The sequence below is a fragment of the Dipodomys merriami genome, unplaced genomic scaffold, assembly GCF_024711535.1.
Source record: "Dipodomys merriami isolate MVZ:Mamm:240054 unplaced genomic scaffold, mDipMer1.0.p SCAF_865, whole genome shotgun sequence".
Lineage (NCBI taxonomy): Eukaryota > Metazoa > Chordata > Mammalia > Rodentia > Heteromyidae > Dipodomys > Dipodomys merriami.
In genome coordinates this window covers 4,406-76,494 of record NW_027206474.1, presented here as the reverse complement: position 1 = coordinate 76,494, position 72,089 = coordinate 4,406, and the positions used below count along the sequence as shown (strand labels likewise).

The 72,089-nt window shown below is 38.4% G+C and overlaps 1 protein-coding gene across 1 annotated transcript; it reads right to left on the bottom strand.

The window, feature by feature from the left end:
- Window positions 1–42,159: 42,159 nt before the first annotated feature.
- On the bottom strand, window positions 42,160–64,299 carry LOC138820349 (vomeronasal type-2 receptor 116-like). The gene is made up of 6 exons (XM_070011992.1): window positions 64,184–64,299; window positions 59,600–59,888; window positions 57,638–58,444; window positions 56,501–56,719; window positions 43,991–44,099; window positions 42,160–43,097 (listed from the first exon to the last, which is right to left on the bottom strand). Exons 1-6 carry the CDS (start codon window positions 64,297–64,299, stop codon window positions 42,160–42,162), a joined length of 2,478 nt encoding a protein of 825 aa, XP_069868093.1.
- Window positions 64,300–72,089: the final 7,790 nt, after the last annotated feature.

The window sequence follows — 72,089 nt, the reverse complement described above, 5'->3', positions numbered from 1 at the left end:
AAATCAGTAAGTAAAAGCACAAGCATTGCATATGGTCTGTTTGCACTCAGGGAGGTAATATACACACATAAGTAGGTAGAGCACTGATACATAACATGGCCATCTCTCTTTGAATTTTTATGGCCATCCCAGGGCCTAAAGTCAGGGCCTCATGTATTCCTCAGATGTTTTACTCAAGGCTGAGGCTCTACCACTGCCAGAGCTCCACTTCCAGATATCTAGTCATTAAATGGATATAAGGGCCACCCAGGCTTGCCTGGTCAGGCTTGTATTTCCTGCTCAGCTCTCTCAAAGCTGGAGCTCTACTGTTTGGGCTACTGCTCCACTTCTGTTTTCTAGTGTTTTATTGGAGATTAGACTCTCACAGACTTTTCTGCTTGGGCTGGCTTTGGATGGCGATCTCCTGAGGCGGCTTCATGTGGCTTTCCTCAGGGATTCGCCAAGGAGCTGCTCCACAAAACCTTAGACTAAATTTCGGGAGGCACTAGAGAAAAACAGATACATGAATATGTTTCTAGTGTGTTCTAGATACTTCAGGTTGGAGACACATAACATTCATATCTATTATATCATTTTATAGGCAAAAGAACCAATGAAGACAGTGTGAGGATCACTCCAGCTTTGGTCCTCTCATCCAGAGACAATAAATTTACTGCAGCTCAAAGCTAAGTGACAGAGATGGCATGAATTATGGACCTTAGCTCCCAAATCCTATGACACTCATTTCTCACTTTTGGCTTCTAACTACCAGAGGGGAAGATGAGGATAGCAAATTCTTCTCAGAGAAAGCAGCTATAAAGAACATTGGGTAGTTTATTTATACTCAAACCATTGGAAAGACCCTGTGAAGAAGTCAGATTGTCCAGATTAAAAAATGAAGAAGAAAAGAAAGGTAGGTGCCAATGTCTGCTGACTATACTTCTAGCTCCTCAGACGTATGAGATGTAGAGATTATCAGTTTGAATCCAACCCAGGGGAGAAAGTCCTTGACATGCTTATTTCTAAGAAATCACAGAAAAACCCAGAAGTGTTACTGTGATTCAAGAGTAATGAGCTACCCTGGAGCAAAAGGAGCTCAGGGACAACCCCTAAGCTCATAGTTCAACACCAGGACCTGCCCCACCTAAAGAGCCTGTACCTCCATGTCTTTGTGTATGTATGGATGCATTCCTATAGTTGAATCTCCAGAGCAGTTTTTGTGAATGTCACCAAGCTAGGAAATTTCTTCTCAATAAAATGATTTCATAGCACAGAGATAGACTTCATGACCATGTGTGTTCTGGGGCTCCCCTCACTAGGCCCAGTGTAGCTTGAGGGTTTCTCTGCACCCCAGGCCTGCTGGAAGAAGTCTCTCAAATTGTCTGAAGACTAAAGGCCTCACTCCTGTACAGCTATATAACAAACAACTCCATCTTTGCCAATTAGTGAGAATGAGTGCAGGCAGACTCTGAAGGTAAAGAGAAAAAGGCCTCTTTGGACCCCCAAGCTCTCTCCACAGTGCTTTGTTTTGACAGGAAGCCTTCATTTGTGCCACCTCCCATGGCAGGCCAAGTTCCCTGCACTTATTCTGCCTTTGTGAGGCTATGTTCTCGTATTCATATACAGTGCTAAATGTAATTCAGGAGTCCTTCAAGAAAATAACTAGGGCACGGAACCTAAGGAAATGTTTCATTGCAGATGATGATCTGTCTATGATGCCTCTCCTAGTTTTCCAGAAGCTTGGGAAATCCAAGCACATGTCAGATATCACAATACTTCCTGTCATATGGGCCTGGTGAAGCTCATCAGGTTTTGAAACAATTGACATCTCCTAGTTTTGCTGTGGATGGCTAGGTTTGATTGTGAACACAGGGCCTGGGGGTGGACCATGAGATCAGAGCAGAAGACTAGTGCTTTACCATTTTGTGTCCCAGCTTCACTTCTGCTTTCTGTGTGTGTGTGTGTGTGTGTGTGTGTGTGTGTGTGTGTGTGTGTGTGTGTGTGTGTGTGAATACACTAGTCCTGGAGCTTGAACTCAGGACTTGAGCACTGTACCTAGTTTCTCTTGTATAAGGATCGCCCTTTCCACTTTATCCACAGAGCCACTTCAGGTAATGTGGTACTGAGAAATCAAGCTCACAGTTTCATGTATGCAAAGCACTCTACCCCTAATGCACATTCCCAGCCCTCTACTTCAGGTTTGTCAATTTGTGTTTGTCTTTTATTGTTGTTGTTGTTGTCGGTTGTAGGAGTTGAAGTCTGGGCCTGGGTGCTGTCCCTGAGTTCTTCAACTAAAGTCTTTTGCCTTACCATTTGAGCCAGAGGCTAGTTCAGGATTTCTGGTGGTTCATTGGAGCTAAATGTCTCAAGGACTTTTCTGCCCAAGCTAGCTTTGAACCATGATCTTCAGATCTCATCCTCCTGAGTAGCTAGGATGACAGGCATGAGCCACAAGAACCCAGCTTCCACTTTAGTTTTCTTAGTGGTGAATTGGAGATATAATCTTATGGGACCTTTTGTGTCTGGGATAGTTTGGAACCCTGATCCTCAGATCTCAGATTCCTGAGAAGGCAGGATGATAGACTTCAGTTACAGACCCCTAGGTCGTGGCACTCTGCTGCAAGGGGGTCTTTGGCTCCACGTGGTAGAGTGCTATCCATGAGCCCAAGAGGTAAGGGTTAGTGCTGAGGCTGCAATTTCAAGGTTCATGTCTGAGAAAAACAAAACAAAACAATTGTCTGCAGGAGACAACTCCCCCACTTTTTAGTAATACATAATTTTGACCCTGCTATGGGGACATATCTGATCCTCAATATTCTTGTCTGCATAGTCACCTCAATTGTGGAGCTCTTACAAGGACCAGATGAAATAATGCACCCCGTGAAGGACACAGCACATGGCACTCTTTGAAGGACACAGCACACAGCATCATGTGATAGACACAGCACACAGCACCCTATGAAGGACTCAGCACATAGCTCGATTCCACAAGCTGTTATTAGAATTAATGTGCTTTCATCAGTATCATCATTCTTTGAGGAACATTTAATAAACCACACAAGTTCACATCTCATGGTTTAGTGGGATGGTTTTTCTGGGGGGATTACCCATGGAGCTTGTACCACCAAGCACCAGGAGTGAACGAAGTACAAATAGAGATTGATATATATAAATATTATGTACACAAAAAGAGAGATATCCCTATATTATTAACTTATAGATATTACTGCAAATTATTAGATATTAAATTATGTCTCCACTTAATGATGTGTCCCAGTTGAACAATTAATAAAGCATTAATTTAAATTACTCAATATCCTGTTATTGTTTATCATATGTGTACATATATACATACATATATTTACATATTTTATAGAATGAGACAGATGTCTATATATAACTAAATTATGCATCATGTGTCACTACCAAATATTAGGTATTTAATTATGACTCCATGCAATTTTTATTCTGTTAATGCTTAATAAAATATTAATAAAACTTAATACACATCCTATAATTATAAGATCTAATTTTATTTACAATGATAGACTAATTCAACCCTTCATCATTTATTGTAGTGACAATATTCCGCCTATGACCTTTATTACATTTATGACATCCTATTTTATAGCATATAGATTTGCACTCGAATTATACATCCTACCTGATACAGAGCACTTTCAAAGAAAAAGATAACGTGTCATGCTCGGCTTCTCACTCCAAGATTACATTTTTGTCAGTGCTGGGATCTAAACTCAGGGCCTAGAAGTTCATGAATGGGTGATTTTCAGTGCAGCAGCCTCTAGCCAATTCAGCTCCTATACAGTTCCGAGGCCCTGAGATCGAGCCCCATATGTTGACTCCATATTGTGCTTAGTGTAGTTATTCATTTAATTTTTGTTTTATTCATCTGTTTACCATTAATTTTATTGACTGTTATTACACATGGAATATTTATTACATTTATTACAGAGGATATAGATTTGCCTATGTATGAAACTTCACACCTGACAGCCAGGACTTTCACAAAAAAGGAAAATATGTCACCATGGGATTCTTACTGCATGATTCATTTTTTGTGAGTGCTGGCATCTGAACTCACGGCCTACAAGACTCAATGCATGAATGGGTGATTGTAAGCACGCCAGCCTGGTGCATATTGAGCTGACAAGTAGTTCCCAGCACCTGAGATCGAGCCACAGGGGTTGATAAAATACGAACAGATTGACATGCAGATGGTATTACACAAATAAATATAGTTCTTTATAGAGTGCCAGAGATGTCTATACAATATTCAGTTATATATGCTACATTCCTACCAAATCTTAGGCATTTATTTTGCCTCCACGTAATTAATATTGTCTTCATCCTTAATGAATTATTAATTAAATCAATCACTGTCCTGGAATTATTGTGTCCATGTAATTAATAGTACTTTTTTATTGTGTCAAAAATATTCAGTAAAGTCCATCGGCCTCCTAAAATCACTCTAATTTTATAATAGTATCATTCAGGAACAACTAATTCAACCTTGACATTCATAACCTTCCAACTGTATATCTATGAATAGGAATGAGACACTTAGGATCTCCCTCCATTGGTAGGGGTCAGGGCCAGGCATCAAACCTAGGGCCCATGTTGCCATGCTGGCCTATGATTTCCCTGGAAGACTGCAAGCCTTCAGCAATGCCAGGTTACCAACACTTTTCAGCCATGTCATTTAAACCCAGGAAGGTCAACTTGCAAAGAAAAAAAATGTAAAACCTGCAGCTATCTTCAAGTGGCCTTTTTTTTTCCTGTGTCTATTTTTTTGTGAACATACTGTACAGAGGGGTTACAATTACATGGGAAAGCTAATGAGTACATTTCGTATCAAGCATTGTAGCCTCCTCCTTTGTTTATCCTTCTCATCCCTTCGCAACCTCCCCCACCCCTCCATCAAATCCTCCCCACACACCAAAGTTGTAAAGTTCATTTTCGACATGACAACTTGTACTTCTCATTGTTGCAACGGGTCCACCTGTTTCCTTAAATGACTTGTTTTCCCCCTTCTCCTCCACAAATTATACCGACACAAAATATAGTGAAAGCAAGGGTTATAATGTGGGGGAGGGACATACAAAGCAACACAGAAATAATCTTATAATGTGTTAGAAACAATTGCTTGACAGAAAAAAAAAACATTTAAATACATATCTAATGGTTCATTTTCCTAACATCACATTATCTGAACTTTCCTGCTTGACTCATACATATACTAGATATTGCAAATAAGGGAAACCATGGGACCTATGTTTCTTTGGGCCTGGCTTACTTCACTTAATATAATTTTTTTCCAAGCCTTTCCATTTCCTAACAAATGGGGCAATGCCATTCTTTCTGATGGAGGCATAGAATTCCATTACCTAAATAAACCACATTTTCTTGATCCATTCATCTACTGAGGGGCATCTGGGTTGGTTCCAGATCTTAGCTATGATAAATAATGCTGCAATAAACATAGTTGTGCTGGTAGCTTTAATGTGGTCTTGTTTGTAAACATTTGGGTAAATGCCCAAAAGTGGGATTGCTGGGTCATTGGGGAGCTCTATGTGAGGTCTTTTGAGGAACCTCCATACTGCTTTCCAAAGTGGTTGAACAAGTTTACACTCCCACCAGTGAAGTAAGTTTCCCTTCTGTCCACAACCCCTCCAGCATCTGTTGTTGTTAGAGTTCTTGATTTTTGCCATTCTAACTGGAGTGAGGTGGTATCTCAACGTTGTTTTGATTTGCATTTCTTTTATGGCTATGGAGGTTGAGCATTTCTTCATGTGTCTATTGGCCATCCTTCTTTCTTTTTCAGAGAAGTTTCTCTTTAAGTCTTTCGCCCACTTATTTATTAGGCAGTTGTTTCTTTGAGGATTTGTTGTTGGGGGATTTAATTTCTTGTGTTCCAAGTATATTTTAGATATGAGACTCTTGTCCATTGTATGGCTACTGAAGATCTTCTCCTAATCCGTAGGGTTTTTATTGATCTTGCTAGCTATGTCCTTTGCCTTTCAGAAGCTCTGCAACCTCATGCAATCCCATTTTCCAACCTTTCTTTGATTTGCTGTGTTTTGGGGTCTCTATTAAGAAAATTTCGGCCTGCGCCAAGGAGACCTACGGTTTCTCCTATTCCTTCCTGTAAAGTTTTCAGGATGTCTGTTTTGACTCCGAGGTCTTTGTTCCATTTGGAGTTGATTCTGGAGCAGGGTGATATAAGCATCTAGTTTTAGTTTTCTACAAGTAGTTAAACAATTTTGCTAGCACCATTTACTGAAGAGGCTGTCTTTCTTCCATTGTATTGTTTTAGCTCCCTTATCGAAGATTAGATGGCTCTAGGTCTGTAGGTTCATTTCTGGGTTTTCATTCTACTCCATTGGTCCTGAGGTCTGTTCTTGTGCCAGTAGCAAGCTGTTTTGATTATTATGGCTTGCCATGCCTACTCCGGTGGAGTCTGCTTAGCATGGAAAACCTGCTTTCATACCTGAGAATGGGGCTTCACAGAGACCTATCTCTGAGAATGGGACTTCACCGAAGTCTACTCAGAGAATGAGGCTTCAAAGAGGCCTACCTCCTGGAAAGGCTGGCAAGCCCCTGGGAAAGATGTGTTGCTGTTCCTATTTTTCTTTTCTTCACTGTGTAAGAGTGCCTATTAATCTTTTACTGTTCCTGCTGCTCATTGTACTTATTCATTCTCAACGTTCCCTTAATCAAAGCTCTTTCTTAAGAATGTTGACGACTCCAACATCTTATGAGTGTCTTAAAAATATGACTAACTCACCAAGTTAAGTGCTACCCTGAAAGCCCCTCTTATGGAGGATAGTAGACAAGTCATAAGTAAATATAAAAGTATTGGGGGTTTCACGACGCCACTTCAGCAGAAGGAATTGTTGGTAAGAGATTTGCAAGAAGCTGTAGGCGCGGCTAGAGCAGAAAGAATGTATGGCAATTGCTGGAAGAACTACTTAGGAGAAATAATTTCCTGTTCCTCTCTTTCATTTACTAAGAAACTTGCTAGATCTAGGCCTCCTTGGTGCTTACTATTAAAGAAGGAACAGGAAAGATCTTATGGGACAGTTAAGGCCTCTATAAAAAAAGGTAATCGTTAATTGGTGATATACATTGAAACCCATTGTATTTCTTAAAAATAGAGATAAGCCAGAAACAATTGCCTATCAGGCGACCAGCTGGTGACCACCCAATAATGAAGCCCTCCAGCAAGATTGTGTAACCTTTTGCCCTTTCTCATGGAGACTTTTGCTATAAAAGTTTGTTATCCTCTGCATTAAATCGCACTCAGCATCCACTCCTCTTGTGTGTGAGTTGTCTGTTTGCCATCTCCCCACCTATTCCAGTTCCTACACTAGGTGTCCTGGTCGTCGCGACAGAGCCTGTTCGCTGCAATGGCTCTATAGTAGAGTTTGAAATTTGGTACTGATATTCCTCCAGCAGTGTTCTTTCCATTGAGGAGTGTTTTTGCTATTGGGGGTCTTTTATTGTTCCATATGAATTTTTGGATTGCCTCTTCTATTTCCTTGAAGAATGATGTTAGAAGTAAGATAGCTATCGCATTAAATTTGTAGATACCCTTGGGAAGTATTGCCATTTTCACGATGTTAATCTTTCCAATCCAGGAGCATGGGAGGTTTTGCCATTTTCTAAGTTCTCTTTTGATTTCCTTTTTCAAGATTTTAAAGTTTTCATCATAGAGTTCCTTCACTTCTTTGGTTAAGTTAATTCCTAGGTATTTTATTTTTTGTGGGGCTTACAAATGGATTTGCTTTCCTAATTTCAGCCCCACTTTTCTCATTGTTGGCATACAGAAAAGCCATTGATTTTGGGGGGTTAATTTTATACCCTGCTACTTTGTCAAAGTTTTGAATCAGCTTGAGTAATTTGCTATTGGAGTCTATGGGATTCTTTAAATACAAGATCATGTCATCTGCAAAGAGGGAGATTTTTATTTCTTCTTTCCCCATTTGGATCCCCTTTATGTCTGAATCTTTTCATATTGCTGTAGCTAGGCATTCTAATAGTAATTTGAAGAGAATTGGATAGAGTGGGCATCCTTGTTGTGTTTCTGAGTTAAGAGGAATTGGCTTTAGTTTTTCACCATTAAATATAATGCTGGCTGTAGGTTTGTTATATACAGCCTTTATTGTATTGAGGAATGTTCCATGGATTCCTAAATTTTATAAAACCTTCATCTTAAAGGAGTGTAGGATCTTGATGAATCCTTTTTCTGCATCTATTAAGATAACCATGTGGTTCTTATCCTTGCTCCTGTTATTGTGATGAATAATATTAATTGGTTTGCGTATATTGAACCAGGTTTGCAACCCTGAAATAAATCCTGTTTAATCGTGGTGTGTGATTTTTCGGATGAGTTGTTGAAAGCGATTGGCCAACATTTTGTTGAGAAGTTTTACATCAATGTTCATCAAAGAAATGGGTCTATAGTTCTCTTTCTTTCATGAGTCCCTGCCTGGTTTTGTGAAGTGTTATGATGGTTTCATAGAATGTGTTCGGTAATGAACTTTCTCTTTTAATTTCACTGAAGAGTTGGAGGAATATTGGTGTGAGCTCCGTTTTGAAGGCCTTGTAGAATTCAGCTGTAAAACCATCTGGTCCTGGACTTTTCTTAGCTGGTATGTCTCTTACTGCTGTTTGTACTTCAATGCTTGATATGGGCCTATTAAGATGGTTTGACACATCTTGGTTTAGTTTTGGCATTCCAATATTTGTTAGGGAAAGATCCATTTCTGCCAAGTTCTCAAATTTATTAGCATAAAGTTTTGAGAAGTATTCCCTTATAATGTTCTGAATCTTGGTTGTTTCTGTGGTGATGTTTCCATTTTAGTCTCTGAGTTTATTTATTTGCATGTGTTCTCTTCTTTTTCTGATAAGATTCGCTAAGTGTCTGTCAATTCTATTTTTCGAAGAACCATCTCTTTGTTTTGTTGATTCTTTCTATTGTTTTATTGGATTCTAATTAATTTAATTCTGATTTAATTTCAATTATTTCTTTCCGTCTACTGGATTGGGGTTAATCTTGCTGCTCTTTTTCAAGGAGGTTTAGATGCATCATTAAATTTTTGGTTTCAGATCTCTCCAATTCGTTATGTAAGAGCTAAGAGCTATAAACTTGGCTCTGAGTACTGCCTTTGCTGTGTCCCATAGGAGCTGGTAATTAGTGTGCTCAATTTTGTTGAATAGCATGAACAGTTGAATTTCCTTTCTAATCTCTTGCATGACTCACTCGTGATTCACCAGTGTGTTGTTCAGCCTCCATGTGTTACTGGGTTTTCTTTGGTGGCTTTTGGTATTGAGTTCTAATTTTATTCCCTTGTGGTCAGAGAGAATGCAAGGTATAAATTCAATGTTTCTGAATTTGGACAAGTTTGCTTTGTGGCCTAAAATGTGGTCTATTTTAGAAAATGTTCCATGTGCTGCTGAGAAAAACATGTACTCTTATGCTGGTGGGTGAAATATTCGGTAGTTGTCTGTTAAATCTAGTTGATCTATGCAGCTATTTAGATTTGCGGTTTCTCTGTTGAGTTTTGCCGAGTTGATCTATCTAATGGGGAGATTGGTGTGTTAAAATCCCCAACACTTAATGTCTGGATCTATGTGGGATTTGAGGGAAAGTAGTGTTTCTTGGATAAATCTGGGTGCTCCATTGTTTGGCGAATAGATATTTAGAATTGTAATATCCTTCAGAAGGAGAGATTCCTTAATTAGTATGTAGTGACCTTCTTTCTCTATTCAAATATTTTAATTTGAAGTCTAGTTTATCTGATATTAGGATTGCAACTTCTGCCTGTTTATGGGGGCTGTTTGTTTGGTAGATTTTGTTCCACCCTTTAACATTTAAAAATGTTTGTTTTTACGGGCAAGATGTGACTCCTGAAGGCTGCAAATAGAAGGATCTTGTTTTGTAATCCAACTAGAAAATCTATGTCGTTGAATTGGAGAGTTATGTCCGTTAATATTGAGAGATAGGACTCAGAGGTATTTGGGTGTTCCTGCCTTGTTATCCACCTTTTTGGGGGCTGCGAAACCTGCGTTCTTTCAATGGTTCTTAGATTCTCAGTTTGGTTGCAGTTTCTTGGCCTTTATTGTGGTCTTGTTGGTTTTCTATGTGTAGGACATCTTTAAGAATCTTTTGTAGGTAGCTGGTTTAGTGGAGATATATTGTTTCAATTTTTCTTTAGTATAGAAGGTTTTTATTTGGCCTTCAGTTATGAAGGAGAGTTTAGCTGGGTACAGTATTCTTGTTTGATAGTTGTTTGTTTTTAGAGTATTCCACACATCCTCCAGGCTCTTCTTGCTTTTATTGTCTTTGCTGAGGAATGTGAGGATTCTAATTGGTTTCCCTTTATAGGTGAATACTCTTTTCTCCTTGACCACTTTCAGGATCTTTTCCTTGGTCTGAGTTGATCCTGTGTGGATTATAATGTGACGATGGGATGTCCTATTCTGGTCTGGTCTATTTGGCATTTTAAAAGCTTCTTGTATCTGAATAGGCCTATCTTTTTGCATGTTTGGGAAGTTCTCTGCTAAGACCCTGTTAAACAAATTTCCTAGACCATTAACTTCTGTTTCTTGGTGCTCCTCTACACCCATTATCCTTAGATTAGGCCTTCTGATAGTGTCTTCCAAGTGTTGGATAAATCTATCATATTTTTGGACTTGTCTTGGATGGTTGTATGTTCTTTCTCCATAATATCTAGGATGTCTTCTATCCCTGAGATTCGATCTTCTGCATGGACTAACCTGGTGTCGAGACTTTCTACTTTGTGTGTTATTTCTTTTCCTTCTAATTTGTCAGCTTTGATTGCTTCAAATTCTTCGTTGAAGCTTTGTTTTAGATCTGGTATGAACTTCTGTACTTCCTTAATTTGATGTTCAGTGTTTATTCTCAAATCACTTAGTTGATTGGTTATGGTTTCCTTGGTCTCCCATTCCTTCTGTTGGGTTCCATTCAGGATTCCCTGTGTGGTCTCCCTGACTTCCTTCAGCAATTTTTTAATGGATCCCATGAATGCCTGTAGTGATCTTTGTGTATTCTCATACTGCTCTCTCAATTCCTGTATTACTCTTTGCTTAGCCTCCTCCCGTTCATGCCATTCCTGTAGTCCTCTTTGAGTTTTCTCAACCTGTTCATGCCATTCCTGCCTTTCTCTTGAGTATTCTCAAGCTGCTCACGCAAATCCTGTATCAGTTTTTGTGTAGCTTCCTCACGCTCATGATATTCCTGTATAAACCTTTGGATTGGCTCCTCTCTCTCCCTATCACGCTCACTCAGAGTCCTTTGTATGTTTTCAATCTCTTCATTTATCATGTTTGCCAGCAGTGTTTGTAGAGCTATTTGGGAACTCTCCTCTGGATTATTCATTATCTGTTCTCTCTCATGATTATCATGAGTGGGAGTTGAGATACCCGAATTTGCCATGTTTTTGTGTTTTTCAGGCTTATTGTGCCAATTTGGTATGAAAATAACACCAGTTTTGTGCTAGAACACTAACTTAAGGCAAGCATCAACCAACGTCTGTATTTTCACAGTCAATAGTCTGCTGATACAACTTAGTTCAACAGATATATCTATTCAACCTCAAACATCTATATATTAATGGGCTACATACCGTAAAGAACAATTTGGAAAACCAGAAATTATTAGGTTTAGGGAGACATGTGGGTAAAAAATAGGAATTGAGTGATGTCGGAAGGCACAGGGAGAATTAACTTAACTAAGTCCTAATCTGAAAGCAGGAAATGGGTTGGATAGGATGAAAGTCGAGAGAAAAAAAGAAGAAAGAGAAAGGGGAAAAAAGAGACCAGAAAAAAAATAGAAAAGTTAAAATTAAAAATATTATGCAGAACAGAAGACAAACTATCCAGAAAAGAACGTGAATATAATGAGAGAAGGGGAGGGATATAAAGGAGATGTGAAAAACTTAAAAATAAAAATACTTAAAATATTATATAGGTATAAAGAGGTAGTACTTCTATAAGGGAATTTAAGTCTCAGAGGTTTTGAATTATGTAATAAATTTGTGGATTAAGTGTGTACACAATGGGGAGTAGAGTGTAATAATCAACTACAGGTTTATCTGAGGATGTGCAGAACAACAATAAAGTCACATAAACTAGAATGAAAGAGAAGAAAAGGTAAATAGGATAAGAAAGAAAGAAAAAATCTCAGAAGTTCAGTAGAGCTAAACAAAAAACAAAAATATTTTTTTTAAAAAAAGAAAAAAAAGAAAGAAAAAACGCACACACATATGTATCCCTAAAATAAAAATTATAAGAGGAAAAAAAATTTACTGGAAAACAATTTTTTTTCAAAAAAGGTAAAAATTAAAAATTAAAAAATTTTAGAAAAGAAAAAGGAATTTTTTTAAATAAAAGGTACACAAAAAAAGTTCTTTGATTTTTTGGGGAGGGTTGGGGAAAATCCTATATCTCCCTTCTGTCTGTAACCAGCCTCTTGGAGTCTCTGGTCTGCTCGTGGTCCTGTGTCTTGGTTGGTTTCGTAAGTCAGTTAGTTTGAACAGGCAGAAAAATGATCTGCTTTACCCAGGATTTTGCGGTCCTCGTCCCAGGTTAGTTCAATGGGAGGGAGATCTGTTTTGAGTACCACATTAGAGGGAGATGGCTTTTTCCTCAAGTTTGGAGATGCTGTGATGAAGGTAGGTTCTGGGTAGAGTTGAGGCCTTTCAACAAACAGTAGCTTTTCCCGGGGGCTACTTTGTGAGAAACTCACAGAACCCAGCCTGGGTTTATGTTTACTGAATTTCAATTGATTGTCAAGGCTGCTAAAGGGAGGGGCAGACTCTGGTTCTGATTACCCAGTGAAGAATGCCACTCCTAGGGCTGGCGCCCGAGCTGGGTGACTTTTCCCTGGGTGGAGCTGAGTCTGGCAGGTCAGCATAGGTTCTTGTGACCTTCTAAATGATTCTAGTTTTCTTCCAAGCCCTGAGTTGGAGTAAGCAACTCCGCCGAGCTTTGTCAGTATCCAAGATGGAGATCTCTGATACTGGGTGGGGGGAGGGGTGGCCTTTCCTCCTCTGCTCCCTGAGAATGGGTGAGGACGTCCAGCTGCTACTCAGGCCGAGTCTTCATTCGGGGGTCATCTCTGGTCTGGGAACTGCAGGATGAAGATGTCTGCTCCTTGTCAGTTCTTGCTGGTGTTGAGTAGAATCTGCTCACCCACTTCTTCAGGCTCCTTCTTCCGGACTCTCTGTGATTCAGGTATGGCAGGTTCGGCCACTGCTGCCCCAGTGCCTCACTGGCAGTGGCTGCTGCTGGCAAGAGCTCAGATCTGTCCCCTAGCCTGGATTTTCCCTCTCTGTCCTGCGATCGCACACTTGATGTGATTCTCTGGCTTAGGACTTTTCACTGGAACTCTAAAACTGCTTTCTATGAGAGAACTTGTTTAGCCTCCAGCTTCTCCTCCACCATCTTGAACTCATCCCCCTCCTGTGTCGTTTTATTATTATTTTTTTCCTGTCAGCCTTTGGGGCCCAGGATCCAGGTTCAGCTGTGGATCCAGTGGCTGCAACCTATGCTAGATTGAAGCTGAGGCAGAGTTGCCACGACCTGACTTCAAGCCCTGTCCTTGACAAAATAAAAATATATACATACATACATGCATATATACATACATTAAAAATATTTAAAATTTTTTGAGGCTCCTTGTCTTGGAATTCATGCCATTTTTTTCTGCTAGACATGGGATTTGAACTCAGGGTCTGGGTAAATCTGTAGCATAGTGGGGGATGGTATGCTCACCATGCTGGAAGAGAAGAAAGTCAGACCTGTTCCCAGGGTCTGAATTCAAGTCCTAGCACTGGTATATATTTTAAATACATGGTTTATATCTACATATATATGTTTACTGCATATTGCAGTTAGTGTAGTTATTCATTTTATTTTGTGTTTACTTATTTATTTCAAGAAACCAGAGACCTGTAAAATAACCTGCTCAAGGTTATTTAAAAGATTAAGTGTCAGTGCAAGGGTTTAAACCTGAGTCAGGTTGACTACAAAGCCACCTTCCTCCTGCTTTGCTGCTTTATATCAGAGTTGAGACCAAATTCCGTACCACACATTGGCATCTGGAACTTGGTAGAGCCTTGACATCTGGTCATGGGTCCTTTGAAGGTGCTGATTTATTCACTGGAGTTGGGGAAGACAAAAATCCACAGAAACTCACTCGAGGCAGGAACTTATGGTTCACACCTGTAATCCTAGCTATTCATGAAGCTGAGATCTGAGACTTGTGGTTCAAAGTCAGCTCAGTTAGGAAAGTCCATGAGACTCTTATTTTCAATTAACCAGCAGAAAACTAGGAGTAGAGCTGTGGCTCAAATGGTTGAGCACTAGCCTTGAGCTTTAGAGCTGAGGGACAGCTCCCAGGCCCAGATTTCAGGGCCCATGACTACCACCAACAACAAAAAACTCAACCTAGATATATCAGTGGTAATAAAAGAAGTATATAATATTAGAATCTTTAAGAACTAATAATAAAATTTATGTATCATAATCATGTATAATGTAAAATGTAATATTAGAGTTTCTAAGAATTACATGAATTTTAAGAAATATATTTGAATACCTACATACAACTAGAATATTGCCACTTGAAAACAGGTTTTAATCAATTTACCATTATAGGGTTAGCAATCAGCAGAAAAGCCAGAAGTGGAGCTGTGGCTCAAGTGATAGAGCACCAGGCATGGGGGAAAAATATCTTAGGGACAGTGCAAGGCCCTAATACTAGCACACTCAAAAATAGCAGCAACAACAAAAACCAAAGAAAAAGCATAATGTGAATAATGTTATACATATACACTATATTAAAAGGTTATATACACTATTATTAAAACAGTTAAAAGGTTATATATATACTATTATTAAAATAAGGTTATGTATACTATATTATTTTAAAAAGTAGCCAAGTTTGGTAATGCATATCTATAATCCCTGCACTCTGGACTCAGGAGGATTAAGAGATCAAGGCAGTCTGGGCTACATTGCAAGACCCTGTCACAAAAAGAAAACCCAAAACAAGAAGCACTAAAACTAAACCAAAACCAAACAAGATATTATTCTTCCTGTATTATTATTATCATTATTGTTGTTATTATGATTATTCCTGAATGCCATTACATATAGAAGTCTGTTTTCTTTTCTTTTTGCCAGTCCTAGGGCTTGAACTCGATCTGGACACTATTTCTTTTTTTCCTTCTTTTAAATACTTTTTTTTGTAAAAATACTGTACAGAGGGGTTACGGTTATAGAAGCAAGGTAATGAATACATTTCCTATTGAGCATTGTTACCTCCTCCTTTGTTTTTCTCCTAACATCCTTACCCTCCCCATCTCCCCAACTACACTCTCTCCCTCCCCCTTCCCTGCTTAAATTGTAAAATTCATTTTTCAATATAGTTTCTTGTACATCTCATTGTCACAATGGGTCAATCTGTATACCTATTTAAGAATTTTGCTTTTTCCCTTCCCCTCCCCAAGCTAGAGTAGTGTATATATAAGATGCAGGGACCGACGTCAAATACAGTGAAAACGGGTTATACCATCGGGGAGGAACATAGAAAGAAAGAAACAAACAAACAAAAAAACATGTTTCTTTGGGCCTGGCTTACTTCACTTAATATATTTTTTTTCCAAAGTCTTTCCATTTCCTAACAAATGGGGCTATGTCATTCTTTCTGATGGAGGCATAGAATTCCATTGTGTATATATACCACATTTTCTTGATCCATTCACCTACTGAGGGGCATCTGGGTTGGTTCCATATCTTAGCTATGGTAAATAATGCTGCAATAAACATAGCCCTGCTGCTAGCTTTAATGTGGTCTTGTTTGTGAACATTTGGGTAAATGCCCAAAAGTGGGATTGCTGGGTCATAGGGGAGCACTATGTGGAGTCTTTTGAGGAACCTCCTTTCCTGCTTTCCAAAATGGTTGAACAATCCCAACAACAATTCAGTAAGGTTCCCTTCTGTCCTTATTTGAGATAACTAGTATATTTTTGAGTCAAGCAGAAAAGGTCAGGTAAGTTGATGTTAGGGAAATGAACCCTAAGATATGTATTCAAATGTATTTTTCTTACATGTGATTGTCTCTAATGCATTTATAATATTATTTCTTTGTTGCTTTGTAAGTCCCTCCCCCACAGTATAACCCCTGCTTTCATTGTATTTTATGTTGGTATAATTTGTGGAGGGGAAGGGAAAATACAAATCGTTTAAATAGGGATACAGGTGGACCCATTGAAACAATGAGATGTACAAGTCGTTATGTCGAAAACGAACTTTGCAACACTCGTGGGGGGGAAGGGGGAGAGGAGTATTGGGTGGGTGAGGGGAGTATAGGAAGGGATGGGAAGGGAAGGGGAAACAAAGGAGGAGGCTACAATGCTTAAAAAGAAAGGTACTCATTTTCTTGCCCATGTAATTGTGACCCATCTGTACAGTATTTTCACAATAAAATAAAAAAATGGAAAAAAATCACATGGTACATTATAAATACATTAGGAACAATAGCAAGAAAGAAAAAAAACCTTCTGTCCCTATCTTGGGGTTCATTTCGCTTAGACTCCACATAGAGCTTCCCTATGACCCAGCAATCCCACTTTTGGATATTTACCCAAATTATCACAAACAAGACCATACTAATGCTACCAGCACAACTATGTTTATTGCAGCTAAGGTATGGAACCAACCCAGATGTCCCTCAGTAGATGAATGGATCAAGAAAATGTGGTATAAATATATCATGAAATTCTATGCCTCAATCAGAAAATTAGGAAATGGGAACTCTTGGAAAAAACTATATTAATTGAATTATGCCAGGCCCAAAGAAACATAGGTCCCATGGTTTCCCTTATTTGCAATAACTAGTGCATGTATAGGATAAGCGGAAAAGGTCAAAAGCTCTGTACATAGGACCAAATAAGATGATGTTAAGCAAAATGAACATTTTCTGAGCTTCTCTTGCTCAAGGTGATCACTCTACAACTTGAGCCACAGCGCCATTTCTGACTTTTTTGAGTAGTTAATTGAACATAAGATTCTCCAGGAGCTCAGCCTCATGATTAGCTAGGATTATAGGCATGAGACATCTGCAATCAGCTGCATATTCCTTTAATGGTACCTGAGACAGTGTGGACACTCCAAATGCACATGAAAGTTTTAGAATTGTTTAATTGTGCATAAGCTGACAATGGGAAGAAAATTTTTGGAATCATTAAAAATGTGTTTCTTCCAATGGATCTTTCTCGCCCTCCTCTTTCTCTCTCCTTCTCCCTCCCTCCCTCCCTCCTTCCTTCCCTTCCTCCCCTCCTCCTCCCGCTCTCTCACCCTCTTTCCTTCCTCCTTCCTTCCTCCTTCTTCCTTCCTTCCTTCCTTCCTTCCTTCCTTTCTTCCTTCCTTCCTTTCATTCTCTTTCTTTCTTTCTTTCTTTCTTTCTTTCTTTCTTTCTTTCTTTCTTTCTTTCTTTCTTTCTTTCTTTCTTTCTCTCTCTCTCTCTCTCTCTCTCTCTTTCTTCCTTTCTTTCTTTTGTTGTCTCTCTCTGTGCCTCTGCCTCTGTCTCTCTGTCTCTCCTCTCTCTGTCTTCTCTCTCTCTGTGTCTGTCTCTCTCTTACTCTTTCTTTTTGCAAGTCCTGAGGCTTGAACTCAGGGTCTGGACACTGCCCCTGAGCATCTTTTGCTCAAGGCTCTACCACGTGAGCCACAGTGTTACTTCCAGTTTTTTCTGTGTATGTGGTACTGAGCCATTGAACCGAGGGTTTCATGCATGCTAGGCAAGCACTCTACCACTGATCCACATTCCCAGCCCCCTTTTTTTTTTCTTTTTTTTGTGAGTGGACAGCCATTTTGCACTTTTTCAAAAAGGCCACAGAGATGAAATGCTGGAAATATTAGAGAAATTATTAGTGACCTTGCTGGGTAGAAAGAGTGCTCCAAATGGGAAGTTCTTTGATGAGCCCCCATGACATTTCAAGGTTGCTAAGAAAATTCTTTTTTTTTTTTTTTTTTTTGGTCTGGTCGTGGGACCTGAACTTTGGGCATGGGCACTAGCTCTTCTGCTCAAGGCTAGCGCTCTACCACTTGAGTCACAGCGCCACTTCCGGGTTTTTTTCATTTTTGCTTATGTGGTGCAGAGGAATTGAACCCAGGGCCTCAGGCATGCAAGGCAAGCGCTGTACCACTAAGCCAACTTCCCAGCCTGCTAAGGAAATTCTTGTAGCAGGTTTTTTGCTTCCCCACCCCACCATCAGTGAAATAGTCAGCAAATGAAACAATGCATCTGAGCATACTCAATTGCTAGGAAAACAAATCAGCTGTATAAAGGATTTCTCTAATAAGAAGCAGAAGAAAGATGACAGAGCTGTGTTGTGTTCTGTTCCCTTGGGGGAAATTCTTTGGTGATGAGCTTTTCCAAGAGTCCAGGGCTGATAAACTTCTCACCTCAGGAGTTCCTGCCCAGGCTGTGGACATTAAAAACCAGACACAGAGCAGAGACCAGTCCCACAGCCCCAGGCAGATTCTGCAGGGCAACAAATACAGATCCGTGTGATATAGGGACTTTTTGAACACCTTTAAGTCTAAAGAACTGGCGACTATTCCTGAAATAATAACCCCAACTTCTTTCATATGTTTAAATTACTATAATTAAAAAACCGCACCATTTTCCCTACTGAGGAATCAATATTATTTCAATTAGTTTAAATCTTTCTTTATTCTTCCAAAAAAAAAAAAAAACCCAAACCTTCAATGTCAATAAAATGTGACATACTAGGTGGGAAAGTTAAAATATAGAAATAAAAATGTAAGTAAAACTACTACAGCCTGACTACAGGGTACATGAATGCATAGCTTCCATGATGTATTAATTTACCATTCCCTTGTAAGTCTCTATTCTACTAAAATCGCTGCCATCGGTTTTTATGGGTACAGTTAGTGCTAGAGTTTGGGTTTGGAGTCGTTTAGTTTGCTTTTTTTTCTCCCACTACCCTCATAGCTTTGCCTATCAAGAAATCCAATTAGGTTAATGTAGAGAGTTGCCTGTTTGAGGAAGTTCATGATGCTCAACCATTAAGGAGTATGTCTTATATGAGATTCATCTAACCGCAGCCCAAGTTCTCTATGCAACAAAAGAAAAAACTGATGAAATTCAAGGAAGATTCTGGAAGGATGACTCAATGGATTGTTAAAGCTACTAAGTGATTCACTATTGTAGTTAGGAGGTAAATCTTCCCTTCAAAGTTCATGGATACTATGGAACAAATTCAGGTTTTACACAAACAAGAGGTGTAATTGCTCTGGAATAAAAAATCTTATATATCAAGTCCTAGAAAAGAATGGTGTGAAACATGCTCTCAGGAAAAACAACTAAAAGACACAATGCTTCTGTTTAGTGTTTAGCAATGCTGTGAATAAATTAAAGTTTTTATACCGTTAGTAAAAAGAGTTTTAACCAAGTTGTTTATTTTAGAGAGTGGAAATTTGATGATTGGGGGTGGGGGCGTGGAGAACATGATGTGACTCACCCTGTCTGGCGTTTATTTCTTCCTCTGATTCTTTTTAGTCTCTCTCCTACCCAGAATCTTATAAATTGCAAAAATTCTTATTTGCATTGCAGTGGTTCTTATTTTTTTATATCTCTGTATAGCTTTGGGTCATTTTAACTACTTTATACCCACAAGTGATCCCTAGATACCTACGTATCTTAATACTCAGACATTTACTTATATGTTAATAGTTTAAAAAATATGTAATCATATTTATATTAAAAAGAGAAATATCAAGTACTACATTTTTGTTTTTTTTATTTTTTATGTAACTAGCCAAAATTAAATGTATTGAAAAGGGATGGGGGTAGAAAAGGATAAGTAGTGTGGTGGCTTGTTTATCTAGAAATATTATTTACATGAATCAAACAAGAAAAAATGCAGGAGAGGTCAACTTCAAAGTGAAGTTGGGATGCTTTCATATTTGTCTTTTTTTTTGTTATTATTTCTTAATTGGAGAAGTATGCAGTAACACCTAGACAAGAATTCCCTTAAGTCGCACAGTCCCTAAGACCCATGAACCTCCTCTCTTTCTTCCCTCTCCCCCACAAGTCCCTCCCTCTCTCCTCCTTCATCCCTCTCTCTTTGTCTCTCCTGGTACAAGGGCTTGGGGATAGTCCCTTAGCTTTTTCAATCATGCTGACACTCTACCACTTGCATCACAGTTCTACTGCCAGTTGTTGTGATTAATTATCAAGAATGTCATAGACTTTGATGCCTGGGCTAATTTTGAACTTTGATTTTCACAATCTCAACCTCCTGAATAGCTAGGATGATTGGCTTGAGTCACCAGTGCAGAGCTAGATTTGTATATTTATGTATTTATGTATGTGTTTATTTATTGGAAATCCATTCAATTTTATCTGAACCCTAGTTATGGAACTCAAATATTAGGATTGTGGTAAATTGGGTCTGAGGTAGTACCTTCTCCACTTATATCCACAGAATTTATGCCTGTATTATGCATTTTGAATATTTGATGTCTAGAATGCTAAGATGGTCGTTCCTACAGGTCAAAGATCTCGATCTTCAGGCTCTGTCTCACAATCTAGGCTACCATCCCTAGTTTAGGCTTTAGAATTTTATATACATATAATTTTAATCAAGAATAGTTAATTCTGTATCTTTTTTCCATTTATTGTTTTATTTTTTGTGCTGGTATTGTAACATGAACTCAGCGTTTTATCACTCAAGGCTAGCACTCTATCACTTGAGGCACATCTTTACTTTCAACTTTTTTTGGTAGGGAATTAGAGATAAGAGTCTCATGGACGTTCCTAACAAGACTGGCTTTTCAGTGGGATCCTTGGATTTCAGTTTCTTGAGTAGCTAGGATTACAGGCATGAGTCACCAAGGCCTGGCCTTATTTTTTATTTTTATTATGAGGGGACCTTTTAAAAAATCTTTAAGTAATTGTACAAAAAGATTTCAATTCAACATGGTTGTTCATTAGTACAATGCATCTATATCAAGATCATCTAGTACTGTAATCTTTTGCCCTCACTTATTTAATTTGCAGAATATGACATTGCAAAGGAAAAGCGACTGAAACTGGACATGCAATTCATGGAGCGAATTCCTGTGGCTGAGATAGAAATAGAAGAACATCTTTTGTGAGTCACTGTGATAGCTTGCACACTTCAAAGCCACTTTCTTTGAGGAAGATTGGTGATGAAAGTTCTAAACAAAACTGAGGACAAACGGCCTGGGGTAATCTGAATTAGGGAACAAGTGTTTTAGGGGTTTCATTAAAAGTAAAATTGCACTTTCAGTGCTTGCCCTAATGAAGGTGTTAAAGAAAACTTCGCTATAATCATTATATTTTTATATTTCATTGATTGTTTCTCTTTTATATTATAGACATTTATATTTTCCTTCACATATAATCAGAGGCTTATTATTGTTCAATTTTTCATGATCGGCTCTAATGTCATATAGACAGGAATCATTTTATCTAAAGGAAAGGAAAGAGAATGCATGTCTTTTCTACCCCCACTCTGCCCTGCTGCCTGCCAGTCCTGGTGTGCTGTCCCTGAGCATTTTTCCTCCTTCTTATTTCTCTCCTCTCCTCTCCCCCATCTCTCTTTTTTTGTTTCTTTCTTCCTTGCCAGTCCTGGGGCTTAAACCTGGGCACTGTCCCTGAGCTTCTTTTGCTAAAGGCTAGTGCTCTACCACTTGAGCCACAGTGCCACTTCCGGCTTTTTCTGTGCATGTGATACTGAGGAATCAAACCCAGGGCTTTCTGTAGGCTAGGCAAGCACTCTACCACTAAGCTATATTCCCAGCCCCAGACCTAAGTTTTTTGCTCAAGGCTAGCACTCTATCACTTAAGGACCAGCTCCACTTCTGGATGTTTAGTGGTTAATTGGACATAAGTTTCTCTGACTTGTCTGCCTGGATGGACCTGTGATCCTCAGATCTCAGCCTTCTGAGTATCAAGGATTACAAGCATGAGCCATAAGTATCCAGCTAACATAAAAAATTTAAACAATTAATTAATTATAAGGAACAAATCATAAGGTTATCTCTATATGAGAATCGTGTGACCATAACCCTTCCCTTCCCTTTCCTTCTTTATGTTCTCTTCCTTTCCCCTCATTTCTTTTCTCTTCTTCCTCTCCCTCCTCTCCCCGACTCTGATCTCCACAGTAAAACAACACGGCCACCTAGTGCCTTCTCATCCAAGCAACATATTTACAGTGAATCACAGACTGCATCTTTCTAAAAGATTTATTTTAGCCAAGCATCCATGGTTCAAACCTGTAATCTTAGCTACTCAGGAAGCTGAGATCTAATGAGTAAGCTTCCAAAGCCAGCCCTGGTGGGAAAATCCATGAGATTCTTATATCCAATGAGCCACCAAAATGGTGAAAATAGATGTGTAACTCATGTAGTAGAGTGCCAGACATGAGCACAAATCTAAGAACATGAAGCCCTGATTTCAAGCCCCAGTACTGGAACAAAAGTATCTTTCAGTTAGGACTGATTTTTATATATATATATATATATATATATATATATATATATATATATATATATACACATATATATATGTATATATATACACATATACATATGTATATATATACATATATATATATGTATATATATACATATATATAATAGATTATTATATAATTACAAAATATGTATAGTTTATTTAGCAATATAAAGTTATCATAGATTATATCCATATTATATTAAATATTATATGTATAGTAATTAGATTTGTATGTATATATTTTATATTATTAATTACATTACAGATTGTATCTATAATATCTGTATTATATCTATATATGTCATAGGTTATATCTATGATATATCATATTATATAATATATACTATATATTATACACTATATATATTACTATATAATCTATATCAGATTATATCTATAATATATAAATTATATCATAGTTTATATATGGCATATAAAATATAGATTATATCGATGACATATAATACATAATAGATTATCTTAGATTATACATGTGATATAGTATAATTGTGTATACATAGTATATACTATAATATGTATAATATGTAGCATGAGAGAGAGCTTTTCTGCAAAGATTATATTTTTTTATTTAAAGCTTCAGTGTTTCAAGAAATCATGTGCTTCTTTAACTATAGGCATATAATAATAATAATAATATTTAATTTTGTCATGAAAACCTGGTGAGGTGAGAATCCGGAGTCAGTGGAATGCTTTACATTGCTCTTAGGAATGGAAGTTGAAACATCATTAAGTTCTAGAATCATGGTTCTCACTATTGGCCAAAGAGAAAATGTGTGTAAGCTGTTCACTAAAAATATCTACAAGAATGTTTATAGAGCACTATTCAGAATAGGTAGGAATTAATTACCACCCAAATATCAATTACTTTACAATGGATGAGTAGAACAATTATATAACTGAATATTACACTGCAATAATATTATATAAACCATCAGAATACACAGCAATATAGATGATCTCAGAAATTTAACTTTGAACAAAACAAGGTCTTATTATATAGTTATGTTTATATATGACTAAAATACTAACCAAGCACTTTTATTGGTACCTTATGCCTATAATCCTACCAACTCAGGAGGCTGAGGTCTGAGGATGTGTTTTGAAGCCAGTCTGGGAATAAAAGTCCATGAAACTCATTTTTTCTGTTAGTTGGCTTTTTTTGCGTAGTCCTGGGGCTTAAACTCTAGACACATCACATTTTTTTTCTGTGATTAATTGAAACAAAATGTCTCACAGACTTTGCTGCCTGGGGCTGGCTTTGAACCATGAGCCTCTAAGCTCAGCCTCCTGAGTACCTACCATGTACTTGGCTCCATGAAACTTATCTTAAGTACCATAAAAGTAAGAAGTAGAGCTATGACATGGCAATCAATGAAAAGAAAACAATAAAGAAGGAGAATTTTCTTACAATGAGAGGGTCAACTATAGACAGGAGCAGGTGTTTTATATCTGTAATCCTAGCTACTCAGGAGGCTGAGCTCAGGATGGAAGTTCAAAGCCTGGACAGTGTCAGGTCCTGAGTTCAAGCCACATGAATGACAAAAAGAAAGGAAGGAAGGAAGGGAGGAAGGAAGGAAGGAAGGAAGGAAAGTAGGAAGGAAGGAAGGAAGGAAGAAAGGAAGAAAAAAGAAAGAAAGAGGTCAACTATAATAATATAATTATAATCTTTTCCAATTGAATATGTTATGAAGGAGTTTAAATAGGTAATAACCATGTAAAGATGGGAGCACTATTCTAAGTAGAAATTGCTTACCTTTCTGTGTCTTAACCAGTTTGTGTTTTAAAGATGTACACCACTGACATAATCTACTGTGTGTCACAAGAATGTTATCTTACATGCAATTAAAAAGTTTGAATGGTATAAAGGAGAGAAAATCATGCTGCAATGAGAGTGGGTTCCTTAAGTATACACCACAACACTGCGCCTGACTGGAAATGCCTTGCGTAGGAAAGCAAAGTGGTAAGTGATCACAAATGAAGAGACCTTAGAAACGGACAAATTTGATGAATACCCTGTGCAAAACTACTTAAAGAATAAATAAGATGAGATGTACAAGTCGTATGTAGAAAATGAACTTTACAATTTTGGTGGGGAGGGAGTGGGGGCGGGGAGGATTGGGTGGGGGGCGGGGGGAGGATGGGAAGGAATCGGAAGGGGAAACAAAGGAGGAGGCTACAATGCTTGATAAAAAATGTAATCATTATCTTGCCCATGTAATTGTAACCGCTCTGAACAGTATTTTCACAATAAAAAAAAAAGAAAAGGAAACAATAAAAAGGAATCTCACCCATCCTTTTTGCAAGTGAGAATGCCAAGACTGAATAATTTTAGGGGTTATGTTTGGTAATAAAACAATGGAGTTTCAAGTTTTGTTTCTTGTGATGTATTAATGTGAATATATTCTTGAACCTGGATTGTTTATTTTGTCCCTATATAGAAGGGACTTATTTAGGGAGGTATGCAATAAAACACTTAGGGTTGATCAGAGCTTGTTAGCAATAAGCTCTCAAATGAACTCAGGAAAATTAAAACGTCTGTACCATTTCTATCAATTTTCTCACATTGTTTAAAATAATCAATTTTAAAAAGACCATATACTGTAAGAAGCAAAATGAATAAAATAAAGGTTAACTGTGGGGGGGGAGGGGTTCACGCACACGTGCGTGCATTCCTGGGGCTTGAACCTCAGAGGTCTAGGTGCTGTCCTTGATATTTCCCCCTCCATCTTAATTCTACTGCACCATCAATTGAGCCTGACCTCCATCTCTGGCTTTTTGGTGATTAATTAGAGGTAAGAGTCTCCTGGATTTTTCCTGCCTAAGCTGGATTTAAACTACAATTCTTAGATTTCAGCCTCCTGAGTGGTTAGAATTATAGGTGTGAACTACTGGCACCAAGCTAAAATCAACTATTTTAATTAAACTTGTGCTTTCCATTTGAAATTCATGTACAGCAATATATGTATTTCAGACCAATGAAATAAATAACATCAGAAAATAGGAGAATGGGAAAACGCTACCAGCTGTACATTCAATAAGGGTCTAATATCCAGAATTGAAAGATTATGAAATTAGAAGTCAAAGAATTAATAACCCAATAAATAAATGGGCAATGCAACTAAGTACAGATTTCTTAAGAAGAGAAGTAAAAAAGGACAATAAACATATCAGGAATTGCTGAACATCTCTGGTCATGAAGTAAACGCAAATCAGAACAAAGTGAGACTCCATTTCACCCCAGTGAGCATGGTCATCATCAAAATTACAAACAACAGATGCTAGTGAGGATGAATTGTTTGTGAGAATATAAAATGGTGTAGACATTATGGAAGGCAGTTTAGGGATTCTTAAAATAACCAACGTAGGATGATCCAGCCATACCACTCTTGGGAATCTATTCAAATGTTTACAAGTCATGATATGGTAAAGATATTTGCACACCCATGTTCATTGCTGTACTATTCACTGTAGCCAAGTTAGAAATCAGCCTAGATGTCTTCAAATGGATCAAGAAAATATGGTATAGATCCACAATGGAATTTAATTCATCCATAAGGAAGAATATTATTGTATAATTTCAAGGAAATGATGGAAAAAATCATGTTAAGTGAAGTAGGTATAGCCCAGAGATACAAAGAACATGTTTTCTTTCACATATGGACGTTAGATTTAAAGTATACATATTTATGAAAACACATACAGGGTCATATGCATTTCTTACAAACTGAATAATTACAGTATAGCACATACACCGGAGGATTTCAGTGGTGTAACTCTTTTGAGTAATTTTTACAGTTTAAGAAAATAAATATCAGGAAGATGGAACATGTGTTGTTGGTGAGTGGTGGCAGGATGAAGTCAAGGGAAAGGAGCAAAGGCATGGAGAAAGGAAGAGTGGATAAATGCAATCATTATACTCAATGTACATATTTTAAAAGGAGCTAGGTAGATTGAGGTGATATATGAGGTTGAAAGAAATGTGATCCCAGCAGTGGCAGAAGCTGGGCAATAAAAATTAAAATTCTTGCTACAGTAAATTTCAAATCTTGCCTGGTAATTGATGTCTGATAGGAAAATGTAACATATGCCTAGAGACTGAATTTACATTTCAATCTTCCATGCCTAAATAGTTAACATGTGTGTGTCTGTGCATGTAAACACGTGTGTGTGTGTGTGTGTGTGTGTGTGTGTGTGTGTGTGTGTGCATGCTAGTACTGATGCTGAAATGGAGGCTCTGTGTACTATTCCTACGCTCAAGGCCAGGGATCTACCAATTGCAGCTTTTTCATGGTTAGTTGTACTTAAGAGTATTACAGGAATTTTCTGGAGAGTCTGGTTTCATACTCTGAGCATAACATCTCAACCTCCTGAGGAGCTGGGATTATAGGTATGTGTAACCAGTATGGAGCTTTAGTAGTCCTTGATATTGACTTATTGACCAAATTTGTTGTGGTTGCTGCTAGTTACTAAATCATAATCTAAATCCACATGGATTCAATCACGACTCTACTTTCCCCAGTTCCCATTAGACAATTATTAACACACTATCGCAGAAATCAGCTTTCACTGACATGAGCATGCCCCATAGGGAGATTATATCTAGAAACGATCCTCTCATTTAGATCAGAGAGAATCTTCATAGTCTAAGTGCTCATGGTGTGCACCAGCCCAGATACCACAAGGGAGTGTCTATTGACCTTCTGCAGTTGTCAGACGTGGAGGTTGAGGAGAGTATATTAGTGAAGCTGGTGGAGTTAGGGGTGAGCCTACGGCCTGGCTTCCACTTAGATATGATAAGCCATTGCTACCATGTCTAGAGGACATAAAGTGTCCACTCAATGGCCCAGAGATGTTGGATACTCCAAGGTATGGCTCTGCCACCAGCATAGGGTATATCTTGACTTTGCACTTGCCAGCTATAGTCCCAACAAGTCCTCATACATTCATATATGCAAGGAGAGCCTTTAAGCTGGATTTTCCCTTTCTTAGACAAAATGAATCCTTTGTTTTCTTCATCTTAGCTCCAAAGATTTCTTCCATTTCTCCCTCCTCTGTTGGTCTTCCTTCCAGGCCAAGGATGTCATTCCAGTCCCAGCGCTTCCACTTCAGCATGTGTAGGTGTGTAGGTTTGCACAGTTAGAGCTTGGTAGTCCAGCCTATAGTCTAGTCCTGAGGGCATGGGATCATATCCAGGCAGCCACAGATTCCAGTCAGGACTACCTAAGTGGAAAATGACAACTCTCTATGGTGGCTAAGGGAGTACCCAACTAGCAACCTGGTCAGGGCTGCACAGCAGGTAATCATTCACAAGCAGCTTGAATTAGAGGACAATCTGGTAAAGGATGTCCCAATATCAACCCAGGACTGTGAGTTATTGGTTTCTTTTCATGGACACAACTTTTCTTTTATGCTGTAAGAAAAACAATTCATCTTATAACTCTGTAGTATAAAAAACAAACAGAAAAGAATTTTCTTCCATATTATTCTCCATGCTTCCGAGGTAACCCTGGGGACTATCAGGTGATTGCCACCATGTAAGAGCAGTGCTTTAAGAGATGCAAGCTTAAACTTCTTCCATCATCCAGGTAGCCTCTCCTCTTCCCACATTCAGAAAAGATTCTACCAATGTGTGCTCTCATTTCTGTAGTTGGGCACACTTCATTTATAGGCAAAGTAAGAGTCATTATCAAAACACAGTCTCCAAGGTAAGTTTGGAACGTCCACATCCTAAATTGTCCTGAAATCTCCACAGTAGACATATTTTTGCTCTTAACATTTTTGTCCCTAAGCTAGGGATTAAACTCAGGCCCTGGATGCTCCTGAGCTTTTCTTGCTCAGGGATTACACCATATCTCTTTAGTCACTGCTCCACATCCAGAATTCTGGTGGTTAATTTGAGATAGGAGTGTGGTGAACATTACTGCACAGGCTGGTTTCCAACTGTAGTCCTTACAGCCTAAGTAGCTAGGATTAGAGCCTGGCTGCTGCAACTGTTTTTACATTACCCATAGTGAGGTCTCAAATAGCAATTAACTACCGAGTGCACCATCACTTTTCTTGGTTTCCAAACCCTTGAGAGAGATGACCTCTAATGGAACTGCCTCCTCCATCCCATTTAAGTTTGAAGCTAACCTGTTAAGGCCACAATTCTGACATAAGACCATTTCACTCATGTTTTCCTAGCCTTCTGTCAGAATGGCTTCTCCCAGAACAAACCATTTCCAGACTAGAGAAGCTTCCTTTGATATTGTTTGGGGACATTTATTCATACAATTCTAAGGATTCATAATTCCAGTCACAGAAAAAGGAAAAAATCCAAAGAAGGTGACATTCTAATGAATCTTGATAAATAAATACCACCAGTATATTGAGTACTGCCTCAAAGGCTGGCATGAGAATTTCATTCCTTTGGTATTGGAACAGGGTTTGAAGTCTTTGGAGTTGCAAATTTCTAACACCTTTTGGTTTATGTGTTATGTATTACATAACTCTGATTATAGAAAGAGTGTGAGAGTGGAGTGTTTGTCATTATCTATTATATTGTACACACACACACACACACACACACACACACACACACACACACACACACACACATCTTTCAGTTCCTCTGGATATCAAAGAGATATCCATTCCATTCCTTTATGTTCTTTGTATTTTTCTCAGAAATTTCAGGTAATTGTTTTTTAGAGCTGATACTCTACATGCTGTATATTGTTCTTGGCCTCCTGAATAGCCTCCGGGTTTCAGAAAGGACCAAGTGAGCTCAGAAAGACGAGGGGTTGGAACATATAACAGGAGCTGTTATATGTTCATGTGTGCTGCTGTTTTCAAAGAAGGTGAATGAAGCGCCAGCCCATTGCTGATAGGAAGTGCTGCCATCAGAGTTTCTTTACTTTTACTCAATGGAAAAGTTGAGGAATCATCTCTCAAATGAGGGAAGTGTCTCATGAGTCAGCTAAATGTGGACAGGTGGTGGCCAGATTCAGAGGGTTTGTGATCTGGTGAGGTAATAAGACCTCTACACAGCATCTGAAATCACTACCTGTGATTTCAAACCCAGTACAAAAGTCACCAGAGCTTCAGTCTCCAGCTCACCTGCTCAGCAAGATGCAGTGAATGGAAACCCTTCAGCTGTGAGAACAGTGCTCTGCCCTTCATAGCCCCACCTAGCCAACTCCTGCTACTTTCACCTTAGTGCCGCCCCTCTCTGACCTGCCTAGCCAACAGGAACCACTTTAATGAGGCTCTGTTCCCTTCTTTCCAGAATGCTTCCTTTTCTCCAGGGTTTCATTCCTCTCTACCTCCACCCCCTGAGCAGGTGCGACTTTAGCAAGGCTTCACTCCTTTTCCTATCTTTTAAAATTCAAGATATATTCATATCATGTTACTCAACTGTTTTGTGGTTAATGTTAATTTCTTTCTTTTTCCCTATTTTTTTGAAAAAAAATAATGTGATAACTCGTAGACACATTTGTTTGCACCAATATCGATGAGCTTCTCTGATATTTGAGTTTAAAACCATTTCCCTTTTTTTCCTTTGGCCTGTCGAGCCAGGCTATCTCAGAACTTCCTCAAAACAATTTACTGTGGATCTTCCTAGTCAGGCTGTATGGTCAGATCAATTTCGTTGATTTTAGGCTCACATCACCACTTCCATTGATAAAAGTTTTTCCTTTTAACAAGCAGAAAAATTAATAATTATGTCCTTTGACCCAGGTTCACATTAGTTACATTAAATGAAAAAAGCAAATAATTTAATTTTAATTTAATTTAATTTAATTTTGGGTCCAGTCGTGGGGCCTGAACTCTGGGCCTGGGCGCTGTCTCTCAGCTCTTCAGCTCAAGGCTAGCACTCTACCACTTGAGCCACAGTGCCACTTCCGGGTTTTTTCTTTTTGCTTATGTGATGTTGAGGAATTGAACCCAGGCCCTCATGCATGCAAGACAAGCGCTCTACCACTGAGCCACCTTCCCGCCCCAAAAGCAAATAATTTTAGATCATGGTAACAATTTTTTATGCATTACAATGAAAGTACTTTAAACGTATTTACACACACACACATACACTTTTGCACAAAAATTTTTAGGCATGATTATTTTTAAAATAAAATGAAAATCGACCATAAGTTCTTCAGAATTTTAGTGGCAAAATACATTTTGGCCATTTTATGATTAAACCATGGACTCAATGCTAGAAAAACAGGCAACACCAAACAAAGTAAAAGTCAAACCTTTAAAACAATTTTAATAATAAGTCCTACTATCACATTAATTGACCTTTAAATACTTGTTAAAAGTGTGGGGTTGTATAAAAACCAACCAAATGTCCAAGATGGCAAAAACATGTCAGGATGGTAAGAAAACTTGGTGGAACATTAAGTAAGTAAGTGAAGAGGAAGCAGGCAAACAAGAAGCAGACAAATATATAAGCAGAAAGACAGAAAGACAGATCACACAGTAACACGGTAACACAGTGTGGATGTACTCGACGAGATATAGAGAAAGTTTTAGCTAAGAGAATTTAAGTCAGGATGGCTTGCCTTGAGAGGGAACCTAGAGGAGGTTCCCTGAGACCCCGTCTACACTTCACCTCTCAAGAGCACAAGCAGAGAGGCAAGCAAAGAAGGGAGGGAGGGAGGAGGGGGGGAAAGGGAGAGGGAGAGGAGAGCGAGAGGGAAAGAACACATAGTGGATTTCCTTCCATTTTCTCATGCACTCATGGAAATTACATAGGCTCCATAAAATATTGGGAGACCTGGACTCATATTTCAGCAAATATTGGGGCTAGGCTTGATGAACTATGTGTGCTAGCCCATAGGCTTCAGCTTGGGCAAGACCTTGAGGGCCTCAGACTGTGTAAAAGACAAGCTCGAAAGGAATGTTGAGTAATTTGGAGCTGGTTCCTCCGGCTGATTGGCCCATGGCACTGCATCTGGCAATCCACTGGCCTGTCGGGGGATTCCAGCCACCCTTAACCAGTAGTGGGGAGTGGTTTTACAATTGGGGCCCAGGCCCGAGAATGCTCAGAACTTGGTGCCTAGATTCTCCCCTGAAAATCAAAAACACAGACTCAGAGTCCCTGGCCTAGAGAAGTGGCCAGTCGCCCAGAAGAGGGGGGACCGGAAGCTGGGGATGTAGCATGCACAGTCGTGGGGTGGAGAGGGTAGCCTTGGAGGTCCTCTGTGTGGGTCTGAGACCAGCACAAGGTCTGGGGGCAGCTGGAATTCCCAGGGGGAAGAACAAGAGCCGGGGGGGGGGGACCAAGATCAGAGTCGTGGCACCAATGAAAGCTCAAGCCCAAAAGACTCCCCGGAAATCCAAGCACATATGGCAAAGCTTATTGTGAGCAATTGACAGACACCACTGTCAGGGGGTGCAGTAGCCTGTTTATGTGCAGGGGAGTATTTTTAAGGGTGCAGGGGTAGAAAGTTCCCCTTCTAATGGGGAGTGTTCTGTGATTACAGGGGGAAGTTAAAGGTAACAAGCGACCCCAGGAGGGGACTTTGGGGCAACGGTTGTGGGTAGGACTGCTGGGTCACTTGATCTGGGAGAGAGCAGATGACCTAGGGTGCAGCAAGTCAAACCCCAGTGGAGGGAGGTGCGCTAACAGATAGCAGAACACCCCAGAGGGGAAGCTTACAAGAGGGGGAACAGGGAGGGCAAGCTGGAAACAGGCAGGGCTGACACCTGCTGTGGCAAATCTCTCTGTCCTGCCGGGGTGGGGACCCCTGTCAGAGAAGGGAGGATGGTTGCTGGCACTGGGCATTAAGGATCTGATCTACCTGGCTTGTCAGTCAGTGTACGGGCCTGGGCCAGTATTGATTGCCAATCACAAAGGCTAACTGTCCAATGAGAAGAAGGGGCAGTGAAGCAAGGCATGGCAGCGCCTGGTTCACCTGTTGTTCCATGAGGCCCAAGGTGGGGACAGCATGGAAACTGTTTCTCTGGTAACTTTGGGATCCATTAGGGGAGATAACATAGATGAGAAGACCATGGCGCCTGTGGGTGGGAAACTGGAGGACTGGCTGTGACTCCTGCAGTCCCCTCCGAGGGACCTGAGGCCTGGGTCCCCCTGCCCAGGCCTCTACCTCTCCAGACAGGCAATGGAGCACAGGGGGACTGCACTTGCATAGGACGGGACCTGAGAGAGACTTGAGGGCTCAGTGCCTTCCCTCTCTTCCGTAGGGAGGCTTTGAGTGTATTCCTTCAGGATTTGCTGATGGAGCCTCTGAACTTCATGTTTGCCCACATTGCTACACATGTGGCTGAGGCCGGAGTGGGAAGAGAGGGGCCCCTCTATGACCACTTAGCCCCAGTGACTCTCTACAGACTTTTAAAAAGATACTAATTCATATCAGATGCTTGAATGTGCAAAATCAACTCTCCGTCTATAAAAGATTTTCCTTATGATCATCTTGTTTTTAAGGTGACCCTAGAGGGGCTGGGAAGGTGGCTTAGGGGTAGAGCACTCACCTCACATGCATGAGGCTCTGGGTTCGATTCTTCAGCACCACATAAGCAAAAAGAAAAAAGGCTGGAAGTGTTGCCATGGCTCAAGTTGTAGAGTGCTTGCCGTGAGCTGAAGAGCTGAGGGACAGTGCCCAGGCCCAGAGTTCATTCCCATGACAAACAACAACAACAACAACAACAACAACAACAAGAAAAGAGGATAGAAGAGTTCATGTAACTTTTTAGGATGTTTGCTTTCTCTATAATGTCTTTAAACAGAAAGGCTGAAGTCAGAGCTCTGTATAATAGCTACTTATCCAGATGGACTACAGCATTTGGGCAAAATATTTCACCTGTTGTTTTGTCTTTAGGTAGTTGGTCAGACAGGGTAATTCACTGCATTTGAGAAAGGTTGAGAAGGGGCACTCTGAAAGACACCTTTGGTTCTGCCTGATGGGGAAAGGTTTTGTGTGTTTGAGTGTTGGTGTGCGTGTGCAATATGTTTCCTTTTTTTGTCGGTTGTGGGGCTTGAACTCTGGGCACGGTCTCTTATCTTTTTGCTCAAGGCTAGTTCTCTTCCTCTTTGAACCATAGCACCAATTCTGTACAGTATGAATGTTAAGGACTGGTCTATGTGTAAGGTCTATCATGTTTGAACAGGAGCATCTTTGTTTTTCATAATCATCTTCCAGCCTGTTGATAATTGATGTTAATGAGGTGACTATGGTGCAAGACCTCTGTCTTCAAGATTATTGGTGACTACACAGAGTGAACACATGCTTTGCATTGGCTTCTGCCCTGGAGAAAATGTGGCAGGGCTGAGATGTGAACTTGTGTGAACTGTGCTAAGTCTAGGTGGTGTCAGAATTACATTGTGGGCCATTCAGTTGGGGTTGGGAACAAGTCTTTATGTCGAAAAAGGAACTTTACAACTTTGGTGGTGGTGGGTAGGTTATGGTGGGGAGAGTATGGGAAGGGAAGGGAAGGGGAAGCAAAGAGGAGGCAACAATGCTTGATAAGAAATGTACTCGTTATCTTGCCTATGTAATTGTAAGTCCTCTGTATGGTATTTTCACAATAAAAAAAAGAAACACCACAGGTTTGGTATCAGAACTGTTGGAAGAAAAAAAACCATGCCAAATCATTATTGCACTCTCTCTGGGAGACTGATGGCTGTTTAATTTAGTCTGTGTGAAATAGACTTTTTTTTTTTTTACCATCTTTCATGGTTTTACCTATCTTGGATTCTGAGTTATTTTTGGTTTTTATGTACTCATGCAGAAATAGTTTACATGCCATAAACTTGCACATTATGGTGAACGTTAAAAGACATTTTCGGGTTGTTTTATTGGTCTTTTCTCTCCATATGTCTTGATTTGTTTCTTTTTAAAATAAATTGACTATGCTATTTATGTTGTCTGAAATCTCATTGCATCATAAATTACGTTAAGGAAACATCAATTGTGTAATGACTATGGATGATTCAAAATTAGTAAGAAAATTTGGTAGTACAAACATTTCATCAGAATTTTTAATGGTTGTTTGCATGGAGCTTAGTTCCTATGTGGTCTTTCATATTTGAAAATGTATCTCTCTCCTGTCTTTATATTGTATTCTCTTTCTGTCCATTGTCTCTCCATTCCTTCTTTTCCTTACCTCTTAGTACTAGTATTTTGTTTTTAATTTGAAGTTTTTATTTTATAGTAAATGAAGTCAAATGATGCATCTTTGTGTATTAGTCTGGTGTTGTATGATACTGCTATCATCCATTAGTTCCAGGAATGTTCACACATGGTATTGACTATATAGACACTAATGCCATATGAGAACAAAGACGTTTTTCTTCTCAAAATACGTGTTACCATATATTTTGACACTTTTATATGGTGTTGTACATAGACTCTATGTCCTCGAGCATACTAGCTATTACATTAGCTCACTACTAGTAACATATATTTCTGCCCCTGCATACTGTGAAATTCTTAAGTTTCTCTGAAGTCTTCCCTTTAATGTGTGCTATTTAAAATTTGTGATGACTTGTTTCTTCAGATATTTTAAATATGTTGATTTCCATTTTTATTTCAGGATAGATTGAGAGCATATAACATTTACAAAAGTTATAGCTGTTAGTGTCTATTTGTAGATCAGGACATCATCTATGCTGATGAGTGCACTATGTTATTTCAGTAGATTACGCACATTGCAGTTGTTGACATGAAGTGTTCTGTAATGTCAAAAGACTTCAGTAGATGGAGTATGCTGTGAATTGCCATGATGTAATTACGGGTATTCTTGGCTTTCTAATCTATTACTGATCTAGATGCGTCAAAATCTCCACATACAGTCCTGATCTTGATTTTAGTTTTCTATTCCTTTTGTGATTTGATGGTCTCTTTAGCATAATACTTATTAGCATCAAATAAATTAAGGACAATTATACATCTAGGAATAATACTTGAGCTTTTAGTCCCTTTATTCCCTTAGTCTAGTTTTTTCTGAAGTATGATTTGAAGTTTCACATAAATATATTTTTATGCCTTTATGTTATCTATATATCTTCATATTGATTTACTTTTAAAATATCCATATCTATTTACACATAAAAATGTAATACTTTGATTATATAGACCATAATGTTTTGAAATATGTAAACATTGCCGAATGGACCAGGCAATTGATGTAAATATGAGCTCTTGTCTGTCATTCTGCTGTGGTAAGGTGACTTAAAACCTAATTCCTTGGAGATTTTCCGGGTGCCTTTCAATGTTCTTAACTCTGGTGATCATTTTTTATTATAGATCTGTCACTCGTTTTTTGTATAGGTGAAAATTTCAATCCATTGAATGGTATCTCCAGAACTACTCCACAGCATGTGTTTTTGTATTTAACATGGTTTTACTTGTGTAGCAACAAAATTTTGTCCTTATCTTCTAGTTTACTGTCTGTATATTTTAATTATCATATGTAGATAATTCAAATAGAAAGTTATCATTGATCTACTGAGATTATTATGCATAGTTGAAAGTTTTCTATTTGTTTAGTCCTTACAGATTATGTATAAATGTCTAATGCTTTCTGTGCACTCATTATAATTCGGTGCTTTATGTGTTTTCTCTGCTCCCTTCAGAAATCAAGTATATTTCGTATACTGTTATTGATGTCCCACTTACAGACATATGTATACAATTCATCTAAATGTTCTTTCCTATTACAGTGTACTGTGTCAGTGTAAGTATCTTGGCATGTACCCAACTCCTGGTGTCCATCCTTTAAATAAATGAAATCATTCACTTTATATTATCATTACTATGAACTCCTTCTACATTGTTGAGGTTCCTATCTTGTCAGAAAACATTTTTTTAATACAGATTTGAACTTAAGAAGTTGATTAATTTGCTTCACATTCATGTAAGTATTCTTAATACTGCATTTTTGTACTGAGTTCTTAATATACATTTTCCTTCTCTCTAGAAAATTTCTATTAATAGTTCCTGTAATGTGGAAGCTGCTGATGGAGTCCCTTCCTTTTATTGTTTTCTTCAGGCTGTATGATTTACTTAATTTTATCTTCATGACTTGTTTTTATTCTTCGTACTCTAGTGCCCCATTGAGCAAATGTAATCATGGCTTCCTTTAAGTGACTTTATACATGCATAATTTCTCTGTAGTCTTTTTGGTAATTTCTGATTATTTGTTGATATTTCATATATAAACCTATTTTCCCCTTGTTTCTAAGGAATTTTTCATTATGGTGCCTATGAGCCCTTTCACTACACTTTATACTTGCTAGTGAGTGTTTTCTAATAAGTTTTGTGTCCGAGATTTGTTGGAAATTGTTTCATTTCCATTGACAAATTATTTCCCTGTTTCATTGTTCATATTTATATTATTTTCATTGATATTTTATTTTCATATTTTATTTCTTCATTGTCATTGGAGAGTGAACATTTGCATAGTAGAATGGTAGAAGTTCAGACCTCAGATTCACCTTCTTCCAGTATAGAAATCTTTGGATGTATACACGTCGGAGGTGGTTAGGCATTTAGGAAATATTTGTTGTTGTGACATGATACAGGTTGTTGTGTTTGTTTTCACTTTTTCAGTATAAAACTTTTAAAATTTAAACAAAGGGCTGTTTAAGACTATGTGTTGCAATATCTCAGAAAACATAAGATTTAAAGTCCTATGTTTGAAATCAGTGTAAACTAAGTATCTAATCTTAGGCCATAAACTCAATTTTTTTCCTATTTAAATGTGAAAATCTTTTTTTTCATCCCAAGGAATCAGTAGCTCTGGATAAAATATTCTCAGTAAAGTCTTTATTAAAAGTTAACCATAACTAAAATTGTTAGATTAATGAGTGCAACATATTAATACTGTATTTTAACCTATATCCTACAAAAGCTCATTGTATTTTAAACAGCCTTTTCATGTCTCTCTTCTAAGAAGTCAGTGTTTTAGTTTCAGTTCTATGTTTAGAAGGGTAGGCTTTCACATTGGAGCAAGGCGGTACACTCCACATGTTTCTTTCAACCTAAAGGGAGAAGAATTGAGGCAGAAGAGGTGACACTACATTTTTGCAATTGTTAAACATAAGCAGATTATTTGTCAGGATACTTAAATAAATAGAAGTATGTTAGGATGTAGTATTTACTTCCAGATTATAAATGTGATGGGTAAATTACTTTTACTTGGCTACTTAAATTTCGTCTTTCAAAGAATTTTTTTGATTTTCATCAGCAAGCATCCTTGTGTGGACATTTTTTAAGTCAAGAAAAGAAAAGAGAGCATACCTAGCAATAGCAGGTCTGGGAACTTGAAGGCCAATGAGATCCAAGGATTATCACATTAATTCAATTTTGGACAACTAAGTGAAAGATTAGGCTTCCCAAATAGATGCCCAGTGATGGACTTCATATGTACCTGTTCTTTTGTAAGTTGATTTGTGTGTGTGTGTGTGTGTGTGTGTGTTTGTGTGTGTGTGTGTGTGTGTGTGTAGGTCTTAAGGATTGGAACAAGAGCCTGAGTGCTGTCAGCTTTTGTACTCAAGGTTAGCATTCTACCATTTGAACCACAGTCCCACTTCTGGCTTTATTTTCGGGTAGATGGAGGTTAGTTGGACATAAAGGTGTCAGAGGTTTTCCTGCCCAAACTGGCTTTGAACTCAGATCTCAGCCTCCTGAATAACTAGGGCTAACAGACATGCGCCACCAGCGCCAGGCTGAGTCTTGTTTTTATCACCAATATGTATACTATGTATTGCATTTGATCTTAATATTCTGTCTCTAAAAGAGTTGTTGATTTTAACCTCCTTTGCTTTTTCTTGTGTGTTTGAGAATCTGGTCTTCTGTACCTTCCAGCAAGAACTGTAATGTAAAAGTGTGTGACTTCATTTAATCATGATTGTAATGCAACGTCACTCTTTTTTTGTGACTCACATGAAATTAAGGTGATCAAAATCCAGGGACATCATCCTATGGAACTGTGAGTGGCCTCAGACCACTCATATCTCTTCCTTTGTCAGTGAATATTCACTATAGACATGCATAAAATACATGTATATATCTACTATGTACTTCCGTGGGAAACTTGCTACCAGTTTGAGTGGCCTACCCTTCTCATGACCTATTATTTAATTGAGTCATAAGCATTTGAATGTTCTCTTGATTTTTAATGCCTTATGATCACTAATGTTAAAGCCAGAACTTCACCAAGATGATGATGGTTGTACAACATTGACAGGATGTCTTAAGGACTGTCTCTTGTCTCTTTTTCCTTACAGGGAGTTAATAACTTGCTGATGGCTACCAGGCACTCTCACTTCTTCATAGTTGATATTGAGGAACTCGTATGTTGTGATGATTGTTAATTGAGTGCTACTTAATGGGTAAGCAGTGCTTTACACAGCAACAGTAATCCAACCCCATTGATGAAATCATTCAAATCAAGAAAAAATATATATATAACATGAACTGCAATAGAAATGGGAATATTTTACCATCTCTTGATAAAACATTAACAGTTTATAAATATTTGCTAAATAGTATCACTGTATAAAGGAACATACAATTTTAGCCAATACATTATCATATTTCCAACTTAAAACTAAATAGAAGCCCATTGTCAGTATATAATCACTTGCCTATTAGAAGTACAAACTTCTAAAGGTTAAATGAGCAATAGCAAACAGCTAGAAAGACTGCCGTTATGCAACCATGTCTTAAATAGTCCTGTGTTCCTTAAAGATGTATAGAACCAAATAATTCAGTCTGTTAAAATTAATGTATAATGCATTTCTTCAAAAAATATAGTGCTGGAAATATAACATTTTTGTTATCAAGAGATGTAACAACATCAATTAATGATATAAAATGACAAAATGTGTATACATCCTGTATGTTTAATATTTTAAGTGATTAAACAAGAATAAGTTGAAAAGTATATCCCGCCATGGATAAGCAAACTATTAGGAATCTACACTTCCCTCAGCTATTACTCCTAAATCCAATTATTTTGATATACAGTTGAAGTGTGTTTTTGTAGAATGTGCAACACATTGTTGCAATTCTACGACCTTAGAGAGAGGGAAACAAAGGAAAGGCTGGGGACCGGCCACCACCACAGCCACCAGGGCAGACGGTGGCCACCTGCAGCCCCCAGTCTGCTGACACGCGGTGGATGGCCGTGAAGTGAGGCCTTCAGAAGACACCTCCACTGCGACGAGAAGAAACATGCCCCAAAGCAGCAGTGAAGCGCATCAGGCGAAAACCCTGAGAACCAAGAAGCAGCAGATAGAAAACTCAAACAGGAGGTGATGGTAGCTCAAAGATGGTCATCTAGGATCCAGAATGCCAAAAGTGGCTGCATGGTAGAGGAGGAAGAGGAAGTCATTCTGACCGAGTTGTGCATTCTGGAACCCAGATGCTTGCTTCAGGGATGTTTTGGTGGAAGGGACCCATTTTCATTAGACTTTTTTGAAGACCCATTTGCTGACCTTTTGGGGATCAAACGGGTCGTGGAGGAAGTGGGAAGCAGGGCGAAGGCTTGTGTCACTCTGCCTTCCCGGTTTCCTTCACCTGGGTTTGTGGGTCGTGGAGGCCTCTACCTCGCCCCCGTCTCCTCCGTGTCATTTGGCCATGGTGGGATGGGCAGCTCCAAGTCCACACCAATGTCCACTAACACAGTTAATGGCAGGAAAAGAGCTACCAAGAGAACACTGGGAATGGCCAAGAAGAGTAGAAATTGAAGAATACGGTCGGACAAGTCCTTGCCAATACAGAGTTCAAGGTGGGGCAAGAGGAAGAAGCAGGAGCAGAATAAGGAGAAGGAGAAGAGGAAGCTGACCACAGGAACCTCGAGCCCACCTGTGTGCCCTGGGTCGCAGCTTCTGCCTGACTAGATGGCGATGGCTAGCACGCACTCATGGATTGGCAGGGTCAAGGCATTGCAGGTGGCCTGGTAGATGTTTGGGACACAGCCTCAACTCATTCCTTAGATCTTCTCCAGCACTAAACCCACGAGCGTGTTCTTTGAGTGTCGCAAGGTTCTGTCTTGTACTTTTTGGCTGATATTTTGTAGTGGTGAAGTTCAGGAAGGTACAGCCGGAAGCCGGCCACATCTCCGTACCTGCACCTTTCCCATGGTGGCATGGTGTTATGGCAACTCACCCCGTAATTTAAGGGTAACATAAATCATCAGTCCTTCTTTTTGTCCACAGTAATCTGACAGCACACTGTTGGCTATCTTAATTGCTTCACTTTTAAGATCATTCCTGTAGTTGTCACTCTCTCCAACTCCAAATTTGACTGCTTAAATTTTGCTAAATCTCATCTTTCTCAGATGTGTAATTGTTCTTAAGAAGGTTTTGCTCACTGATTCTGTCTCTAGCTTTTACAGGTATGGCTTATGCTGGGGAAAACCAAGCTGGTTATTCACAAACACACACACACACACACACACACACACACACACACACACACACACACACACACGTATGCAAAATAACCAGCTGTTGGGCAGATGCTTGACCTGAATGCTTCAGTTGCACACTTAGGTCCCTGAAGACGACGTCTCACTCTTGCACAGTCTGTTGAGCTCTGTCCTTGACTCACTCCCAGACCGTCGCTGCTTCCCCTCTTTTCCTACAAGCACCGGTGGCTGTGTGCTCTCTCGTGCCTGTCCCTGTCCACACGGCCTGGGTCTCTCCACATGTGCTTTTTCCCCTGGGAAGTGGTGAGGGCGTTTAGGGTGTCGCACACCACCATGGGGAGATGCTGTGACATCCCTGTGGTGGAGGTCCCGGCTGTGCCTGGCTCCATTGGACGTGGTATGGCAGTCATGCTGGGGCAAGTCGGTATTAAATACATGTGGAAAATGTGACCTTCAAGGCACATGAAGAAAAATAAAAGTAACAGAGAGAGGGAAAGAAAACCGAAACAAAACATATTGAAGAATATTGGCAAAAAACACACGTAGGAATGTAAATACACAATTATCAAACAAAGTAAGCTCTACAAAGTATATAAAAGCCTGGAACTTCATCATGAGGACAATATTAAAGGATTTCATTGAGGATTAAGCAGCATACTGATGTGTAGGCAAGAAGCTAATGTTCTTTAAAATTTAGAAAATACCATAATTCTAGCTAATCTAGGAGCTAAGATGTGATTATCACAGTATGAAGCCAAACTGGGCAAGAAAGTTCATGAAAATGTTATCTCGTTAACCACCAAAGAGCCAACAGTGGAGCTGTGACTTAAGTGGAAATGCCACAGTTTTGAGTAAAAAAACACAAACAACAAACTCAGAGAGAGTACCCAGAATTTAAGTTCAAGCCCCAGTACTGGCACTAAATAGGAAATTTTAGGCAAATGGTTAAGAAAGCAATATTAGAAAACAAGTCAACAGAGAAAATATAGTAGTTGACATGATGGGATAATAAAACATATAGAGAATAAATTTCAAATTTACTAGGCTCTGGCTAGAAAAATGAGTAAGAGTCATTTATTCATCGAAGTTATTACAACAATATAAACTAATATCTGATGGGAAAAGGAATATATTTGACCTAACATGTAAGTTTCACCTTAAGAGGGTGTATTTCTCCCGGGATGACTTCTGTCCCGGAAGCCAAGCAGAAAATTTCTATCTGGTCTTAACAAGATAACGTAGCACTTGGGGGCAAAGATACACCCCAGTAGTCCTGCACTAGACACCAAGATGGAGAAGATCTCTACAGCCACCATGACCTCCCCCTTGGCACTGTGGTAGACAGGCAGAAAAGTGAGCCAGACAATGCAGAACAACAGCATGCTGAAGGTCAGGAACTTGGCCTCATTGAACGTATTAGGCAGGTTCCTGGCCAGGAAAGCCAAAGTGAAGCTGACCAGAGCCAAGAAGCCCAGGTATCCCAGGACACAGTAGAAAGCAGTGAGGGAGCCCTTGTTACACAGGATGATGAGGTGGCCATGTTCAGAGTGTGCATCTGTGTCAATGAAGGGAGGAGAGGTTCCCAGCCAGATTCCACAGAGAGTCACCTGGATCAGGGTGCAGATGGGGATGATGAAGTTAGGAGCTCCTGATAGCATAAGCCACCTCATCCTTCTCCCTGGAGAAGTGACCTTGAAGGCCAGAACCACAGTTACAGTTTTGGCCAAGACAGCAGAAACAGCTACAGTGAACACAACTCCAAATGTGGTCTGTTGTAGAATGCAGGTGCTGGTGTTGGGACGGCCAATGAAGAGCAAGGAACAGAGGAAGCAGAAGATGAGGGAGATAAGTAGGATGTAGCTGAGAGCTTGATTATTAGCCTTGACAATGGGAGTGTTCTTGTGTTTCACAAAGACCCCAAGAACAACTGTTGTGAGTGTAGATAAAGAAAGAGCCATGCAGGCCAAGGCCATCCCTAAGGGTTCTTCATAAGTCAAGAATCTTGCAGCTCTTGGGAGGCACTGGTTTCTCTCTGTATTGGCATACTGATGATCTGGACACTTCATACACTGCTCCATATCTAGTGAAGAATTCAAATAAACATTTATCCATTTCCAATACTTAAAAGGAAATTAGAAAGTCCCTGTCTAGAGATAATACTGACACGTGAATTCTTAGTAGCATAAAGTAAATATTAACAAGTATTACCAGACATGATCACTATTATTTTTATGTCTTCGTCATGTTCCCACACTCATTCCCATATTCTCATACTTTAGTCTGATTGAAATTCTTTTGCTTGTAATGACCATCACAAATACTGTTACTTGCCATTTCTAATATCCTATGAATAATTTTCTCTGCCTCTTCATGCTGCCATAATTCTCAGACATGTGTGCACAAGTCAAACCCCTTATTCAAAATTGTGGGTAGTAAAACTTTGCAACTTCCTCTATATTCTCTATACAATATAAATTGGACAACTGTGACCCTTCCTTGAAATTGTTATATTTGTCTCTTCTACTCACCTATAGAGGATGGAGAAATCACTCTTTGAAACTATAAAGTCATAATATGCACAACACTTTTGCCTGCATCTTACACCAAACCAAACCCAGAGTATTTTCTCCATTGCAAGAACAGTTCTAAGATCTAGGAAATAAAGATATACACGATCTGGGTTTTCTTTGTAGTCTGAAGGTAATTTTGAAGAAGATGGGGTCCTCGTGCTTAAAAAGATTTGCACTTACTCTGATAGATGTTAAGCTTACATTACTGAGTATTTGAATAAACATATATACAATAGACCAGAAAAAATTAATCTTATGCATAAATCAGAGTCCATGATGTTTTTTTCAAGAAGAATCAACCAGTGTCACAATTAGATGATTAAGTGAAGGAAGGAAGAATTTGATTCTGTAATCATAATATACAACTTTTGCATTGGCTTGCATGGATTGGGGATACCAGCAAAGAAAATGAATTTCTCACTATGGCATGAGCACGGTGTGCAATCAAAGCAACAGGCTGCCTTTTCTTCCTGAGGGGATTTCCTGAATCCAGGACCACAACTCTCACTGCAGGCAGATTGAGTAGGCTGAGGACAAGCAGATATTTGTCAGTAATTGTTTAGACTTTACATAATGCTCCAACAATCCATAGTATTAAAATACTGAATTATTAGAACAGAATCTAGAGGGGGGACTAAGATGGCAACTGGGCAGTAGGGAAACACCACAGCTCTCCCCCCCAAAAAAGAGAGTTCAAGTTCCATCGCTTAATCTCCCCAAGTGACCGGCAACAACAAAAAGACAAACACCCTGAGAAAAACAGAAGGAGGAAAAAAAAACAAAATAAGAGAGAAAAAGAAGAATTTCAGACAAAAGAAAAGCGAAGACCCCTCCCCCAATCTTTACTGGCAACACTGCTGCACGTGAAGCCGCTGCCAGCCCAGCCCAGTGGGGGCTGCCAGAGTCCTAGAGACACAGGGGTTTGTCTGCAGGTCACCCACACAGAAGCCACCTAAGGTACCGATGTTGGACCTGCTGATCGCTATGAACAGAGAAACCTCTGAGCCAGGAGCTTGCACAAAAATCCCACCCCCACCCCTCACTGTATATCTGAGCAGAGAGGTTCCATCACACCAAAGCCACTATGCACGACACTGGGAACCCCAGAGCTACAGAGGACACCCACAGAACAGCAGAGCAGAAGAACTTCAAGGAACCAGTGCTGATCCAGAGAACATAAGCAGAGACAAACCCCAGTGCTCAGTGCATGGAGGCCCCTCCCCTACCTCTTGGGCAGATGCTGGAGGCCCACCCTATGGCGCAGACCAGAACAGCATCAACTGAGACAGAGACAGAAGTGAAACATGCAGAGCGACCACCGCCCATCCCAGCCCACAACCACCTCAACTGAACTCTGATTGCAACAACAACCAATGACCTACATCACACAGAAACAGCTACTAGCTCCAGGGTGAGTACCCTACAAGGGACAGTGTATACCTCAAGGGAGACCACAGCTGGTGGGAATCCCCAGACCCTGACCCAGCCTCCCTATCCCAACATCTGGACCACAGGACCCACTAAAAATGGGAACTTTTCGAGAGCTTCATCAGCCCATGGAGCACACACAGCTGGCCAGGCTAGAGCAAGAGTGCCCCTGGAAGGGACATTAAATGCCCAAGCCAGGAACACCGCCATTGTGTCAAGACAACCAACAGTGGAAGAAATTTGAACTGTGTATTCCAGGCTGCATAACCTAGGCAGGATACACAACAGCACAGGTCCAACCGGCATGCCCCAGGCTAGGGGCTGGGACCAGGCCTGGGAATCCAGTGCCTGAGCAACACAACAAATTCCTCCCAACTGAAGTCAGAAGCTGAGCATATGCCTCAGCAGAGGGGAGAAAAACAGGGAACTGCACCCCTTGGGAAGCACGCCTGTGACAGCAAAAGACCCGAGGGGTCAGGACAAGAGAAGCCCAATCCATACCAGAACCTGACCCATATATTCTAGGCTGGGAATTGGACAACACAGGCCATAAGCATCTGATAATAGTCATGATCTTAGGCTGGTAAGGTGGCTCAGCAGTAGAGTGCTGGTCTTGGGTGCATGAGGCCGTGGATCTGAATACTCAGCAACACATAAGCAGAAAGGGACCGAAATGGTGCTGTGGCTCAAATGGTAGGGTGCCAGCCTTGACCTGTAGAACTGAGGAACAGCACCCAGGCCCAGAGTTCAAACCCACAACCGGCCAAAAAAAAATATCAGGAGCCCATAGCAGACTCCAACATCTGGAAGAGTGCATCCAGCACATCCGATCTTGCCAAGAGCATCTGTAGGAGAAAACAGGAGCAGTCTAGGCCATTCAACCTTCTAAAGGCAGGAACTGCCAGTGATCTACAGCAGAGAGCCAAGAACCCCTATGTGGTTCAGACCAACAACTGGAGGTTGGCTCCCAACAGAACCGAAATCAGTTACAGACTCTCTACCAGCACAGAAACAGCAACCAAGCAATGACAAACACCTATTGAACAAAACAAAATTTCAGATTAGTCTCCAATAATCCCTGAATCCCCTGCAAAATCACAGAGAAAAATTACAAGGTTTATCAATACCCAGGATAGCAAGCTATCACCAAAAGCAAGCAGCCAAGCAGAGGAGAGCTCCAGTGGGAGCAAACAGGAATGGAAGACAAAAGCTACATCCAAGAGATGCTGTAGGCAATGACTCAAGAAATAAAGCAAGAAATAGACCAGAAATTGAAAGAGCACAGGGTCGAAATATCGAAAGAGATGCAGGATATCAAACAGGAGATGCAAGCAAAAATAGAGGCAGACCACACCTCACTACGAGGTGAGATTAGCGCCAAAATAGAGGCAGTACACTCCTCATTGAAAGGTGAGATTAGGACTTTGAGAACCAAAATTAAATCCATAAATGAGTCCATTTCCTCCATGCAAACCACAATGGAAGACACAGATAACAGAGAGAACGAAATGAAATGTAGATTGTCAGATACAGAAGACAGAATATACCAACTGGACCAAAAAATTACAGATATGGAAAAATCACATAAATTATGCCGAAGGGAAGTTCAAGAGTAAGCAGATAGTGCCAAGAAATTTAACCTTCGTATAACTGGAGTGGACGAAGGTGAGGAATATCAAAGCAAGGGAATGCAACACATATTCAACAAGATAATCAGTGAAAATTTCCCCATCTCAAAAAAGAACATCTTACCTACATTACAGAAGCATATAGAAAACCTAACAAGCAACATCCCAGGAGAAACACCTCTAGACACATTATAGTAAAAATGATAGGTCTGAATAATAAGGAAACAATCTTGCATGCAGCAAAAATGAAGAAGGAGTTCTACTACAACGGGAAAAAATTAGAATCACTGCAGATCTCCACACAAACACTGAATGCAAGAAAGGCCTGGGAAAGTACCATACGAGCCCTGAGAGCAAACAACTGCCAACCCAGACTGATATACCCGGCAAAGATAGCATTCACATTCGATGGAGAACTGAAAAATTTTAATAGCAAAGAAAAACTAAATGAATACATAAACATTAAGCCAGCATTACAAAGAATACTAAGAGGGGGAACACAACCTGAAGATAGCAAAAGGGAACAGGGACCTGTACCCAGACAGGCAGTAATAGACATCTAACTGAGCAAACACAGGAGGAAAGGAAAGAAGAAAAACTTAGGAAAACAAGGAATGACAGGGACCACAATGCATCTCTCTATACTGTCTTTTAATATTATCAGGCTTAATTCTCCAATCAAAAGAAAAAGAACTGCAGACTGGATCAGAAAACATGACCCATCCATCTGTTGCCTTCAGGAGACCCACTTCTCAGCCAAACATACAAACAAACTCAGAGTGAAGGGTTGAAAAGGATCTACCAATCAAATGCCCCCAGTAAGAAAGCAGGTGTAGCAATAAAGCAGGTGTAGCAATCCTGATATCTGACAAAATGAACTTTTCATTGAATTCAATGCACAAAGACAAGGACGGACACAACATAATAATACAGGGAACAATCCAAGAGGAGAATATTACTATCATCAACTTACATTCCGCAAACATTGGTGCACACAAATATGTTAGGCAAATACTCTCAAACTTACAGAATAAAATAGATCCCAATCTGATAATACTAGGAGACTTTAATGCCCCACTCTCACCAAGGGTTAGGTCTACCAACCAGAGGATTGGCAAAGAAGCTACCGAGTTAAGTGAGGCCATACTTCATGTGGAACTAACTGACATCTACCGAGTATTTCACACTGAATCAACAGAGTACACATTCTTCTCAGCAACTCATGGAATTTTCTCCAATATAGACCATATCAAAGTTCATTCAAGGAACTTAAGGAAATACAAGGGGATCAACATAATCCCCTGTATCCTATCTGACCACAGTGGAATCAAACTAGTTCTCAATAACAAAGCATACCGCAGAAATTACTCAAATACATGAAAATTGAACAGTACACTTCTAAGCAATGCCTGGGTAATGGAAGTGATCAAAGATGAAATTTAAATATTCCTACAACTCAATGACAATGAAAAACACATCACAAAGAAACTTGTGGACACAGCAAAAACAGTCCTGAGGGGCAAATTTATTGCCCTCAGTGCCGACATCAAGAAAATGGAGACAGACTAAGTAAATAATCTCATGTTGCAATTAAAACAGCTAGAAAAAAAAAAGAAAAAATGGAACCTAGAGTTACTAGATGGAGCCAGATAACCAAACTAAGAGTGGAGATCAATGAAATAGAGAATTGGAGAATCATAGCCAAAATTAACCAAAGAAAAAGCTGTTTCTTTGAAAAAATAAACAACATTGATGGACCACTGGCAAGATTAATTTAAAAAAAGAAGAGAGGAAACCCATATTAACAGGATTAGGGATGCCATAGGAAAAATCACAACACATACCCAAGATATCCAAACAATTTTAACTGACTACTTTCAAAAGTTATACTCTCTAAAGAAAGAAAACCTGGCACAAATGGGTGCATTTTTAGAGTAACACAAGTTGCCCAAACTGAGCAAAGAAGTAAATCAATTAAATAAGCCAATATCCTACAACAAGATACAGGAAGCAATCAGAAGTCTTCCAACAGAGAAAAGCCCAGGACCAGATGGATTGACAAGAGAATTCTTAAAGACACTTAAAGAAGACCCTTAAGATCCGTAAAGAAGGAATAATACCCATACTCCTCAAGCTCTTCAGAGAAATAGAGAGAGCTATCCCAAACTCATTCTATGATACCAATATCACACTCATCCCAAAAACAGACAAAGACCCAACTAAAAAAGAGAATTACAGTCCAATTTCCTTGATGAACAGATGCACAGATCCTTAACAATATTCATCCAGAAAAACATTAAAAATCATAGACTACAACGAGGTAGGTTTCATCCCAGAGATTCAGGGATGGTTAACATATGTAAGTCAAAAAATGTAATCCAACACATCAACAGAGCCAACGTCAAGAATCACATGATTATCTACACAGATGCAGAAATCGCCTTTGATAAAATTCAACATTCATTCAAGCTAAAAGCTCTGGAGAAAATAGGAATAGAAGGAACTTTTCTTAAAACAATAAAAGCCATTTACTACAGACTAATAGCCAATATTAAACTTAATGGGGAAAAGTTACAACCAATTCTCCTAAAATCAGGCAAAAAGGCAAGGATGCCTTGTCTCTACTCCTCTTCAATATAGTCCTGGAACCCTTAGCCAGGCAATAAGGTGAGAAAAAGACACTAAAGGGATCCATATAGGAAAAGAAGAAGTTAAACTATCCCTTTTTGCAGATGACATGATACTATACATTCACGATCACAAAAACTCCATCCCCAAACTCTTAGAAATCATAAATCACTTTGGCAAAGTAGCAGGATACAAAATCAACCCACAAATATCAGTTGTCTTCCTGTACACTGACAATGTACAAGCAGAGTGGGAAATAAAGGAAGCAAACCCATTCACAATAACCTCCCCCAAAATGAAATATTTAGGAACTAACCTAGCCACAGATGTAAAAGAACTATTTAATGAAAACTATAAACAGTTAAAGAAAGAAATTACAGAAGACACTAGGAAATGGAAAGACCTCCCATGCTCTTGGATAGGCAGACTTAATATAGTGAAAATGGCAATACTGCCAAAATTAATATACAAATTCAATGCAATTCCTATTAAAATCCCAATGACATACATCTCTAAAATATAGAAAATAGTCCAAAAATCAATGTGGAACAACAAAAGACCTAGAATAGCCAAAACAATTCTAGGGAATAAAGATAACATGGAAGAGATATCCATGCCAAACTTCAAGCTCTATTATAGAAACATAAAAACAAAGACAGCATGGTACTGGCATGAAAACAGACCCGAAGACCAATGGAATAGAATAGAAGATCCAAAAATAAAACCACAGGCCTCCAGTCAGCTGATACTTGACAAAGAGGCCAAAGACATACAATGGAAGAAACACAGTCTCTTCAACCATTGATGCTGGGAAAACTGGGTGGCCACATGGAGAAGACTAAAAGTGGACCCCAGGCTATAATCATGCACTAATATCAACTCAAGACAGAATAAAGACCTTAACATTAAACCAGCATCTCTGAAACTATTGCAGGACAGAGTAGGAGAGAAACTTGAACTTATAGGCACAGGAAGGAAATTCCTGAACAGAGTCCCAGGGTCACAACAAATTGGAAAGTGTCTCGACAAATGGGACTACCTTAATATAAAAAGCTTCTGCACAGCTAAATCTATAACAACCAAGCCAGAAAAGCAACCATCTAATTGGGAAAAAAAATATTTACCAGCAATATATCAGGGAAGGGGTTTATATCCAGTACATACAGGGAACTCAAGAAACAAATCCCTTCCAAAACAATTACTAATTGGGAAAGGGAACTAAAGAGAGACTTCTCAGATGAAGAGATAAAAATGGCAAAGAAACACATGAGGAAATGTTTACCATCGCTGGATGTGAAGAAAATGCAAATAAAGACAACACTGAGATGCCACTTTACCCCAGTCAGAATGTCCCACATCATCAAGGCAGCCAACGACAAATGCTGGAGGGGATGTGGAGAAAGAGGAACCCTATTACACTGCTGGTGGGAATGTACACTTATACAACCACTTTGGAAAGCAGTCTGGAGGGTCTTTAGAAAGCTGAATATTGACATCCCTTATGACTGAGTCATACCACTTCTAGGCATCTATCCTGAACAACAGGAACCACTATACAAGGACACATGCACCTCCACGTTTATTGCAGCACTGTTCATAATAGCCAGGATATTGCAGAAGATCGAATTGCAGAAGATCGAATCTCAGGAATTGAAGACAGTCTAGATATTATAGAGAAAGAACATACAACCATCCAAGACAAGTCCAAGAAATATGATAGTTCTGTCCAACCCTTGGAAGACATCTTCAGAAGGCCTAATCTAAGGATAATGGGTGTAGAGGAGCAGCTAGAAACAGAAGTTAATGGCCTAGGAAATTTATTGAACAGGATCCTAGCAGAGAACTTCCCAAACATGCAAAAAGATAGGCCTATTCAGATACAAGAAACTTTTAGAACCCCAAATAGAACAGACCAGAATAGGACATACCACTGCCACATTATAATCCACACACGACCAAATCAAACCAAGGAAAAGATCCTTAAAGCTGTCAAGGAGAAAAGATTAATCACCTATAAAGGGAAACCAATTAGAATCACCTCAGATTTCTCAGCAGGGACAATCAAAACAAGAAGAGCCTGGAATGATGTATGCCATGCCCAAAAAAACAAACAACTATCAACCAAGAATTCTGTAACCAGCTAAACTCTCCTTCATAACTGAAGGCCAAATAAAAATCTTCCATAGCAAATAAAAATGAAACAATACATCTCCACCAAACCAGCCCTACAAAAGATTGTTAAAGATGCCCCACACATAGAAAACCAACAAGACCACAATAAAGTCCAAGAAACTGCATCCAAACTGAGATTCCAAAAACCATAGGAAGAACACAGTTTTTGCAGCCCACAAGAAGGTTGATAACATGGCAAGAATCCCAAATACCTCTCAGTCTTATATCTTAATGTTAACGGACTTAACTCTCCAATTAAGCGACACAGACTGTCTAGTTGGATTAAAAAACAAGACCCTTCTATCTGCTGCCTTCAGGAGTCACATCTTGCCCGTAAAAAAAACACATTTTCAATGTTAAAGGCTGGAACAAAATCTACCAAGCAAACGGCCCCCATAAAACAGGCGGGAGTTGCAATCCTAATATCAGATAAAATAGACTTCAAATTAAAATTTGTGAGAAGAGATAAAGACGGTGGCTACATACTAATTAAGGGATATCTCCTTCAGGAGGATATTACAATTCTAAATATCTATTCGCCAAACAATGGAACACCCAAATTTATCCAAGAAACACTACTTTCCCTCAAATCCCATATAGATCCAAAGACATTAATTGTTGGAGATTTTAACACACCAATCTCCACACTAGATAGTTCAACTCGGCAAAAAGTCAACAGAGAAACTCCAGATCTAAACAGCTGCATAGATCAACAAGATTTAACAGACAATTACCAAACATTTCACCCAGCAGCATCAGAATACACATTTTTCTCAGCAGCACAAGGAACATTTTCTAAAATAGAAGACATTTTAGGCCACAAAGCAAACTTGTCTAAATTCAGAAACATTGAAGTTATACCTTGCATTCTATCTGACCAAAAGGGAATAAAATTAGAACTCAACACCAAATGCCACCAAAAAAATCCGGTATCACATGGAGGCTGAACAACACACTGTTGAATCACGAGTGGGTCATGGAAGGGATTAGAAAGGAAATTCTAATGTTCATGCTATTCAACAAAAATGAACACACAAATTAAGAGCTCCTCTGGGACACAGCAAAAGCAGCACTCAGAGGCAAGTTTATAGCTCTGAGCTCCTACATCAACAAATTGGAGAGATCTACAACCAACAATTTAATGACACATCTAAACCTCCTTGAAAAAGAGTAGCAAGATAAACCCCAATCCAGTACACAGAAAGAAATAATTAAAAGTAAATCAGAATTAAATGAATCAGAATCCAAAAAATTATAGAAACAATCAACAAAACAAAGAGTTGGTTCTTCGACAAACTTAACAAAATTGACAGACCCTTAGCAAGTCTTTTCAGAAAAAGATGAGAACACACCCAAATTAATAAACTCAGAGATGAGAATGGAAACATCACCACAGAAACAACAAAGATTCAGAACACTAAAAGGGAATAGTTCTCAAAACTTTATGCTAATAAATTTGAGAACTTAACAGAAATGGAACTTTTCCTAGCAAATATTGTCAAGCCAAAACTAAACCAAGATGAGTTTAACCATCTTAACAGGCCCATATCAAGCATTGAAATAGAAACAGCAATAAGAGCCCTGCCAGCTAAGAAAACTCCAGGACCAGATGGTGTTACAGCGGAATTTTACATGGCCTTCAAAGCAGAGTTAACAACAATACTCCTCCAATTCTTCAATGAAATTGAAAGAGAGAGTTCAGTACGTAACACATTCTATGAAGCCATCATAAGCCTCATTCCAAAACCAGGCAAGGACACATCAAAGAAAGAGAACTATAGACCCATTTCTTTGATGAAAATTGATGTAAAACTTCTCAACAAATTTTGGCCAATCAACTTCAACAATTCTTCCAAAAAATTATACACCACGATCAAACAGGATTCATTTCAGGGATGCAAAGCTGGTTCAATATATGCAAATCAATTAATATTATTCATCACATCAACAGGGGCAAGAAAAAGGACCGCATGGTTATCTCAACAGATGCAGAAAAAGCATTCGACAAGATCCAACACCCCTTTATGATGAAGGTTTTGGAAAAATTAGGAATCCAAGAAATATTCCTCAATACAATAAAGGCTGTATATGACAAATCTACAGCCAGCATTATACTTAATGGTGAAAAACTAAAGCCATTTCCTCTTAACTCAGGAACAAGACAAGGATGTCCACTCTCTCCACTTCTCTTCAATCTAGTATCAAATTGCCTAGGTTCAGCAATAAGACAAGATGCAGACATAATGTTGATCCATATAGGGAAAGAAGAAATAAAACACTCCCTCTTTGCATATAACCTGATCTTGTATTTAAAGAATCCCAGAGATTCCACTCCCAAATTACTCAAGCTGCTTCAAAACTTTGTCAAAGTAGCAGGGTTTAAAATTAACCCACCCAAATCAATGGCTTTTCTGTATGCCAACAATGAGAAAAGTGGGGCTGAAATTAGGAAAGCAACCCCATTTGTAATAGCCCCACAAAAAATAAAATATCTAGTAATTAACTTAACCGAAGAAGTGAAGGACCTCTATGATGAAAACTTTGAAATCTTCAAAAAGGAAATCAAAGCAGAACTTATAAAATGGCAAAACCTCCCATGCTCCTGGATTGGAAAGATTAACATCATGAAAATGGCAATACTTCCCAAGGGTAACTACAAATTCAAAGCGATACCTATCAAAATTCCAACCTCATTCTTCAAGGAAATAGAAGAGCCAATCCAAAAATTCATATGGAACAATAAAAACCCTGAATAGCAAAAACGCTCTTCCATGGAAAGAACACTGCTGGAGGAATATCAATACCAAATTTCAAAGTCTACTATAAAGCCATAGTAATCAAAACAGCTTGGTACTGGCACAAGAACAGACCTCAGGACCAATGGAATAGAATTGAAAACACAGAAATGAACCTACAGACCTATAGCCATCTAATATTTGATAAGTGAGCTAGAAAAACAGTGGAAGAAAGACAGCTTCTTCAGTAAATGGTGCTGGCAAAATTGGTTCACTACTTGTAGAAAACTAAAGCTAGATCCTTATATATCACCCTGCACCAGAATCAACTCCAAATGGATCAAAGACCACGAAGTCAAAGCAGACACTCTGAAAACATCACAGGATGGAATAGGAGAAACCCTACGTCTCCTAGGCCCAAACTGAAATTTTCTGAATAGAGACGCGGAAACACAACCAATCAAAGAAAGGTTGGACAAATGGGATTGCATGAAGTTGCAGAGCTTATGCATGGCAAAGGAGATAGCTAGCAAGATTAATAGAAAGCCCATGGATTGGGAGAAGATCTTTACTAACCATACAACAGACAAGGGTCTCATATCTATAATATACTTAGAAATCAAAAAATTAAAACCCCAACAACAAATCCTCAAAGAAACAACTACCCAATTAATAAGTGGGTAATGACTTAAAGAGAAACTTCTCTGAAGAAGAAAGAAGGATGGCCAATAGACACATGAAGAAATGCTCAACGTCCCTAGCCATAAAAGAAATGCAAATCAAAACAAAATGGAGATACCACCTCACTCCAGTTAGAATGGCAAAAATCAAGAACTCTAACTACAACTGATGCTGGTGGAGATGTGGACAGAAGGGAACCTTACTTCATTGTTGGTGGGAATGTAATCTTGTTCAACCACTTTGGAAAGCAGTATGGAGGTTCCTCAAAAGACCTCACATAGAGCTCCCCTATAACCCAGCAATCCCACTTTTGGGCATTTACCCAAATGTTTACAAACAAGGCCACACTAAATCTACCAGCACAACTATGTTTATTGCAGCATTATTTACCATAGCTAAGATCTGGAACCAACCCAGATGCCCCTCAGTAGATGAATGGATCAAGAAAATGTGGTATATATACACAATGGAATTCTATGCCTCCATCAGAAAGAATGACATTGCCCCATTTGTTAGGAAATTGAAAAACTTGGAAAAAATTATATTAAGTGAAGTAAGCCAGGCCCAAAGAAACATAGGTCCCATGGTTTCCCTTATTGCAATATCTTGTATATGTATGAGTCAAGTGGAAAAGATCAGATAATGTGATGTTAGGAAAATGAACCCTTAGATATGTACTTTAATGTTTTTTTTTCTTTCATGCATTTCTAACGCATTTATAAGATTATCTCTTCTTTGCTTTGTATGTCCCTTTCCCACAGTATAACCCCTGCTTTCACTATAGTTGATGTCAGTGTAACTTGTGGAGGACATGGGTAAAAACAAGTCGTTTAAGGATACAGGTGGACCTGTTGCAACAATGAGATGTACAAGTTGTCATGTCGAAAACGAGCTTTACAACGTTGGTGCGGGAAGGGGGAGGGGGGACGGATTGGGTGGGGGAGTGGGGGAGGCTGGGAAGGGATGTGAAGTGTAAACAAAGGAGGAGGCTGCAATGCTTGATAATAAATGTACACATAATCCTGCCCATGTAATTCTTACCACTCTGTACACTATGTTCACAAAAAATAAAATAAAATAAAAAATAAAAAATGAAAAAAGAAATATGTATTTTATGACACTATTCTAAATCACCATGTAGAGACTGTGAATGTCTATTTTTTTTGTCCTAGTCCCAGGGTTTGATATAAGTACATGTTCATTTTCCTTGGGCTTTTTTCTCCTGAAGGTAAGCACTCTACCACTTGACCTGAGGTTCCATCTGAGGTTTTTGATGGTCAATTGAGAAAAGAGTCTCAAAGACTTTTCTGCCCAGTTGGACTTTCAACAGATATGTAATCTTAGTCCTGAGGATATTTTTCTCCTGAGTAGATAGGATTACAGGCATGAGTCACTAGTGTCCAGCCCTGCTTTTATGGTGGTTAAATGAAAATAAGCCTCTCAGAGAAGATCCTGCTTGGACTGCCTTCAAACCACAATATTTTTATCTTAGTCTCCTAATTAGCTAGTATTACAGGAATAGGTTGCTGGCATCCAACCAGATATACATTTTAAGGCTGAAATTTTCTTATATGTTATCCAACCAGATATACATTTTAAGGCTGAAATTTTCTTACTTATATGTCCTTAAAATCATTGCAATTAAACCCAACCCACCTCTATTGTTCCTATGGCCCAGTGTACCATATCTTCAGATAAAGACAGTTGATGAGCATATGGAGAAAACTTTCCTACTTTCACCTCAAGTTCAAGACCTTCTGGGAAATTCCATATGTTTACAATGTCATAGTCTGCTTCCAATTTCCTTTTCTCATCCAAAGTCACTTGATCTCCAGCAGTATTGTGAAACTGGATGTTCTTCAGAAAAGAGTGCAGCTAAAAGACATACATCATCTTATGGTGAAGTACATCCTGAGTTACGAAAGAAAACCTGAAGAAAAAAAGTTCCTGATTGCCTTTAAATTTTGATGTAGAATGAAAGAATAGTAGAACCACCTAATGAAGCATTCCAGAAGAGAATCTATGGAGGAATAAAAATAATTTTGCCAAATCTTGGTCACTCAGCAAAGGGGTAGATGCAATCTTTTCAAAAGAAACCAAGTCTAGAGAGTCACAAATAAGATGACTCTCAGTAGGCTAGCCAGTGTTTCCCACAACCACTAATTTTATGCATGTTGCTAATCTGAACTTGGTAAAATTTTAATATTTAAAGTAGAATAAAACTAGGTCCCTTATCCAAAATGTGGATAATTCTATTCAGCAGGTCATTCTTTTGCTATTAGATAAGAAACTCATAGGGAAACTCAAGGTGCATTTATAGTTTTCAAAACATCTGCTATATGGGAGGGGTCAAAGCAACAGCAATATATACAAGACAATATTTTGGAAATGATCTGTACAATTTTAGGGGGAGAGGGAGGGAAAGTAAGAGAAAAACGAATGAAGGGGTAACAAGTTTGACAAGAAATGTACTTACTATCTTACTTGTGTAACTGTAACCGCTCTGTATATCATCTTGACAATAAAAAATACGGAAAACTATCTCCTATGAATATTTGAGGCTATTTGTAATTAAAAGAATTTATGAAACATGGAACTCACTTGAACCTTGTTATGGCCTGCTTTTCCTGAAGAGCACTAAAATACGTCCAGAGTACTTCACAGACATTTAAACAAACATTATTTGTTGGATTTGGAAAACATACCAAAAATGCTTAAATTTTATATGGCATGAAAACTATCTAGGAAGTGACATTGCCTATGGGGTATGTGATCTAACACAGAAGGCCTTACCTGTGCAGGGGAAGTCACTGCCCCTTCCCTCTTTCCCACTGTTTGTGCTTCTGTTTGATGAAGAAGCAGCTCATGGAGAGCCTGGGCCACAGCATACACAGCATTGTATATATGGTAACTGTCTCCAGACATAGTCGTGTCAAAAATGTGTCCAGGCAACAAATCCAAGGAGGCTTCGTGAGGACAGTTCTCCCACATTACACAGTCTGACTCTGAATCTGAACAATTAAAAGACAGAAACCATAGCCTTGCTAGGAAAAAGTCTTCTGGATATTTGAAAGGGTTAACTGCCTTGACAAAATCTGTGAATCCCAAAATATCTGGATGATATTGTGAAAAAATGAGAGGTACATGTAATGAACCTAATACAAAATATTTCCTCCTCATGGTGAACTCTAGCTGTGAGTTCATGATACAAACTTTTCCTTTTACTAAAAATTGCTCAATACATCTTACGATATCTAGTAAGGCTTCATTATCACCATGTATGATGAGGACGTTTGCTGAAGATTTATTAATCTGTTTATAAAGTGCCATGACTTTAAAAACATATGCCAAGCCAGAGGTTGGGATTGCTAGCTCAAAGTCTACACAAATTCTATTCTTGTCCATCTCTTCTTTTAATTCAGGAAGAATCCACAAGCCATTCTCATCTTGTGAGGTCAATAGTCCAACCCAGTTCCAGCTGAAATGAAGGAGTAAGGAGATCAGGGCAATGGCTATCGATGTGTCCTTTGAGGCCATCTGATACAGAGCAAGAAAGTTTTTATGGTCACTCAGAGCATGATCAAAAGGCCCAAATGTAAGCTAAACGGAATGAAAATTGAATGTTTCATGAATGAGAAGATTTCTATCCATTATGATCTCACTTATGATATGTATTAAATAACCATTTGAAGTAGGTGGAAGGTAGATTTTTCTTAGTTTAAAAAATTGTTTTTAATAGTTGTACATTTCAATTTGTTCCTACAAAGCTCCTTGATCTTTGTCACTATTTCCATCAACTCATTCAATCTATAGCAACTCTACCCATTCATTGACTTTCCTTGGTCCATTTTCACACACACACATCTGAATATGTATATATATCTAAATATCTATATATAGACATATACATACATATATGTGATATGTTGTATTTTCCCAACATCTACTCCATATTTCTCTGCCCCTTTGCACATCCCTCTAACAACTCTCCACAGACAAGTTATGCTTCAATGTTCTAGTGCTAGTTTTTTATATCTCTTTGTTGATCAGAAATGTTATACCATGGGATTCCACCTCTATGTGTACCATAGTTTACAGATTAATCAAATCTATTTGTAAATGGATATGTGTGTGTCCTATATTTATTTTATATTACATGTTCATATTTTAGATTTAACTTTCACATATGAGAGAACACATGTCCCTTTCCCTTTGTGAGTCTGAGTTATATCATTCAACATAATATCTTACGTGCATGTGCACACATGTGTGTGTGTGTGTGAGTGAGAGAGAGTGTGTGTGTGTGTGTACTATTGTAGGAGCATGAACTCAAGGCCTCGTGTACTTCCTTGGCTTTCTCCCTCAAAGCTACCTCTCTATCACTCAAACCACACATTACTTCCTGCTTTTTGTTGGTTAATTAGAGATTTCTCCTTAGTAGCTTGGTTTGCAGTTAGCCATCAGGACACAGCTCAACATATTGCTATACTTTAAAGTCATTTTTCCATTTCCTGATTTTTTAAGAAAATTATTGACAATGCTTAAAAGTCCAAACAATCTCTTTGTGGCTCTAACTTTTCCAGTCCCTTTACTAAAAATGGTAGTGTGGATCTCTATTACTTTGAATACTTACTCTTGATATCACAAAATTTGATAGGCTCATAAATCCAGTATCTTCCTATAATTATCTTCTAACAGATGAAATGGCACCAAATTAGATACTTTTTTATATCCCTTCACTCCTCCCACTCTCACCTGGGGAAACCTGTACAGGTTCAGCAATATACCAATCTGGGAAGATAATAATCCTGATGGTCCTGTCAGTACTGCTATAGACTTGCTCACTCTCACACAAGAGTAGTTTGGAAGGTTGTCCTTCCCAAAGAGGCTCGTGAAGGGATTTTTAAATGTTTTCCAAGTTTCCATATGAGCATTACAGATATTAAATCCTAGCGTCAAGTTATGTAAAATATGAGGATTTTCATCGATCTCTTCAATAGCAAAAGCCAAGGCCAAAACAAACTGGTAGGTGTTGAAGATAAACCTGCATAATGAGCATAGAAATTTAAAACTTATCAATTTGATGGACTAAGTACTTGCTTCTGTGCCAATGAATATGTTAAAGCATTATCCCAACTATGATGGAATGCAAATATAGTCTTTTATGCTTCTCTATGGGATTAAGGACATGAAGGGAATTTGTCATGCATAAGATTAAGAAACTTAAGAGAGAGCTTGCTTATTCCCCATAATCACATGCACCACAGCAAACACTAATGTTGTCCATTAAACATGGAATAGTCTTTCATGAGACACCAAATATTCTCTTGCCTTTTATCTTCGAGTAACTAGCTCCACTGTGTGAAAAATCTTGTGTTTTCGGTCACCCAGTTTATCTTATGTGGTTATAAGGCAGGCTGGGCTAAGTAATACATCTTCAATAGTTATTTAAGGAAGATTCTATATTAAGTTTCTCTAACTAACAGACCTGAAATATTGAACAGCTCTTCCTGCAATATCAGCCAGAAGACAGCTCAAATACCAGGTGAAGGAATTTTATTCTTATTTATGTAATAAAACCAAGGGGATGAATCTAACTGCAAGCACATCATAATGGAGAAAGAAATCTCCAACATGAAGAGTAATGAAAGAATTGTAAACTTTACATTGAAATCCAAAGATTCAAGGCCACCATTGTAAAATGCAGTAATCTCTATTGCCTTCCCAATATTGTTAGGTTGAGATTCTAGAAAGACTACAGAGGAATAAAGAGAATCAACACTTTGCTCTCTCTCTGTTATGTCTGTGCAATGGTGTGAGTATGTGTACACACACATTCTAAAGAAATAATATTGAATCAATACATATTGTTTAAAAAGGAAATAATGGAGGCTAGGAAGAAATAAAAATGTGAGGCTTAACTTGTTTAACTCATGGTATACACATACTTGAAATTTCAATTTGGAAGCCTATCATGTTAATGATGTCTTCTAAACAGAAACAAATAGTAAGCTTGAATAAAGTCTAATTGAACATATGCATATATAGGAGGAACCTGAAAGTAAGAATGAAGACATGTGGGAAATGATTGGTCAAAAGCTGACAACACTATTTTGAAAAAGCAAATATTAGTGTATTGAGGATTTAGTAAATGGTTGAGAATGACAAAAGTTAAAATGCTTGTTCTAAGAAGCAATGGCAGAATTTAACTTTCCTAATGTAGACAATGATAGAAATATGAGATAGCTAGAGATGAAAGCTTAATCAAATATTTGACCACAACACATACTCGTGTACAGAAGCTATAAATGGAACTCATAACACATAGGTATTCCTCTGTTTTCCTAATGGCTGACTCCTCATTAGAATCCATAGAATCCTGGAGAGCACGGCAGACAATCTTTAAAAGATTAGGGACAAAAATGGATAAATTGGGTACTAAGATTACTGTTGCCAGCAAAGACATCCATTAGAAGTGAAGGATAAAAGGGTAAAGATATTCCCAGACAAGTACAATTAAAAGAATATACTCCCACACACCTGTTCCACAAAAAAAAAACAACAAAAGTATTCTATTTGTCATCCAAATTTAATGCACATGTAATATGACCACTTTGTGAGAAAATCAGAATGGGTAGACAGCTGTTTGAAGAAGTTTTTAAATGGGAAATGTTAAATGTTTATGGAACCACTGTATACAAAAATAAATAGTTATTTTTACATAGTTAACAGAAAAGCATTTTGTGCAAAAGATTGAACCATAGATGAGTAATAAAAGTATTCAAGAATGTGTAAAACCTACTAGTGAAAGTGGCTATAAAACTAGTTGAAAATACTCTAACATTGTAAATGTGCTAGCAAAATCACACACACAATTTTTATGCAGAGGGAAAAATTGTTAATATAATTACATCTTGTAATTACTGTAGAATCTAAAATTGGATATCCAATATTACAAATGATAAGAGGAATATAATGCAGTTGCAGTTCCTGTTTGTCTTTAACATTTCATCTTACTGTATTAAATGAAAGATTTAATTTAAAAGTAAATTAAAAGATTTCATTATGACATTTCTGAACATTCATTTATGGACTTTGATCATAGCCCTCTATTGCTTGTATGTTTATTTTCTCTTTTTATTTCATCCTCCTCATCCCAGAGAGTTGTTATTCCAAAATAGCTTCTTGTCATCTATTTTCAGCCCAGTAATTACCAGAAAATATATAACAGCAAATGAAAGCACATAATCCAGTAATCAAAAGACACTACTATTGAACTTCCTTCCTAACCACTGAAGGAGAGAAAAAGTCGAAGAAGCTTCAATTAACATGGAGAACAAATTACATAATAGCAATAAGGAACTGTGACCTGTCAACAATGACTGCAAAGGTAAATGCATGAAATTCTACCAGTAAGAGCTAAAATGGCTGAATGAATAAAAACCCAAGGCCAAAGGAAACGTTGATGCCAAGAAACTCACTTCACCATCAGTGGCCCTCAGTGAGTATAAGAAAGGTCAGTAAATACAATTGAAATACAAAAGAAACTAGGAGTGTGTATAACATATCCAGTAGACTTTAATCAAAGCAATGAAGTGACATTTTGTAATGTAATGATGAAGATATCAAGTTTACAAGATGAAATAGCAATTCAAAATGTGTATTTACATACTATACAATCACTAAACTATGTTAAGCAGACTTTGATAGTCCTCAATATAATAATAGCTGAAGATTTTATGGATGGATCATTCTGACAAAATCAACAGGGAGGCAGCAGATCTAAATTTCAAACTTGATCAGAAGATCCTCACATACACCAGCTGAACACCTCATTCAACTTCTGAGTAAAACTTCTCTCCAAGCAAACAATCATGGGATGGGACACAAAGCCATCCAGATTTTTAAAATGTTGAAAGTTTATTGAGCATATATACAAACACATATAGTAAGGATAGAAATTAAAAAGGAAAATAAGCATATAACATGAAAATTACATGAATTATCCATTAACCAAAATTAAGTAGTAAAATAATAATTAAGATTATTCAATTTAATTAAATGATTAATGGATGATAAAGTGAATTGTTTTCAAGGCAAATTTCAAGAAATAAATATAATGAAAACCATAAATAAATGAAAATAAATGAAAATAAAATGAAATAAATAAAATGAAAACCATATTGTTATAGAAAAAGGGGAATAAAAGGAAAACATAACCTTTCCTATAAATCAAGAGAACAGATAATTAGCTGAAGCACCTGCACTGCATCTGAAGGAACTAGAAACAAATTGATTTTTTTATTGTACTGTTTTCTGTTCTTCTTTTTCCTCTTTTTCCATTTTTCCTTTCGCTTTTTCTTTGGTATAATCCCCTCTTGTCCTGTTTGTTATTCCTCTAAAGTTTTGCATATAAGCTTATTTAATTTGTGGAAGAGAATGGAAAACAGAAAGGGTGGGACAAAAGGTGAAACAATTAAGCAATGATACACATTAGACAATATGGCATAAACTATACCCCTTGTCAGGGAGAGTAGTTGGGATAGAAGAAACTGAAGGAGAATGAGGGAGGGAGTGACACTGTTCAAAAAGAAATATACTCACTAGCTTAATTATTTAACCCCTTTGTATATATTCTTTACAATGTAATTTTTAAAAATTGAAAATAAAATAATGAAGATAAAAGAAAATAAAAAAAAACTATGGCTATAGAAAATTTAGGAAATGGTAAAAACTTCCACAAGTTAGTAAAAGGAATGAAATAATCAAGTAGAAACAGTGAGACAAAAGGTATGCCAATTTAACAGTAATACTTACTAGACACTGCTTTGGAAATGAATTTTACATCTTGGAGCAGAAGAGGAGTCAGGCGATCAAGAAGTGGGAGGAAACATGTGGAGGCATAACATTGTTCAAAAAGAAATGTATTCTTTACCTGACTTACATAGCTATAACCTCTCTATAATCATCTTTATATTAAAATTAAATTCAAAAAGAAAAGGAAATAGAGTATGAAAACACAGAAGCAATAATCAATCAAGCAAAGAGGACGTTCTACAAATCAAAAGGTAGATAAAACTGAAGTAAATATCACGAAGAGCTTACCATCATAGAAAGAAGAATATACTTGGATGGAAACTAGATTTCTCTCTTACTTGTAGGCAGAAAACCGCTCAAAAGTACATGCGAGATAAAATAATGAAACTGAGGTGTTTCTCTAGCAAAAGGATGGGATGTCAGGGTAGAGAAGACACAGAGCATTTATGTGTGCACTTGGAGTTACCATTGCCCATCCTGAGAACAAATTTGTAAATGGAAATACAATGATGAGTTACTTACGGCTTGTTCTGTCCATCTCCAGAATCATCACTTTGAGTGCGATCTGTTCCCAAAGTGTAGAGAGGGAAAAACCCAGCAATCATTTCATCTCCATCCATGTGTGCTCGTTGCTTCATAGTAGAAAAGCAGCCAGTGCCAGCACAGGACCTGATAAGGAGGGGAAGCTGGAGAAGAACAATTGTGAACATCAAAAGGCTCATTTTTGACGCACCTGCCTAGGTGAAATTCTGGCTGTCAGGTATATATATTCATAAATCTTTTTATTGGTGTCTATGTGTCTTTTTATTGACAGAGAGGTACACTGTAGCGCATCTTTCATTAAAGCCTCTGTGAATCCTCAGGAATAATGGGTAAAACTTCCCTGGGGCTCTGCATCTGTGGCCCTGAATGCAGAGAAAAACATGAATTGAAAACATGTTTGCAGATTCTCCTTCTTCATCCTAAGTAATGTGATTTCCTCCAGGACAGCAGATAGTGATGCCCCAGGGATGAAGTTGTCTTTGATGTATTTGCTCTAATATCTGTGTCAAGGAACTATTTGCATCAAAGTTATTTGGGATGACGCAACCGGATTGCATCAGAATATGCCATTTCAGGTGCATGGTGAAATGGCCAAAAAAAATTATGCCAGTGAGATGTCAATGAAAGATATTATTGCATCATACCCAGATGGTAAATTCACACACCTATTATCCAAAACAGCTACAGAACATTGCTGGTTGATTCAAGCAGGTTACAGTCCAGATTCAATATACAGAGGTCTCTACAAATGCATCCATTTACCATTGCCTAAGGAAGCAACAATGTTCCTGATCTATTGATTGTTTACTTTGTTGTGCTAAAAGTTTTTAGTTTGATATAATCCCAGTTGGTATTTCTTGTTCTTGTTTACTGAGCTATTTGGAGTTTTAATCAGGAAGTTACTACCTAAACGAAATTTTCCATTTTTGTCCATATTGTAGTACTTTATCTCAAGTTTTAGCTCATAAATATCAGGGTGCTGAAAAACAATGATCATTCACAATATAGGGCATCCTTGGTACTTGGACACGGTGTCCAGGGAAGATGGCCGCAAGTGTGTGCCTAAAGAACCTCTGTGAAAAGAAGCATTTAATCAGCACATGGGCTGGCCTTGTGTGTACACATGTGGGGTCTATACACCCAGGGGCATGGCTGCCTGGCGCTCTCTCTCTCTCTCTCTCTCTCTCTCTCTCTCTCTCTCTCTCTCTCTCTCTCTCTCTCTCTCTCTCTCTCTCTCTCTCTCTCTCTCTCTCTCTCTCTCTCTCTCTCTCTCTCTCTGCAGACAGCAATTGCTTCCAGGACTCTGAGTAAAGTCCCACAAAAGACAAATGCATCAAAAACGGACACAATGGAATTATATGCTTCCATAAGACAGAATAATACTGTGCCACTCAGAAGGAAATGGAAAAATGTGGAAAAAATTATATTAAGTAAAGTAAGCCATACCCACAGAGACATAGGTTGCATGGTTTCCCTCCTTTTTTCTAACTAGAATATTCATATAAGTTAAAAGTAAACACGCTGGATGATAAAAGCCAAAAATACACTGGATGGAAAAAGACAAAAAAATACACAAAAACACATGATAAATTATACTGGACTCCAATCATTCACACTGTGAGACCCAAGGAGGATATTCTAAAGAGGGTCATGAATCCCAATAAGTGATTGCATATGAGCATATAAAATGATATTTATAGATATGAACTCAAAGACTTGGAAATGAAGGTTTCGATATTTTGTTTATGTTTTCTTTGTCTTGTTTTTATTTTCTGTACATTTTGTCTTGTATGTCAGTTTAACCCTTTTGGGGAGTGTAAAGGGGGAGCATAAAAATTGTAGGACAAAATGCAGCAGAGATAATCACTAGACACGATTTTGAAAATGAACTACAACTCGTGAGCAAGATTGGGATGATAAAAATGGAGGAAGAAAGGGTAGGGTTGATGCTGTTCAAAAAGAAATGTATTCATTAATTGACTTACTTAACAGTAAGCCATCTGTATGTCACTTTTACCATAACAGTAAAAGAATAATCTTCTAAGATGAAGTATGTATCCATTAAGTGTTTGTAAGAATTAAGGGGATATTGAATTGAATTATAATTGCAGATGTTCCACATACACTAATGGCAAAAATAGGGCATTTCTGCTCAAAATGAATAGTACAACAAAGATTTTACCTGCTATTTGAGGAGATAGAGTATCTCTATGCCCCTAGAATTATTGTATGTATAGTTTGTCTTCCCTAATGCCATTAGGATATCACAGTACATCACATTGTCACTTTAACCTGGACAGGGTTAAGTCTATTACAAGGTGTTGTAGAACTTGACTTCACAGCCCACCCTTTCTGTACACCTACCATAAGTTAGCAAACACCCAGCATATACTGAACTATCTGTTCAAAAGGTGAGTGCCAATTCTAATACCATGGGACTCTTTACCTGCAGGAAGAACATAAGGAATAGGCTTGTGAAGTATGTGCTCAGAGAAGCATCCTTTTTGGCTGATGTCAGAACCACGTGTCCATAAACAGTGGTGGTGCTAGCTTAGGCTGGTCCTTTGAAGTGTGCTGTCCACAGCTGTGGAAACTTTTCTGTGCCTCTCTTTCCTTATAAGTATAACATTCTCTTCATATAGTTTCAGTTATCTGAGGCAAGAAACAAAGAAGACATTTTTATGAAGAAGACACCAGATTCTATCTGGAAGAAATTTCCTAACCTAGATATATACAGAGCAAGGATAGCAGAGATCAGACTGAGAAGACTCTAGTCACACAGACATATCTGGGGTTGGTTGTCCATATGTATGGAGCACCTACAGCATAAAAGCATTATTTCTAGAAACTGAGTGTAGTTTCTTAAGATGATCAGGAAACCCACGCTCTGCTGGGCTTCAGGAAATAGAGAACTCTCTTTAACACTAGAAATCCTGAAGAGTTCAGTAGGTGTGAAGTCCTCAAAGACTCATCTAGACAGAATGAAATTCTCAACTCCAGTTTGAACTTCATATCATAGGACCAACTCAGAAAGTAAGAATGCTTTGGTTTCAAGGGAGGATAATTTTCTTCAGCATGTTGATGTGTGTGTGTGTGTGTGTGTGTGTGTGTGTGTGTGTGTGTGTGTGTGTGTGTGTGTGTGTGTGTGTATGTGTGTGTATGTGTGTTGGACATGGGCAAGCACTAGAGGCCATAAGTGTTGTGATGTGCCCTAGAACCCTGAGGATTGGGTCTTTTTCTACAGGAAGAAGAAGACATAGAATGGTGGGTATTGTTTTCAGCTCTGGACGAGGCTGCAGCTTAAAGTTTAACTCTGTGACAAGTCATTCTCATGACAGAGAAAGGTCATCCTTTCAGAAAAGAATACAGCTACTAACAACATTTTGTCTCTGGCTTCCTCCCTAGAGTTTATCATCACTAAATACTTGCCTCCTCCTTTGTTTTCCCCCTACCATTACATCCGTCCCACCTCAACAACTACCACACCCCCTTGCCGAAGTTGTAAAGTTCATTTTCAACATAATGTCTTGTACATCTCATTGTTATATCGGTCAACTTGTATCCTTTTCTAAGCATTTTGTTTTTTCCCTTCTCCTCCCTGAATTAGAGTAGATGCAGGGCAATGAAAACAAATACAGTGACAGTAGGGGTTATACCATGAGGGGAGAACATGTAAAGCAACAAAAAATTACATGGCACATTATAAATACATTAGAAACTATAGTAAGAAAGAAAAAACATATTTGTGTCCCTATCTTGGGGTTCATTTCACTTAACATCATCATATATGGTCATATGTACATAGCTTTTGGCCTTTACTGTTTGTCCTACATATGTACTAGATATTGCAAATAAGGTAAACCGTGGAACCTATGTTTCTTTGGGCCTGGCTTACTTCACTTAATATAATTTTTTCCAAGTCTTTCCATTTCCTATAAAATGGGGCAATGTAATTATTTCTGATAGAAGCATAAAATTCCAATATATATATATATAAAATATATGCTACATTTTCTTGATACATTCATCTACTGAGAGGCATCTGGGTGGGTCCCATATCTTAACTATGGGAAATAATGCTGTGATAAACATACTGTGCTGATAGCTTTAGTATTGCCTTGTCGGTGATCATTTGGGTAGATGCCCCAAACTGTAATTTCTGGGTTATAGAGGAGCTCTATGTGGAGTCTTTTGAGGAAACTCCATACTACTTTCCAAAGTAGTTGAACAAGTTTTCACTCTCAACAACAATGCAGTAAAGTTCCCTTCTATCCACATCCCCTCCAGCATCTGTTGTGATTAGAGATTTTGATTATAGCCATTCTAACTGGGGTGGGGTGTAATCTCAATGTTGTTTTGATTTGCATTTCTTTTATGTCTAGAGAAATAGAGCATTTCTTCATGTGTCTATTGGGCATTCTAATTTCCTCTTCAGAGAAGTTTCTCTGTAAGTCTTTAGCCCACTTATTTATTGGGCAGTTGTTTCTTTGAGGATTTGTTGTTGGGGGATGTAGTTTTTTGAGTTCAGGTATATTTCAGATATGAGACCCTCGTCTGTTGTATGGCTAGTGATGATCTTCTCTCAATCTGTGGGCTTTCTATTGATATTGCTAACTATGCCTTTGCCATGCAGAAGCTCTGGAATTTTATGCAATCCTATTTGTCTAACCTTTCTTTGATTTGTTGTGTTTCTGGATTTCTATTAAAAAATTTCAGCCTATGTCAAGGAGATCTATCGTTTCTCCTATTTTGATCTGTAATGTTTTCAGGGTTACTGCCTTGACTCCAAGGTCTTTGATCCATTTGGAGTTGATTCTTGTGCAGGGTGATATATAAGGATCTAGCTTTAGTTTTCTAAAAGTGATTAACCAATTTTGCCAGCACCATTTACTGAAGAGGTTGGTTTTTTCCATTCTATTTTTTAGCTCCTTTATCGAAAATTAGGTGGCTATAGGTCTGTGGGTTCATTTCTGGGTTTTCAATTCTATTCCTTTTGTTGTGAGGTCTGTTCTTGTGCCAGTACCGAGATGTTTTTATTATTATGGCTTGGTAGTAGAGTTTGAAAATTGATACTGATATTCCTCCAACACTGTTCTTTCTATTAAGTATCATTTTTGCTATTTGGGGTCTTTTATTGTTCCATATGACTTTTTGGATTGACTCTTCTATTTTCTTGAAGAACGAGCTTGGAATATTGATAGGTATGTCATTGAATTTGTAGATAGCCTTGGGAAGTATTGCCATTTTCACGATGTGGATCCTTCCAATCCAAGAGCATCAGAGATTTTTCAACTTTCTAAGTTCCGTTTTGATTTCCTATTTCAGTTTTTTTTCCTCATAAAGATCCCTCAGTTCTTTGATTAAGTTCATTCCTAGTTATTTTATTTTTTGTTGGGTATTATGAATGTAGTTGCTTTCCTGATTTCAGCCACACTTTTCTCAATGTTGGCATATAGAAAAGCCATTGATTTTTCAGAGTTAATTTTATACCCTGCTACTTTGCCAAAGTTTTGAATCAGCATGAGTAATTTGGGATTGGAGTCCATGGGATTCCTTAAATACAAGACCATGTCATCTGCCAAGAGGGAGAGTTTTATATCATCTTTCCCTATTTTGATCACTTTTATGTTTCCATCTCGTCTTATTGCTGTACATAGGCATCCTAATACTAAATTGAACAGAAGTGGAGAGAGTGGACATCCTTTCCTTTTTTGCGAGCTAAGAGGAAATGGCTTTAGTTTTTAACTATTAAGTATAATGCTGGCTTTAGATTTGTCATATGCAGCCTTGATTGTATTGACGAAGGTTCACTGGATTCATAGTTTTTCCAGAGCCTTCATCATAAAGTGGTGTTGGATCTTGTCAAATGCTTTCTCTGCATCTATTGAGGTAAACATGTGGTTCTTATCCTTCCTCTTGTTGATGTGATGAATTATATTAATTGATTTGCATATATTGAACCAGATTTGCATCCCTGAAATGAAACTTGTTTGATTTTGGTGTATGTTTTTTTGGAGGAATTGTTAAAGTCGATTGGCTAAAATTTTGTTGAGGAGTTTTGCATCAATGTAGATCAAAGAAATGGGTCTCTAGTTCTCTTTCTTTGATGAGTCCTTGCCTGGTTTTGGGATGAGGGTCATGATGGCTTCATAGAATGAGTGCGGTAATCAACTTCCTCTTTCAATTTCATTGAAGAGTTGTAGGGGTACTGGTGTCAGCTCTGCTTTGAAGGCCTTGTAGAATTCTGTTGTAAATCCATCTGGTCCCGACTTTTCTTAGATGGGAGGTCTCTTATTGCTGCTTCTATTTCAATGCTTGATAGGGGCATGTTAAGTTGATTTAATTCAACTTGGTTTAGTTTCGGCATGACGATATTTGCTAGAAAAACTTCCATTTTTGCCAGGTTCTCAAACTTATTAGCATAAAGCTTTGAGAAGTATTCCCTTATAATGTTCTGAATTTTGGTTGTTTCTGTGGTGATCTTTACATTCTCATCTCTAAGTTTGTTTATTTGGGTGTGTTCTCTTCTTTTTCTGATAAGATTTGCTAAGGGTCTGTCCATTTTGTTAATTTTTTTTGAAGAATCAACTCTGTTTTGTTGATTCTTTTTATGGTGTTTTGGGATTCTAATTCATTTAATTTTGATTTAATTTTAATTTTAATTATTTCTTACCATCTACTGGATTAGGGTTTATCTTGCTGCTATTTTTCAAGGAGGTTCAGATGTCTTATTAAATTGTTGGTTTCAGATCTTTGTAATTTATTGATGTAGGAACTCAAATCTATAAACTTGCCTCTGAGTACTGCATTTTCTGTGTCCCAGAGGAGTTGACAATTTGTGTGTTCATTTTTGTTGAATGTTATGAATATGTGAATTTCCGTTCTAATCTCTCCCATGACCCACTGGTGATTCAACAATGTGTTGTTCAGCCGCCATGTGGTACAATACTTTCTTTGGCGGCTTTTGGTGTTAAGTTCTAATTTTATTCCCTTGGATGCCATTTCCTAGCCTTTACTGTGGTCTTCTTGGTTTTCTAAGTTTAGAACATCTTAAGTAGGCCTGGTTTGGTGGAAATATATTGTTTCAATTTTTCTTTGCTATGGATGCTTTTCATTTGACCTTTGGTTATGAAGGAGAGTTTAGCTGTGTACAGAATTCTTGGTTGACAGTTGTTTGTCTTTAAGGCATGGCATATATCCTTCCAGGCTCTTATTGCTTGAATCATTTCTGCTGAGAAATCTGAGGTGATTCTAATGGGTTTTCCTCTATAGGTAATTGATCTTTTCTCTTTGAGAGCTTTAAGGGTCCTTTACTTGGCCTGAATTGATGCTTTGCAGATTATAATGTGATGGTGGGATGTGCTGTTCTGGTCTGGTCTATTTGGGGTTCTAAAAGCTTCTTGAATCTGAATAGGCATATCTTTTTGGATGTTTGGGAAGTTCTCTGTTAGGATTCTGTTAAATAAATTTCCTAGACCATTACCTTCTGTCTCTAGGTGCTCCTCCACACCCCTTATCCTCAGATTAGCCCTTCTGATAGTGTCTTCCAAATATTGAATAGTTCTATCATATTTCTTGGATTTGTCTTGGATAGTTGTATGTTCTTTCTCTATAATATCTAGGCTGTGTTCAATCCCCGAGATTGGATCTTCTGCATGGTCTAACTTACTGTCAAGTCTCTCTATGTTGTTTTTAATTTCTTTTCCTTCTACTTGGTCAGCTTTGATGGCTTCAAATTCTTTGTTGGAGCTTTGTTTTAGATCTTTAGGAACTTTACTTCCTTAATTTGGTGTTCCGTGTTTATTCTCAAATCACTCAGTTGATTGGTTATGTTTTCCTTGGACTGCCATTCCTTCTGTCGGGCTCCATTCAGCATTTCATTCAT

Coding starts and splice junctions, on each gene's coding strand:
- LOC138820349 (XM_070011992.1), bottom strand. CDS start 64,299: ATGAAGCAACGAGCACACATGGATGGAGATGAAATGATTGCTGGGTTT. Junction 59,889..64,183: donor GGAGATGGACAGAACAAGCC/GTAAGTAACTCA, acceptor CTCATTATGCAG/GTTTATCTTCAACACCTACC. Junction 43,098..43,990: donor ACCGTGCTCATGCCATAGTG/AGAAATTCATTT, acceptor TAAATGTTTATT/TGAATTCTTCACTAGATATG.